The sequence below is a fragment of the Dromiciops gliroides genome, chromosome 4, assembly GCF_019393635.1.
Source record: "Dromiciops gliroides isolate mDroGli1 chromosome 4, mDroGli1.pri, whole genome shotgun sequence".
NCBI lineage: Eukaryota > Metazoa > Chordata > Mammalia > Microbiotheria > Microbiotheriidae > Dromiciops > Dromiciops gliroides.
This window is the reverse complement of record NC_057864.1, coordinates 46,112,890-46,184,978: the sequence shown is the minus strand read 5'-3', so window position 1 is coordinate 46,184,978 and position 72,089 is coordinate 46,112,890.

The window sequence follows — 72,089 nt, the reverse complement described above, 5'->3', positions numbered from 1 at the left end:
TTGAGATGGATAGCCAGAACAAAAATGTAGTTTCACGGGGACACTTAGTGCAAAGAACTGTAGATTCATGTCAAGGGGGCATAAGTATCCCCTTCAAAGGCCCCTGTTAAAAATACCTAGTGCACAGACGACCTGCCTTCAGAATATGATATGTTTCTATATTGATTTTCTAAGTTTCAAAACAACAGGAAATAGCCTAGTAAAAGTTTCTTTGCTGAGCACTAAAAGTAATTTACCTCCTTTGTTTGATTTCAGTTTGGGATTTTGTTTTATGGTTCAAAGTACAAGTGCTTATTTTTAAAAATTCATTTCAAACTTATAGAAGGAAGCAATATTCCAGACCATCGGAATGGAGCACAAGAAACAGGGCATGGAATAAAGCAAAACAAAAGAAAGTTCACAAATTGCATTAAGGGACTTAGTGGCAAACCATTCCATGTCCACAGTGACATCTTCCTTTTCATTTTAAATGTGGGCCCCCATGACACATAGACAGACTCCTCCCATTCTCACAGCTCTACTAAGACAAAATAGAACAGATTGTAAAACACGTTACTCCCTTGCCTTGAAGTAGTCTTTATTTTTCTCATGATAGTTCATCTCTCTTTTGTCTGTTTGCATGAAGTGTTGACAGATTAAGAAAAATGGACACTCCATGGCTAGTAACTGAGAATTTTCTTTTCAGTGGTATTATCTAGTCATTGTTGATGTGGAACAAGGATGAATAAGGTAGGTCAGTGATTGAGCATTAATTACATAGATCTGGAATTCCAACATCATATTGGCTAGCTCAACAGAGGAGGTTTTGGAAAACAACTCTTATCATGGTAGACTTGCCTTACATATGTTGATAACAATTCCATAATACAAGAACCTCAGAAATAGGTAAGAGGTTTATTATGTCTAATTTTGAAGAATTGGTTGATCTTAGCTTCAGGTAGTTATTGCTTTTGTAAGTGGACTGTTCTACACACCTTTCTATACAACAATTTTTGCCCAAAGTTTTGGGGAAGGGAATGGATGGAGAGGGCCAGCACATGGTTCAAGAAGGGAAGAAAATCAAGGGGATGGGGACAGACATCTGGGGGCCAGACACAGACAAAGAGAGGATAAAGACAGTAGGAGAGAGGCTACACACCAGGTAGACATGCTGGTGGAGGGGCACAGAAGGACAAAGGTCCCCTCCATGAGTCCAGGAGATCTCAAGCCAAGCACCTGATCCATAGGCTGTTCCTTGTTTTTGTTTTCTTTTGTTTTGTTTGAGTGAGGAAAGAGCTTTTGGATTGCCTACATAAGAGGCAGGGGCAGAGAGAGAGAGAGAGAGAGAGAGAGAGAGAGAGAGAGAGAGAGAGAGGGCAAAGTACGGTGTGGTAAGGTTAACATGGGTGTTGTATTTTGGGGAATATAGATTTCTTTCAAACTTCTTTAAAGTTGAATTTGCATAATGACAATTTACTTAAAATTCACTTAAAACTAAAATAAATACTAAAATAAAACTAAAAAAGTAACTGAATATATTATGATTAATTTCATTGTTTCCATTTCCTGTTCTATTTTAATTGACTATATATGTGTATGCACACATATATATGTAGATGTAAATATGTGTGTGTATGTATGTATGTGTGTGTGTTTATGTGTGTGTATGTGGGCACACAGAGAAAGAGATATAAAGATACATGTAAAAACCAATCAACAATCATTTGTAAAGTGTTTACTACTTGCTAGGAAAATTGATGTAGTGAAAAGATAGCTGCCCTTTGAGACAGGAAGATGTGGGTTCTATTTTTGCCTCTGATACATCTTTGCTACATGACCTTGGGCACTGATTTGGAACAGGAAATGCACCACAATTCTTCAAAAGGAATTTCCTGCATCAATGACAATTTTCCTCTTGTCCAATAAATATGCTGTGGCTTGCAGTGTAGACTTTGGCTGTTTATCTATTAAGTTTATCCCTTAATGCATGAACAGACCACTTCCTAGTCTACATCTTTTTTGATGTCCTAATAGAAAATTCCCTCACTTGACCCACAATTTTACCCAGACGTGGCCGTGTTCCCATTCACTCTCTACTTGCTAGACATCTTCTAGAGAGTCTCTCCATTCATTTTGCTATTGAGAATAAAAGCTACATCTTAAAGGTTTCAACCCATTGATCTACAGAACTTCTGTCTGTTCTTCATCTTGCCTACTATTTCAGACAGGTCACAGCCATGCTTTGCATCCCTCCCTATTGCCTTCTCATCTTGCTAATTTTACCAGGCCCTTCTAGTTCCAGAACTAAGATCATTTCAATTCTGCCATTATTTCTTAAAAAAGATGTATCAGTCTCCTCCCATATGGCCTCAGTTGCCATCCTTTCAACTTCCCAGACCAAACTGCCCCTCCTGCAACTGCTTCCTTATGTATATTGTCTAGCTCAATTGAATATATTCTCCTTTGGGGCAGAGATTGTCTTTCCTCTTGTGTTTGTGTCCCTACCACTTAGCACAGTGTTTGGCACAGTGTAGGTCCTTAATATATTTTTTTTCATTCATTCATTTATTCATGTATATTGGTAATGATGTTTTTATACTAATTCTTTCATCCAAGTAATCATCATTAACATTCTGAAGCATACTTATATCTACCATTCATCATTCCATTATCGTGAAATGAAAAGAGTCTAATAACCCTTTCAAGGAAGAAAATTATGTTAGTCTGACATGATTAATTCTTAAGGAACCCATGATTTCTAAGTTCTCATATTGTTGGGATACATTGCTTTTTAATGGGTTCCATTGTTTGTTTGTTTGTTTTCCATGAGTTTGGGATACATATGAATAGATCCTTTCCAGGTGGATTGAGATTGGTTTTGAATGGTCACTTAATGGTAATTGACCTTTGGTAAGGGCTCTTCCTTATATTTGCCAATGAAGATGATAAGGTTGGAACATCAAATTTAAGTATATTTCCCCCCAGAAAAACACAACACATACAAGTCTAATCAAATGACATTAAATTAGTATTTTGATTTGAACTAAGAAGAAATAGCATATGACCAAGCACAGTTGCCGTGGTATTCCTTTGATACATTGACAAGGAAATGTTTGCCAAATAGACTATTTTTGAAAAAAGAATGAGCCTGAGTGAGGACATTTCATTTTATCAGTCTGTAAATTGCCCTCAGCCTAGAGTTGAAAGACACACAGAGAGGAAAGTATGTCCAATTGCTCCATAATTAGTCCTAATTAGCAGGTTGAAAGCTATTTGTATATAATAAAAGATACCTTTTGGGGGGCTCATCAATTGAGGTGAATTGTCTAAACAGGCAGTAACTATTACAGTAGAATGTAGTTTTATGGACAAGTATATATTATTTTGATATTGTTTTCCCTATGTACAAATCAATTTGGGAATGTTTTGAGATGATTAAATATTATCATTAAAACAAATTTTAATAGGGAGAATGAGCACACATGGATATTGAAAAGCAATGCCTAAGTACCAAGATAACTAAAAACTAAAGCAAACCATGGACAGAAATACTTTGATGGATAATGTACTCTTTATTACTGGGGAGGGGGAATGATATCCAAAATCTATTTTGGGGAAACAATCCTTTTGGGAGGACATTATAGGTTCTTCTGAGAATTTCTGGCTATTGCAAACTAGAACCACTAAATAGAAGAAGAATGCAGATGATTCTCCAAAATACCTTTAACCCTAACTTACTGCCTTTCAGACATCTCCAAAGAGATGTTTAGTAAACATTGTAACCTCAACTTATCCAAAACAGAATTTATTGTCGTTCCCCCCAACCATCCCTACCTCCTCTCTTCTCTATTTCTGTAGAGGTCAATAAGGACCAGTCATCTTGACTTTTGCCGTACCACTAGAGTCTGATTACTCTGGAAGAAGGGGTGAGGCTGATTACTTTGCACTTATGTGTCTCACTTAAATCCAATTCATGCCAAGTCAAGACGTCACCATTGTGAGCTAATGGTGTTCTTCAAAAACAAAGGCTGGACAACAGAGTGCAACACGATATTCTCCGTGTTTTGCCACTTACAATCTGTGGTTATCCTCAGCTTCTCACAATTTCTCATCCTCTATAACCGATTTGCTGCCAAAACCTGTTGATTTCACCTTTGCCCCATCTCTCAAATAAGCTCCCTTCTCTTCTCTGACACTGACACCACATACCTCTCTAGTGCAGGTCCTTATCAGCTCTTGCCTAGGCTATTATAATAGACTGCTGGTAGGTCAGTCTGCTTCATCTCTTCCAACTCAAATCCATTCTCTACTCAATCATTAATTTTCCTAAACTGCACTTCTGACTTTATCACCTCATCCCTACTCACTAAACTCCAATGATTCTCTATTGCCTTTAGGATCAAACACAAAATCTTCTTACTTAGTATCCAAGGTCTTGAGAACCTAAGGCCCTCATACCTTTTGAGTCTTCTTATACCTTACTACTCACCCTGTACTCTTTAATCCACTGACAACGGCTTCCTGGCTGTTCCACAAAGAAAGCACTCCATCTAAGCTCTGTGCATTTTCCCTGACTATTCTCCATACCTGGGACAAACTCTATCTAGTTCTACTGTCTTTTCCAATTTTCTTTAAGTCCCAATTAAAATTCCATCTTCTGCTTATTTTTTACTTATATTGGGCAATTTTAGGATCTCTTAAGTTGACTAATGACACAATTTCAGAATCAGATGGGAACTCAGTTGATGATGAGCTCAACTGATGCTTGAAAAAATTATTCCTTCTGTCTTCTACCCATCAAATAGTCATCCAACTTTAAATTGAAGATTCCCAATGTGGAGGTTTTTCCCTCTCCCTGAAACTAATACCTTCAAAGGCAGGCTCTAATTATTGATTTTCTACCATCAGTCCTGAATCTGCCTATTACTTCAATCCATCACTGCTAGTTTGTCCCTCTGAAGCCATATAGAACATATCTAATCTCTTTGCTACTGTACAGCCCTGAAAATGTCTACACTATCTTGTGTTTTCCAGGCCCTACTTTACTATTTCTTCCAAATAGTCCTCAGATGGCTGGAGGCTAAAGGTTTTTTCACCATCTTGGTTACCTTCCCCTCGAACTCTTTAGCTCAGGGATTCTTAACTACTTTGTGTCATGGAATTCTTTGGCAGCTTGAAATATACTGGCAGCAGGGGGTATGTGGACCCCAAGCACGTGAAGACATCTCCTGGTGGAATGGGAAAAGGAGAACAATTTGTTCCAATGGCAGTGAATGAAGATGGCTGAAGTGGGTGCTCTGGAGCGTTTAGGGATTGTCAGGCATCAAAGACACCAAGGTCATCCAGTGCATCCCAGGCCATTGCCAGTCATCCTGACTTTCGTCCTGCCAAAATAAAATCCCATCTTCTAACAGGGAGGTTTTTCCAACCCACCTTAATCTTAGTGTCTTCCATCTCTTCAATACTTCCTATTTAGCCTGTATATAACTTGTTTGTATATTTGTTTATTTGTTGTCTACCCCATTAGGACTGTGAGATTCTTGAGAGCCAGGACAGTTCTTGGCACATAGTAGGCTTTTAATAAATGTTTATTGATTGGTTGATTGATTTAATGGCAAGAAATGGTCCCTTCCCAATGCTGAGAAAAGTAACTCCCAGTCTTTCCTGGCCTTTTTGCATTCCATTGCTCTTACTAAAGCCCTGACCCCAAACCCAAAAGCAATACTTCAACAGCTCAAGATTCCTTTCATCTACTAGTTAGTTAGTGAAATTTGCCCTTTTTTTCCACCTGACTCCAAGTAGTTTTCCATTTCCAACTAACACAGAGTGGGTTGCTCCACAATATCACTTTCTCGACTAAATTCTTTCTTTCTTACCAAATTTTTGTGGTTCTACTGATGAATTCCAGATGTAAAAAGTGGAATTCATATTCCCACAGGGGATAAATGTCTGGTTTGTGGAAGATACCATTTTATACTGGCACAAAATCCAAGATGGCATTCCCTACATTTTGGGTCAAATTAGGGAATTTAGAAAAACAAAGCAATTTAAATCACTAAAATAGTGATTAAAATATATATCACACTTTATATCTAGTCTTAATTAGTTATTTGCCCTTTCTTTTCTATTCCATTTTTTTAATTTAGCAAGAATTAGCAATTTAATTTAGAAAAAAACATTTAATAATTGACTACTCTGGGCCATGTACTGACCTTATGTTCCACTGAGGTCACACAGAATACACACACACACACACACACACACACACACACACACACAGAAGATATTTTTAAAAAAATATTCTCATTGGTGTTTGCATGCTAATAACTGAGGAATCAGTAAAAGCTACATCAATATATCAACATACATTTATTAAGTAACTACTGTGTACCAGGGAATCAAAACCAAAAATGAAACAATCTCAGGGAGCAGGGAGTAGGGAGAAAAAGGGAAGCCCATCATATTCACTTATATAAAAAGTAACACATTTTACTAGGCTCTCACATAGATTATATTTCAATTCAATAAACATTCATTAAGTATAAGCTAAGCTCAGGGGTTCCAAAAGACAAAAAAAATGCAAAAGATAACCCCTGCCCTAAAGGAGCTTACAGTCTAATGAGGGGAACAACATCCAAGCCAATATATACAAATCAAGCTATATACTGGAAAATAGGAAAAAATGAACAGAGGAAATAGACTGGAATCAAGAGAGTTTGGAGAAGGCCTGCTGTAGGGGGTGGGATTTTAGTTGGTACTAAAAGGAAGATGGAAAGGTTAATACTCAGAGTATTATTATGTTCAGAATTACACTATTATGTGAAGAACCAGGAATCAAAGCAGTCACACATTCTCCAGATAATCCACCTATTATAATTGATTTTATTAGATGTTGCAAAGGTGAAAACAATTGGCTTTGGCAACCAATTGGATATGAGAGCTAAGTGGTTAGACATAGTGAGGAAACCAGGAGAATTCACAGGTTGCAAGTCTGAGGAACTGCAAGTACGGTATTTTTCTTTACTATAATAGGGAAAGTAGGAGGAGAAAAGATAACAGATTGTGTTTTAGACATACTGAATTTAAATGTCTTTTGGACAAACCATTTGAGATGTTTGAAAGGCAATTAGAGATGAGAGACCAGAGGTCAAAAGAAAGAATGGTACAGGAAAGGTAGATTTGAGAACCATCAGTATTTTCTATAGTAAAAATCCATGGGAACTGATGAGATGATCAAATGAAGAAGTATATAGAGAGAAGAGAAGAGGGCCCAGGACAGAACCCTGAGGGACACCTATGGTTAGATTCACAAATAATGTCACTGTATCTTGACTGCTTCATTTTTGCTTTTGTATCTTTTACTCATTAGATGTGGTACATTGTACATGCTTTAAAAATGCTAATTGAATGAGTGAATGAATAAATGAGTGAGTGAATGAATGAATAAATGAATGAATGTATGCAAAGATAAGTAGATAATTCCAGGATTGAATGAGATAATTCAACATGGACTGGGATTGATTTCATAGCAGATAAAATGTAGGATCTAGAGTCAGGAAGACTCATCATCCTGAGTTTAAATCTGGCCTCACACACTTCCCAGCTGTGTGACCCTGGGCAAGTCACTTAACCCCAATTGCCTCAGTTCCTCATCTGTAAAATGAGCTGGAGATGAAAACGGGAAACTACTCCAGTATCTTTGCCAAGAAAACCCCACATGGGCTCACAAATAATCATACTGGCCTGAAAAATGACAAGCAAGTATTGATGGGTAACTCACATGCCTCTGGGGAAAGTATATAACTAAGGAGAAAGGAAAGGAATTTCTGGCAGTCATGTGAGTAACAAAAGTGTTCACATTACCAAGGTTTAAAAAACAAATCACCAGATGAGACAAAAATTACGAATTCTATTCAGGTGGAGACATTTCTGAGGCAAGAATAGTTATTCTTCCAATTAGAAACAGCTCCACAGCTCAGAAATACCGAGTGTTAGCCTACTCATTGCCACTCTCAGTTATCCTTGCTCAGAAAATTGACAGAAATGCTGACTTTTTGGCTGGACAACAGGACCCGGAAGAGCCTTCTTGTCTGAGGGATGAACTCTCCTTCAGTCACATTTCTTAATCAAATATAGTCCCTCAAAATGAGAAGAAAATTAGGAATGTGATAGGAAGCCAAAAATAGCAAAATTGTACCATGGATGTTAATACAAAAGGAGAAAGAGGGAGGGAAATGACCAGAGTGAAACACACACATGTATGTATATATGTATGTATGTGTGTGTAGACAGAATGTCTTTAACCTGAGTAAAAAACTGGAATTTGATGCTGAATATTCAAGATTTCAATTCTTACCATCAAAACACTAAGCTCACCTAGCCAAAGTCAGAAAATAATAAGAATTCTAATACAACAGAATGTGGTAAGGCCAATTTTCTTCTTCCTGCATGGCTAGGATGACTGAAATCCAAGGCATGGAAGCATGATCCAACTACATGTGATCTGCCAACTCCCATAAAAAGCTTGTTGACTAACTCTCATTGTAACAAACAAAGGAAAAATTTTTTTAAAAATTAGTTAACTACAGAATCTCAGCGTTGAAAGGGACCTCTGAGGACACTTAATCCAATCCATACATAAACAAGGATCCCCTCTAGCACATTCATAATAACTGGGCATCTGCTTAAAGACCTCTAGTTAGGGCCACATCAAGAAATCATCCCCCATATACACCCACCACCAACCCAACAGGCTCATTTTATTTTTTTTAAATAATTTCTAATTATTAGGGAGGTTTTCCTTACATTTAGCTGAAAACTTCCCGTCTACAACTTATTTAATACCTCTTCCTTATTATAGCCCATCAGATACTTAAAGATCCGTCTCATGTCACCACTAAGTCTTCTCTTCTCCAGGTTAGGCTCCTTTGTCCTTTGACAGATACTCACATAAAAATTTCATTTTTTGAAGTACAAATATCCAAATATTCTAGTTAAGTAGTTAATCTCATTCCCATGTTTTGCTTTGTTGGTTTTTTTTTCAATTATTATTTGCTTTCGTTGTATCAGTAACCAATGTAGAAATGGAAACAAAATCTTTACTGCCAAATGTTTAATTAATTCCATAACACAGTCTGGACCAATTCTAAAGATGTTGGACTACTGGAGAAGGTTCTAGAAGCTTGCTTATTGATTGACATTGTCCTATATGCTACAATAAGGTGACAGTGCTAGTCAAGAGATGAGTGTGAATTGGCCTCTTTGCTGTTACTTTATTTCTCCATTCTTTCTTTTGCTTCTATCCTTTGAACACATAGTCACCCAAACCCAGAATGTCCTCACTCCCCATCTTCCCCTTTGAAAATCAATCCCACTTGCTTACAGCAGAGCTCAGTTCATACTAAGCTAACCACCTACCATGAGAAATGTTCTTGGATCCCCCAATGAAAATAATTAGTACTCTCTTCTGGCTCTTTAATGATCATGGATATACTTATCTATTTTCTTGTTATATTCTCCTCCTCCTCCAATTGCTTATAAGCTCCTTGAGGGCAGGAATTATTTCACTTTTGTCTTTCTATCCCTAATAGTGTCTTACAAACTATAATCATCAATAATTTAATAGGCACCAATGACATTCTCTGAACTAGGTGATGGGGAAACCAACACAGAAATGAAATAATACCTACATTCAAGAAATTTATAATTTATTGGGAGATGGCAAATAAATACTCATGTACACCAACACATCCATATATACAAACCATTTACCAAACAAATACAAGGTAAAATTATTTGCCGGGTAAGGTACTTGCACCTGGGGGGCAGGCAGGATTGAAAAATATTTCACAGAGAAAGTATCACCAGCAGATTTCTTTAAGGAAACAAGGCATTCTAAGAGGCATAAATGAGATGGATGGGATTACATTCTATCTATGTCCTGGAGGATAGCCGGTATAGAGACATGGAGACAAGACATGGGGTGTTATGTATAAGGAACAGAGAACAATTCTTTATGGTGAACAATAAAGTATAGAAGGGAGGATAAAATGAGAGTGGAAAGTTAGGTAGGGGACAGGTTCTGAAGCGCTATAAAATCTAGACAGACATAGTAGGTGCTTCATATAAGCCTCTTGATGTACTTTATAACCAATCCCTAGACATCTAGACACCAGAATGCTATTCAATGGCCGTACATCTTTGGAATTTGCCCAGACTGCTGTGTAAAGTTAATTAAACTCTAGTCATTAAGGGCTCTATTCTCTTGAACAAAGAAAAAATGATGTGCACATGTGCATGTGTGCACACACACACACACACACACACACACACTCAGTGTTTTTGCCTCAATGATCTGTATGCTTTGGTTGAAAATGTTATAGGGAAATTATTTTCTGGATAATTACTTCAATCTCCTGTATGCCTGGACAGAAAAGCTTTCTGCAGCCCTGAATACAGCTAACATGGGCTTCTCTGTTGTAAATAGGAAGGCAGGAAATAAGGCTTTGGATGACAATGCCATGGACAGGAACTCAAATCCTTTGTTCTTTTATGAGCCCTTACAACCCCAGGCCAAGGTGCTTTAAATTCGCCTAGCCAAGGGCCATGGGGGCCTGACTTTATTACACTTTGGTAAATAACAGTCACTGCTGTCCCCAAACTTCATTGGGCGCTTTCCTGAAAATGTCACTCGCCACTTGTCAGCGGGGTTCTTTGTCTAATTTCTCCAACTAAGGTGGCAAGAAGGTTATTACGAGTAATAGCAAATTTAAAGTTTTATTAGCAGTAAACTGCAGAAGCTAATGGCGATGCCAACACTAGATAAAATCATTGTCACAGTCAATTCTGAACTCCTTATTTCAAGCTTAATAATAGGAAACTCAATGGAAAGGATATTACACGCCCCATATCACTCATGAGTGCCGCAGGCCTGAGTAACTTGTTATTTTGCTCATGAGTGGAATAAAATGCAGATGATACTGCCTGCTATCAGGGGCATTGTTTTAATTGAGGGTGTAGGCATGGGGATAAGGGGGGCTCCAAGTAGGTTCTCATTTTTGCAAATGTTCAAAGAATGATCTTTGTGTTTGAAGCTGTGACATGGGCATTTGACTATTCATTATCTGTAACTCTGTGTGTGTGTGTTTGTGTTTTAAAGTTCCCTCAATTACTGAGAGATGAGGGAGGGTTGTGCAAAGAGTGCAGGTGGGGGGGGGAGAAGGAGATAGGTCCCTCCCCCACTCTTGCATTCTATGACAACCCAAACTATTTCCCCAACATTCCAAAGCTTTTCTTTCTCTAGCCCTTCAGTCAACAGAGACAAACAATGGGATATCTATGTTACTGGGTCTCTTTCCAATTCCACACCAAACAAGTTCTTCCATACTGACATACACTACAGGCCAAGAATAAATAATGAAAGGTGCACACATTCCATGCTTTACATGGAAGAGGTGGTTCCAAGAACTGGGAACACATGGGATTCTATGTTCTTTTTCTAAAGTGCCCCCCCCACTTCCCCTTCTCAAAGAAGTTGAAGTGATTTCTGTTTCTGTGCCATAAATCATCAGAGTGCATTTCCATGAGAGTATATTATATGTTCACACCTGCTTTCAGGGCCTGCACTCTGTATTGACTGGACAGAGACTTCCTGAGATGAATCAGGTCTAACTTCATGCAGCAGCAGGGTAGAGATGAGTATTTTTCAGCAAATCCCATTCACTGCTGTTTGAAGTCTGAAGCCAAAATTTTCCCACAGATAAGATGGTTTGGGACCTTCTTAAATTTCACTGTTCCTTTTGAAAGGTTTCTTGGCTAATAAGCTGCATAGACAGGCCTACTTTGTTGTTCCTTTTTAGAGTAATTATCACTGCACAACAATCTGACTCTCTCTGACCTAAGGAGAATTAAAGTTGTTTAAAGCTGCAGCCAGTCAGATTTAACAAAAGCTTTCACACATCCTCAAAGCACAAGCAAAAAAAAAAAAACAAAAATGCCCAGTTGCAGCCAAATTATTGCAAAAACCCAATGAATTAGAGGGTCACGATCTTACTCAATAGTACATGAATTTGGGGCAGTTAGGTGGCACAGAGGATAGAGCACCATCCCTGGATTCAGGAGGACCTGAGTTCAAATTTGATCTCAGATACTTAACACTTACTAGCTGTGTGACCCTGGGTGAGTCACTTAACCCCAAAGGCCTCACCAAAAAAAAAAAAAAATAGTAACCCTCAGAGTCTAATTTGTTTGATATGGAAGTCCAAATTGTAGTGGGACAAGCTTTATTTTCAATAATGTTTTTTTCATGAATTGGCCTTATCATATTTCAGTTTACAAGCATTGTCCTTTAAAAAGCATATTTTTCTATTCCAAGCAATAGAGAATTTATTATGAGGCATAGGCATCTGCCAATAATAAAGTGCCATTTTTAATAAGTCCTATCAATTTCATGGAAAATGAAAAACTTTATTTCTAAACTATGAACAAAGTAATGCTGATATCTGCAGATTAATATTACAAGCAGAACAAAGAACACTCAGGCGAGAGAATTTGTAAACATGTATGAATTCTTGGGATTGACACTGACATTGATGCGCACACACTGTATTCATCTTCGTTGATTTCCTATTCATACCACTCCAGTGTTTGACAATGAATATGGCACTTGAAATCCTTTTTTTATTAAAAAACAGAGAGGATGTCAGCCAGTTAAACATGATATTAGGGCTTCATCTTTTTTTTTTGTTTTGCAGCCACCAAAATTTGGGAGGGCAATCAGTCCTACCCAAAAGATACTTTTAATGAATTGTCAGACCTCATTTTATCTTGCTGCCGTGATGTCTAGCCTTTCCTTCTTAGTATCCTTTGGGACCTGTTCAGATTTTTAATGGACATGAGAAAAACTCTTATGAGTTCTTGAAGTGCCAGAGATAATATCCCACTACCTATTGTATTTGTGAAAGGCTGGTCCTCCAAGTATTTGTGCAAGTTTTTCTTTTTTCTTTTCTTTTCTCTGTCTTCTTTTCTTTCATCTTCTTTTCTTTTCTTTTCAGTTTTCATACATTTCCATAAACAACACAGTATGGTCTAACATTAACTCCACCCCTAATCTCATGCAGTATAGAAGAAATATTTAAATTTAATATTTAATGGAATCTGTTAATATCGGTTACATTTCTTGATTAATTTCCCAAAGAATCTGAACCAAAAGGACAAAGTATCAGACTACTTGCAACATAGAATCTATACCTGTAAGCTAGTCCCAGTTTTCATACTAATGAGCTGTACAATCTTGATTAATTCACACTTTCTTTCTTTTTTTTTTCTTTTTTTTTTTTTTTTTTTAGTGAGGCAATTGGGGTTAAATGACTTGCCCAGGGTCACACAGCTAGTAAGTGTTAGGTGTCTGAGGCCGGATTTGAACTCAGGTATTCCTGACTCCAGGGCCAGTGCTCTATCCACTGCGCCACCTAGCTGCCCCTAATTCACACACTTTCTGATCCTCAATTATCCTCATCTTTAAAATGAGGGATAAAAGCATTTGTCCTACCTACCTCACAATGATTTCATGAGGGTCAAAGGAGATATGAAAGAACTGCAAATAGATACAACTGTAATGTTCATTATTATTGTTATTATAATTATCCATATTCTTTTATATTTTCTGATAGAGTTCAGATAGAAATGGGCCTTATACAAGTAAATATACTGCTATTACTATATTATATTATGTTTAATGTTCTTTGGACACTTACAGAGATGGATACAATTACTGGTGTGTGTTTTTTTTTTTAATCATTGAATAAAGGTTTTGGACTATAAGCTCAGCTTCTAGAAGTTTATTGAAAGTGTCCTTATTAGAACCTTAGAGGCAGAAAAGCTGAGAGTAGCTATGTTACTTATTCTCTTCCTACATTACTTTCATTTTTTTCTATTTATCACCATCATCTTCATCATCTTCATCATCGTCTCATGCCTTTCATGTTTCAGATGAGTTCAGGTAGAAAAAGACCTGGAGCAAGTCACTATACCATTATTTATTTATATATAATGTTAGAAAAAAATTATTATAACATCCAAAAAACCTGTTTTTTTGTGGTAGAATAAAAGTGTTAGTATATAAACTCATCTTTTTTGTGGCTCACTGAAAGCAGTAGCAGACAGGATTATGGGGATGGGTGTTCCTTATCCTGTCTCCACAATATTTTGATATCCTCTCCAACATCTCTCTATATTTTTAAAAGTTATTCATTATGTTGAACTTATAGATTATTAATGTTAAGATTTTTTTCTTTTGATGGGTGTTATGTTTATTTGATTGTAGGTAAGAGTTCAGTCAGTAATAATAATCTGATTTCAGTACAATTCTTCAGTTAAATTCTCCAGGATATTTTGAAGTCTGTATTTGTTGTTTGTGCATTTGTTATCTGTCAGACTATAAAACAGAGTGTGCTCTGGATATATAATTGTAGCCACTGGGTCATTTCTTGTGAGGTATTTGATATTATGGTTATTATTATTGCTATAATAATTATTATCATCGTCATCATTATTATATACAGCATTGAAATAGTGGGCCAGGAGAGGCTTCAGGGTCTAAGACAGCTTTGGTATTTAAATCTGTTTTCTTTTTTTATCTCTTCTCAACATATGTTCGAGTAAGGGATTGAAGATAATTTACTTTCATTTCTAAAATCGTCCACAGCTTTTTCTATACTATATGCATTTACTCAGTTATTGAGTTTAAAATATATATGCCAATAAGCTTTGGTATATGTCATTTTTTTTCTTTAAAGTTATAGCTTATTCTTTTACAGATCAATCACAAAACACAACACATAGAGTCTGACTTTTCTCTTTGGAATGGAATTCCCTTCCTCAATAGTAAGATGTAGGTCAACAGAAATTTGCTAGTTAGCCATACCATCACAGATCCCAATTTCTCCCAATTTAGTAATTGTTTTTGTGAGTTATTGCAGCCAAAAATAAATGGTATTAACCATTACCTAGTGGGCAACCTTCTGCTGATGATACAATCTCTCCAAACTAAGTAATAGGCTGGTCCTCTATAGAAAGTCACACAATTCATTGTAGGGTTCATCTTTAAAGTCTTAGTCAGCCAGAGTCACTTCTGTGCCACAAGGAGGTTTCAGAATGGGCTTTGATTAGAAGTGAAAAAATGATCAAATGGAAAATTATTAGATCTCCACTTTATTCCCCAGTCACAATGTCACCAGCCGCCTTGCTACCTGGAACAGAAACGGGCCACTGGTAGACTGAACCCTTTAACAGTCACAACACCCATCCTGGTGCCCTGCTGTCCTGATTGATGAGGGCCTCAATGTCCCATTATATCTAGATAGAACCTAGCCAGGCTTCATTGTACTCCCTGACCATCTTCTCACTAGCTATCTGCTTCAGTATGTGGACCTTTGACTTTCTCCGCAATCTCTCTGTTTTCCAGTTCTGGAATCATAATAAAATCAATACAGTTATTGTCCTGAAAAAGGTATGTCAGTCTAACTACTACCCTTCTGATTCCACTCACCATCCTAGTAACTTTCCAAACCAAAATACTTCTCATTGGCCATTACTCCCCTAATAGTCTCCCATTAGAATGTAAGCTCTTTAAGGAAGAGGATTTTCTTGCTTTTACATCCGTTTCCCTAAGGTTTAGGGAATAGTAAGCACTGAACAAATGTGTGTATATATGTATGTGTGTATATGTATATATGCACGTGTATGTATATATTTATGTACATGTATGTGTGTATATATGTACATCTATCTATGTATCTATGTGTGACGTTTAAAATCTAATGTGTAGTCACCTTGTTTCTACCCCCCCCCTTGTGGGGGGAGAACTAGCTAATGTTTACTTCTACACTAGACATGTCAACACCAGTTTTTGGCATTAAGTACTTATTAAAATATATTATAGGTTAGTAAAGATAAAACACGTGGCGTTCAGAAAAAGAAGCCCATCTTCCCTAGTGTTCAGACTGGAATTCTTCTCTCTCAGCCACTAACCTGAGGTTAAAGAACAAAAAAGGCCAGAGTTAGGGAGCCAGTCTCCGCTCCTACTTCCTGTCTCCCTCCCCGGAAGGGGCCATCCTTGTGTTGATGTCATAGTCTACAGCCTCTGAGAACAACACCCCACTCAGGGCCACCCAGGTGTGATCTTGATTTAATCAACTTTAAGTAGGTTCTCAGTCAGTCTCTCAGTCAGTCTCACCCAATTCAATCAATTCCAAATCAATCTTCAGGTGGGGCCCCTGACCATCTGCCAAATCCCATTATTTTCTCACATATGTATGTATGTATGTATGTATCCATATATACATCTGTGTGTGTATATATATATATATGTATATTTAAATATTAATTCATGTCCTTGGTGTTGTGTAGACCTAACATAATATAGATTTGAGAACCTGACATTCTAAGTTTTCATTTGCTTTTTCTCCGTTGTCTAAATGTTTGTAGTAGGAGAAATCATGTATTCCTGTGCTTTTGCTTTAAAATAATAATTAAAAACACATTTCAGTGCTTTGAGATTTACCATTTGATTTCTCAATAGAGTAGCACTAATAAAAATAATATTATCCTATATTATAAATGAGGAAACTGGGCAGCTAGGTGGCACAGTGGATAGAGCACCAGCTCTGGAGTCAGGAGTACCTGAGTTCAAATCGGGCCTCAGACACTTAACACTTACTAGCTGTGTGACCCTGGGCAAGTCACTTAACCCCAATTGCCTCAATCAATCAATCAATCAATCAATCAATGAGGAAACTGAGGCTCAGAGAGTTTAGATGACTTATTTGTGGTCACATGGCTGATAAATGTTAGAGCCTGGATTTGGATCAAGATGTCCTACTTATATGATTGGAATTAGGATTTGGGGCTTGGCCTTGACTGCAGAGATAAATCTTACCTGGTTACTAATATATTTCATCTCTTACTTTTTGGGGGGGTGCTGGGTATTTTAAGTTGAATACAATTAAAATGATAATGTCTCAAGCGATCATTAATATTTGCATCATGCTTGACTTAACGTTCAACTTTGTTCAGTGGAAATGATATTCCTGGATAGTTTTCCAGAGTCAGAATCTTATAATATCCAGGAGCAAGGAAAAGATTCAAGTGTTTGGCTTTTGACTTTTCCTATAATTTTATGCATCAGTTTTAGTATTTGAAGGCACAATTCAATAACTTTATTGGAATTATTTGAAGAGTCCTACAGTTTGAATTGAGAAGTAAGAAAGTCAAAGGAAGCTTTGAGAGCAAAAGAAGGAAGACTTTTTGTTGTGTGTAGGAACATATTTACCTTAAGGTAAAATTAGATGTTTGGATATTATCTCATTAGTTCCATGAAATGACAGAGTTAGAAGTTACCCCATGCCCTTTGATGCAATGATACTGCTAATAGACCTGTTCATCAAAGAGATCAAAGAAAGAGGAAAAGGAATCATGTGGATAGAAATATTTATAGCATTTCTTTTTGCTAGAAACCAGCTGCAAATAAGGGAGGGGTGCTCATCAATTGAGAAATGGCTGAACAAAATATTGTATATGAATGTAATAAGTAATATAGTATTGTTTCATAAAAATGATGAAAAGGACAGTTTGGGGAACATTTGTATGAGCTGATGCAGAGTGAAGTGAGCAGAACCAGGAGATTTATTTTCATAATAACAACAATAAAAATGAGCAACTTTGAAAGACTTATAAAGTCTGATTGATGGAATGGTCAACTAAGATTCCAGAGAAGTGATAATAATGAATCATACCCACTACCAGAAAGAGAAATGAAATATTTTGATTATGATCAACATGGGAATTTGCTTTGTTCAACTATGAAGTTATTACAAATAAATATTATTTCTGTTTTTTCTTTCCAGATAAAGAAACTGAGGTTTAGAAGCCTTAACACACTTGTTCACCTGGTAAGTATTCTAGTTGGGATTCTAAATTAATTATTCTAGACTCAAAATCCAGTATGTGACAACTCTGCAATATTAGGGAAAACTTCCAAAGACTAAGTCACATGAATAGCAATATGAAGTATCAAAGTAGGTCTCCATTGGTATGGATGTAGGTGCATTGTCTTGACTTTTCTATAATTGTGTGTGTATTTGCTTGCAATTATTCAGTCAATTCTCAACACTGGTTTGTTTAACTTTCATGACTTCAACTATTCACATGATTTTATCAGTAATCTCATTTTTATTTTTTGTGTTGGCAACCATGGACATTCATGCCTATATGCAATAAGGAAAAGAAATAATAGATGCAATACACTGAAGTTGGTGGAGTGGCTGCTATCCTATTAGGCACTTTCTTGGATTTATTTATCCTACAATTTTAGAGTAAATAGTTCCCTATGCATTCATTGCATATTTTCATTTTTGCCTTTAAAACTAAGGTTTGTGTTACAGTTATGGCCCCAAAGTATAGTGAAAGTCCTTGGGGCTCTCAGTCCAAGAGTGCAAAGTCATGCGGCTTAGTGAGAAAATAAAGGTGTTAAATAAAATGTGTGCCATAACGTTTATAGCCTTATCTACCAACTGGCTAGAAACATTGAGGCTGCTGATTCTGTCATTGATGGCTGACTCAATCTTGACCATCCCCTCACCACTGATGTGCAGGGATCTCTGAGACCCTTAAGGAACGTGCTATTTTTCACTTTCTTTCATTATTTTTTCTTTTATTCAAGTTTTATTGTACAAAATGGCTAATATGGTAATGTTTTGCATCATAGTACATGTATAACTCATAGATGATTGCTGACTGCCTCAGAGAGGGGAGAAAGGAGGGAAGGAAGGAAGGATAACAATTGAAACCCAAAACTACAAACAAAAATCTTTATTACTTTATAAAAAACTATTGTATGTGCTATACAGTACTTGTAGTACTGTAGATTTTACATATTATGAAAAGTGAATACTGTCTGAAATCAATGTTTTGTTTTCATTTTTGGTTGAGATGTTAACAAAAGATCACAGAATTTTAAGGAATTATTGGTGAGAAAAATGTTTTGCATGGTAGCAATTTTATTTTATGTATTGAACTTTATGAGTTTTTTCATGATTACTAGATCGGGAAAAGTGCATATTATTAGAATTAGCATTTTACTATAAAGAATAATATGCAGAAAACTATATTTTCCAGCAATCTTAAGAGAAAGATTTCAGTTTTGGGTGGCTGTGGGATTGTACCCCTTGATTTACCATAGGTTCAATGTGTCAACATTCAAATCTTTTACCTTCATGCCATTTTCTAGTAATATTCACCCCCTCCCCCATGAATGTTGAAGATTGGTTCTAATTTTTACCCCTGTATAGTGCAAAATCTGGAAATTATTGAGAAATACCTTAAAAGAGGAAGGAACTAAAAAGATAAAATATGTTTAACAAACATTCTATTTCTCTCTCCTCAAAACTGCTGTACCAGTTGGTGCGATATATTTCTCCATCCATGTGATTGCAAATTAGACTTTGAAGATAATTCTGGGGAAAAGTTCAGATTATTTGGGAAATTTGTAAGTATACATGTCAAGAGGTGACATAGAATAGAAGAGTGGGTAGAACATTCAACTCAAAGCCAGGATGACCTGAGATCCAATCTCCCTTCAGGCATTTTTTTAGCTGTATGATTTTGGACATCACATAACATCTCTGAGCTTCACATTGTTCATCTGCATAAAGACAAACATAATAATTTCTACAAAATTACATTAGATACTTCCAGGGAAGCTCAAATGCAACAATTATATGTAGATCATTTTTTTCAAATATTAAAATCTTATCAGTAACTTGTGATATAATAACTAGAGCTATGATTTCCTCAATGTAAGAAACTCTTGGTGAAGAACTTTTCCACCAAAGCACAATGACACTTACTCTGCAATTTATGGATTGAAAAAGGTGCCTGGGGGAATGAGAGCTTAAGTTATTTGCCCAGTTTTGCACAGCCAGTATGTAACAAAGGTGGCACTTGAAGTTCGGTCCTTTGACTACAATTTTAGTTCTTCTGTGCCATGCTTTTCCATTATCACTATCACTGTCATCACTATCACTGTTATTATCACTATTATTATATGCTAGTTATTTATTTATATGGTTTGCTCTATCCAAAATGGTTACAATAATGATGGTTATCATTATCATAATTATTGTTATTAATTAGAATATATGGAGATGTGAGTATTATTAATACTAATAAATATAATTTGTAAAATAGCACAGCTATTATTAATGCTAATAACCATCATTGTTATAACCATATTGGAAAGAGCAAAAAGAAATGTCAATGATAGTAACTTATATTGGCATTGTCCTTTTAAGTTTTGCAATGGACCTTACATATATTATCTCTTCTGTTCCTCCCCACAATTCTGGGAGGTAGAACCTGGTTAATAATAGTAGAGAAGGAGGAGGAGGAAGAGGAGAAGGAGGAGAGGGAGGAGAAGGAGAAAGAGAAGGAGAAGAAGAAAAAGAAGGAGGAGGAGGAGGAGAAGGAGAAGGAGGAAGAGGAGGAGAAGAAAGAGGAGGAGGAGAAGGAGAAGGAGAAGGAAAAGAAGAAAAAGAAGAGGAAGAGGAGGAGGAGGAGGAGGAGGAGGAGGAGGAGGAGGAGAAGGAGGAGGAGGAGGAGAAGGAGAAGGAGAAGGAGAAGGAGGAGAAGGAGAAGGAGAAGGAGAAGGAGAAGGAGAAGAAGGAGAAGAAGAAGAAGAAGAAGAAGAAGAAGAAGAAGAAGAAGAAGAAGAAGAAGAAGAAGAAGAAGAAGAAGAAGAAGAGGGGAGGAGGAGAATGAAGTGAAAAATGAGGAGAAGGAGGAGGGTGTGGAGGAAGAGGAAGAAGCAGAACTAACACTGATTTATGTGCCAGGGATTGGGCTAAGTGTTTTGAAGTTATTATATCAGTTGCTCTTCACAACAGTTCTGAGAGATAGGGTCTATTATTACCTCTGTTTTACAAATGAAAGAAGTTAAGTAACTTGACCAGGGTCAAACAGCAATAAATGTGTGAGGTCACATTAACTCTTCCTGAGGTCAAGTATAGCACTCTATCTGCTATGTCACCTAGAAGCCACTAAATACTAAGTGTCTTCTGTAAGCAGATACTTTGGTACTAATTGACATCTTTGTTACTCTTGGCCTTCCTCCTTATTTCTCACTTGACTTGAAATTTGGAAAAGTGTCTAATTTTCAAATGGCTTTTTTTTAAATCAAGGAAGCACATATTTCCTGTCCTGTAAAACAGGGGTGTTTTTATTTGTTGGTTTTGCTCCCATACAATTAAAACTATTTTTTTTGGTAAGAACACCAACAAATCTTGAGTTTGATAATACAGGTCTGAAATCCATTTATTTGCCTGTGTCCTACAGACTAACGAATTTCACATTTGAAAAAGCTCACTAAGAAATTTTGTGTTAAGGAATATGTCAAAACCTTACTCTACCAGATTAAATGTATGATAAAATATTTAAAATGGCATTTATTGCATCATTTTTAAAAAAATAAAGCTAGGAAAAGATGTTAATATCACTTAATAGCCCCAAACCTAGGTCTCAGTCATTCCTTCTTTAGCAGATTTTCCAATAATATATGTTTTCCCTACTGCTACTAAAAGGTTGGCAAATAATATTTACTACACTATAATGGAATTTTATCAGCAATAAAGAGGAGATGTAATTTTTTTAATGTTTCGTATGTATTTTACCTTGGTGTGTTATATATTACTCTAGGTTCTCTGCCAGAAGGATTTCAAGTGGTTGGGGGAAAAATGTGAGTTTAATTTCATTTGTCAATGGAGTCACTTCATTACCAGTCATCTGACATTTATTGAGTACTGACACTGCTAAGTGCTGAGAAAATCAACATGTCCATTTTCTTCCCAATTATGGACTACGAATTAGTGGTGAGGAGTGAATAGGCTTCTCACCCTAGCTGATAGCTTTCCCTCATTTTAGTGACAGTGTGGATATACATTAACTTTTTCAACATAGATAATGGAGATGAAAATACTCATGATTTGAATCCTTTCAAAAGGATTTTTAAGCTTTTGGACCAAAAGGACTTACTATCAAGAATTATTCCAGCTGTTTTGCCAAAATAGTCCATGTTACAAATATTTCCATTTCACTTAAGGTATATGGGGAATATGAATTCTTGTATTTTTTTCTTTTGTTTCTAAGAATATATTCAATTAATCTGAGAAATGTAAACAATCAGTGCAAATAATTCAGGGCACTGCCCCCATGCTTCAGAATCATATTTAATCCATATGCATGAATGTATGAATGAATGAATGAATGAAAATGAGTTTATGAAGCACTTTCTATGTGCTAAGTATGTGTATGAGTGAATTCTTAATTGGACAATGTCACTAGATAATTTTCCAAGCACTATTTCATTTAAGCTGTATCTTCATTAATATTGTTTTTGTTATTATCAATTAACTTTGAAGGAAAATAAAAATTTCTATAAATTGTTGGGACAAATTCTTTTGAGGCCATTTCGCAGATGAGAAAATAAATGTAAGTAGCAATTATAAGAATTATCAGAGAAAGAACATTGTGTTCCTGACCCATTAAAGGTCACTCAAAATTTCCAGTACTGGTTCTTCTGGGTTCAAGCAAGGCAACATTACCATTTAGACCATCTCAGAAGACCCTTATTTAACTAATCATATAGTCTGTCAGCTAATTCACACATGTAAAGACCTCATCTCTATACTATGAATATTTTTATTAAATGATTTATTGGAAAGTTACTTTTGAACATCAATAAAATTACTTAATAACTATTTACATGTAAATGAATTCATTTCAATGCATAAGGAATCATAACATGTGATCAGTTGATTCATTCTAAACCTTTTTCCCAGTATTTAGTCATTATTATGATGTACTCCATTCCTTTGCTTCTATTTTTTTTCCATTACATTATCCCATAAAGTCCTCTTCAAAGTTATTTTGAATTTCTTAAACAAGTTGGCCTTAATGGCATTAGTATTCCATCACATTCATGGAGAAAGTTTTATTTAACCATTCCTTTACTATTATATATTTGAGTTGTTTCTTTTTCATAATTATCTATGTAACTATACATTATAGTTATTACACATAATGCTATTTAAAACAACTTTGTTGTGTTTTAAAAATAAAAGCTTTTAAAATATACTTTGCTAGGGATGACATCTAATTCAGAGGATAGGAGACTGATGATGGAGTTAGAGGAACTGTTCAAATTCCACCTTTGACTGCCTACGTGACTTTTGGCAAGACACAACTTCCTTGGGTCTAAGTTGCCTTTACTATAAAATGAGGGCGTGAGGGGGGCGGACTGTATGGCCTCACAGATGTCATACAGCTCTAGATCTAGTATTCTGTGATTCTGTCCATTCCATAAAGTAATTCCATCTTATTGTATTATTACTAGGAGTAGTAGCAGTAGTAGTAAGGAGTGGTCGCAGCAGCAGCAGCAGTAGTAGTATAGTTGTAGTACAGTTGTAGTTGTAGTGATTTTTATAGTAATAGTGGCACTTGTAGTAATAGTAATGGGAGGATTGGGAGGAATAACTAAAATTTGTGTAGCACTTTACGGCTAATCATTTTACAAATATTACTCTGTTTTCCTTATACCCTCTTGTGATGAATTTATTTATCACACTAACCCCTTGTATTAAGGAATTAAATTGAATTAGAGCTTGCAATTATAAGGAACTTAGCCTTATAGGGCAGCCTCATGAGTTAACTCACTAAGGACCAAATCAATTGTTTTTTTGGACTTTGAAGAACTTAGAAGCTTTCTGCAGGGTGGAGGTGTGGATATAGTCACGTTTTCTTAGTCCCCAGGTGTCAGGCTGTGACTGATTTTTATTCCTCTCCATTCACCAGTCTGCAGGTGGTATTTGGAAAGCTGGAAGCATAACTCCTACTGTGCAAGTTATTGCTTCCTTTGTCAGGAAGTGAGTGAGCACAAATATTTTCCAATTGCTTTGATTTTCAGGAAGGCTTGGTTCTACTGAGCCATCACTGATGCTCATTTTGATACTATGTCAGTTGCTCTTTAGAAGGGTTCATTCTCAAAGACAGAGAAGGATAGTGGAAGGGATGCTGGACCCACAATTACTAGGAGCTTGAGTTCAAATCCTTGTTCAAGCACTCATTAACTGTGTGACTGTCCAAATCACATCATCCCTCTGAACCTCATGGTCCTCATTTGTAAAATGCAGATATACTTCTTCTAGCGATTAAGTCAAAAGACTGTCTCAGGATTTGAAAAAAAAGATGAAACAAATAAAAGTTCTTTAGAAATCTTAAAATAATTCAAATGAATATACACTTTTGTTTTAGACCCAGATCTCTACATTGTCTCAGCTAATCAGAAATTGATGTACATAATGTCCGTTTTCCAAATCAGCTTGAATAGGTTTTTTATCCCATTTCTTCACGTCCCCAAATGGCTCAGCTTATATCAGGACCTATTTCAATATGACTACTGCTTCAGGGTCCACCTTAAATGCCATTGCTTTGATATAGACTTTTCTTATACTTCAAATAGAAATGTGAAGCCTTCACTCTATAAGTCTTTGACAATATTTTTGTTCCTAAGGACTTTCAAACTCTCTTGTCATAATTATTTTTTGTCCCTCTCTTATTCTCCCACTAGACTGAGAACCAAAACTGTCTCTAACCATTCATTTCTTAATTCAACAATGTTGTATCAGGGCAGCTAGGTGGCACAATGGATAGAGCACCAGACTTGAATTCAGGAGGACCTGAGTTCAAATTTGGCATCAGACCCTTGCCACTTACTAGCTGTGTGACCCTGGGTAAGTCACTTAACCCCAATTGCCTCACCCCCCAAAAATGTATTAAGTGCCTACATTGAGTAAGTCACTGAAAATACAAAGAGAAATATGAAACAGTCCAATATATTAGTATCATCATACCATTAAAAAAATTAGAGCTTGATGAGACCTCTAAGGGCATCCAGTCCAGCAATCTTTTTTCACAGATGTAGTAGCTGATCCAGAGGTTAAAGTATTTGTCAACAGTCATAAAGATAAGTAGCAGAACTAGAATATGAATCCAGGTTCCCTGGTTCCAAATCTAGAACCAGTTATTTTGGATCTCACTGTCTTAAGGAACTTAGAATCTACAGGGATCAGGGAAAATTCTCTCCAAAAAGGCAATATACAACGAGACAAGTAAATTCACATTAATTTGGAGGAAAGAACTAACAACTGGGGGATAATTAAAGGCCTCTTTTGAGAGGGGACATGTGATCTGTTATATACATTTTTGAATATTGCCTGTCTTGCTCATAGCTGGTATTAAGTAAATGGGTGAAAAAAAGTAAATAGCTTCCTTTCTTGTTAAAATTTAATTTTACTATTTTTTGTTACTGCCATGTGTAAGGCACCAACTGAGGCTTCTTGATATACAAAGAATAGTGATGTTGTTATCCAGGGGCTTAAAATCTGATGGAAAGTATAAGACTCCCTCAAGGAATACTTCCCAAATCTCACACTGGCAAACTGGGTCTCTAGATAGTGGCAGGCTACTACACTCTTTGTGGTTCCAGGGGTAATCCTGAGAGGTTTGGGAAGCTTTTTAGTATTGTCACTCACAAGCCCCTACTAGTGAAGTATCCATTGATCATACAATTTATATAAGTCAATGAGCTAGAGTTAATTAGCTTATAGAAATAGATAATTATAAAGGTTGTATGTTAGGAATAGTTGATACATAATATCCCTTAATTCTCTCTGCCCCCCACCCAAATAATCTGGGAAACACTTTCCCATAAATAGTTACTGAATTGAAGGGGGAATGGGCTCAGACTTAGAGAGACCATGTGACAGAGAGTTATCCTCCAGTTTTTAAGTTCTTTTCTCCATTCAGGAAGTCCTCATTTATACTTTCCCCCTGAGCTCTTCTTGGCTTCTCTTAGGGTTAGGGTTAGGGTTAGTGTCCCTGTACTGTTCCATTTTCTTTGATATGTCTAATTTGTCTTGAGTTCCTAAAATAGACAATGTCACCAGTCACTTTTTTTTTGGGGGGGGGGGGTGGCACACATATTTGCTAATGGAAAGTTGGTAAGGTCTTCCTCTCTTCCCTCTAAAGGCTTTGGGTGAAACTACTCCACAGCTAGGTTGGCCTACCATTGGGGTATCAAATTCTAAACTGATGTACTGTTTGATCCAAACTCCAAAATGCAGAGTTGATCCTCTTTATTAAATTCCAATAACTTCTTGCATCATTCTATTTCATCCGAAGCTGACTTCCGGTACGTAGTTCTATTTTTTTATTGCTTGACAAATAAATTCAATAATGAGGTCTAGGAATTGTACACATCAGTTTTATACATTTTGCTATTTTATGAAATCATTCAATTAAAGATGATCAAGATATAAAGCATCTTGTTAGTCACAAGTGCAACTAGACAGCCTGGGAACATGACAGCAGAAAACTGGACTGAGATCAGGTAGACTTGAGCTCAGATTCAGACGTTACTAGTTGCATGACTCTGGGAAAGTTATTTAACCTCTCTTTGGATCAATTTCCTCATCTGTAAAATGGGGATAATACTAGCACCAACCTACCAAGATATTTGTAAAACACTTTGCAGAAGTAAAACACTATACAAATCCTAAGCTATTGTTGTTATTAGGGTAGCTAGGTGGTGCCATAGTGTATACAAGAATACTCATTTTCCTGAGTCCAAATCTGGCCTCAGACACTGAATAGCTGTGTGATGCTGGACAAGTCACTTAATCCTGTTTGCCTAAGGAAAAAGCAAAACACTCTAGTAACTTTGGCAATAAAACACCAAATGGGATAACGAAGAGTTGGACATGATTGAAAAAACACACAAACAACAAAAATTGATGTTATCATTGTTATAATTTGGGATGTAGTGTGGCACCCCATATGGTTATGCCCCATATATATTATATATGTTGTGTTCTATACAATATGTATGTTTATTCATTATATTCCATATGTGTGTGTGTATATGTGTATGTTTATATGTATATATGTATGTTATGTTCCACATAAAATATGTTTACATTCATCTTTATTGGAAGGGCAGCTATGTGGCCTGTGAATAGAGCACTGGGCCTGAGGCTAAGATTCTGGGCAAATTATTTAACCCTGTTTGCCTCAGTTTCCTCATCTGTAAAATAAGCTGGAGAAGAAAATGGCAAACCACTGCAGTGTCTCTGCCAAGATAATCCCAAATGGGTTCACAAAGAAACAGACATGGCTGAAAAACAACTGAACAGCAAAAGCAACATCTATATTACTCATAATATAGCTCAAGGCAAACTAGACACATATATTTAATATCCATATAAAACATATGGAAAATGTGTGTGTGTGTGTGTGTGTGTGTGTAATTAGAAAGTGAAAGATCACTTTCTACTAGGGGAAGAGAGAAGTGTTCATGACACTAGGATTGGGCTTTTATCAGACTTCATCACTTCTCACCCAAACTGTTAAATCAGAGTAAAATTACCTCAGAGTTGAAAGGTACTTCAAAGATCAATGAGTCCAGACTATGCCTGAACAAGCATTCCCTTCACAACATATTTGACAAGTAAGGGGAGAAATGCATTCATTTGGGGATATTGAGGTGGCACTAGAAAGCTAAACTTGGGGTCAGGAAGACCAGAGTTTGAAATTCCATCCTCAGACCCTTACTAAGTATGTGACCCTGAGTGAGTCATTTAGCATTCTTTGCTCTCAACTTCCTCAACTATAAATGAGAAGATTTCATTCACTGGCCCCTTCCAGCCCTATATGAATCATCCTATTATCCTGAAAGTTGTTTATGGGAATCTAAGTAATGTACTAGCAAGTAGTCCAATATGGAAGACTGGAACTCAAGGGAGATGTCACTGTTGCATCAACAAAAATAGGTGTTAATATGCAGAAGACTGATAATTGAAGTTATGGGACTGAATGCTATCACCTACGATGGGTGTAGAAACAGAGAAGGGAAAAGAGATAAGGCTTGGGAGGTCTGCAAAATTAAGGAAAAGGAAGAAGAGGAACCTATGCAGAAGATAACAAGAAATACCTACACATGATGAAAGCCATTTCATATTTGGTAAAAAGAGTGAAATAACATTCAGGAGGAAAAGGTGGGGGGTGGGCAATGTCAATAATGTAAAACGCTTCAGATGATAACATCTAAGAAGAGTGCTGAGGGTTTGTTAGCTCAGAAGTCACAAGTACCTCTAGAAAGAACATTTCTACAAAGGGAAGGGACTGGCAACCATACTGAAGGAAACTAAGGAAAAAGTAGCTGGCAAGAATATAGAACTAGTTGTTATTGATTATTCTTTCCATGTTATGAGTGATGAAAAGAAAGAAATGAGAATGGAGCAGAGTCAAGTTATGCTTTATTTAAGATAAGGGAAACTTGATTAAGTTCCTAGTTTTTTGGGATTTGTTTTGTTTTTAAAGAATTGATAGTAAGAGATCTAAGATATGTGTGTTTGGGGTGTATGTGAGTGTGAAAGAGAGTCAGAGCCAGAGTGGCATGAAGGAGGGCAGGGGAGAAGGGAGAGAGAGAGAGAGAGAGAGAGAGAGAGAGAGAGAGAGAGAGAGAGAGAGAGAGAGAGAAGAATAGATTTAGAAGCAGATCTATGATTCTACATTGTCTGGCACTCACTCCCCATTTTAAAAAATATATATGACACATATAAGATCACAGATTTAAAGTCAGAAGCCTTGTAAATCACTTACTTTGTTTTTCAGATGAGGAACCAGTGGCCTGGGAATGTATAGTAACTTGCCCAAAGTTATAGAGCTAAAAAGTATCAGAAGCATGACTGAAACCCTAGTCTTTGGGCAAGAAATGTAGTACTCATTAAATTGTCCTCTGCCCCCAGTCCTCATACCCTACACTACAACATCATACGGTTATTATTAGAATGGGAAGGGACCATATAGACCATTGAATCCAACCCTCACATTTTAGAAATGAGGAAACTATGGCCTATAATGGTAAAGTGACACACACAAAGTAAAATGTAGTTACTATCAGAGGCAGGATTTTAATTTAGTTCATAGGAACTCTAAGTCCAGAGCTCTAATCACTTTATTGATATCAGGAAATCAATGGAATTGTTAGCCTTGAAAAATATACATGCATAGGAAGGAAGAAGGGAAAGAAGGAAGGATGGAAGGAAGGAACGGAGGGAGGGAGGAAAGAAGGGAGGGAGGAAGGAGGGAGGGAGGGAAGGAGGGAAGGAAGGAAGGAGGGAAGGAAGGAAAGAAGGAAGGAGGGAAGGAAGGAGGGAAGAAAGGAAGGAAGGAAGGAAGGAAGGAAGGAAGGAAGGAAGGAAGGAAGGAAGGAAGGAAGGAAGGAAGGAAGGAAGGAAGGAAGGAAGGAACGTGGCTTCCCTTATCTTTTGTGGCCAAAGAAAAGAGAAAATGAATGTGTACAGAGAAATTTTGAGGTGTGGAGTAGGTGGATGAGAAAATCTATGAAGATTGGCTTCAATTTTCTCAGTTAAATTAAGAATGAGATCATCTGGTGTAGAAGTGGAATGGAGAGCTTGAAGGAAATGTTTGGAACAGTTTCTATGGGGGACTCAATAACGATCAAGTAACAGAAGAACTAAGAAGGTTTCTGAGCATGGTGAGTTGCCTATAGAAGTCAAGCCATTTAAACAGAGCAGTTTACCTTTCTCCTAGGTTCAAAGCTTGGATGCTCACAGGGCCCAGTTTCTCACCCTTTCCTTGGATAAAATTCCTACTGGAATTAGAATTGAGTCCTTAGTGAAGACCTAAATTGCATTACAATATTCAGCTTCATAATTTTCACCAAGGCTTTGCCAAAGGCACTGAATGATTTATGATAAATGTGAAACCTCCGTCCCCTCTTCCCAGGTTGTCTTCCTTTATTTCTAAGTCGACGAACACCACTCTTGACTCCTTGTTGAACCAAAGTAATAAGAGATTTAAGGCCTTTATATTTCTCTGGAAACTCTCTTTTAGCTTTGGCCTATCTACAAGTGTAATCTCATTGATTACATATTTTAAAATATGCCCCTTACAAAAGTTATGGTTAAATATTATTGGGGGCAGCTAGGTGGTGCAGTGGATAGAGCACCGGCCCTGGAGTCAGGAGGACCTGAGTTCAAATCCGGCCTCAGACACTTAACACTTACTAGCTGTGTGACCCTGGGCAAGTCACTTAACCCCAATTGCCTCACTAAAAAAACAAAACAAAACAAAACAATTATCTTACTTTCCCAGGATTTGTATGGATTACAAAAAGTAGTAATGTACCCTGGGCTTTATGATATCAATATATATGTGTTAAAAATAATATTATAATCAATTACTCTAATCCAGTCAGTTTTAGCCCAGAGTGTGTGCTCCTAGTTGGCTGAGTTGGTTAGAATAAGGTCATAGTTTCATCCTAATCAGGGTTTTGCTCTCCTCTGTGGCCACACACCCTTAAGCTGTCCAGCTGTTTTGGAAATGCAGGTCATTAGTGAAAGGAGGGAAAGAGAAAGAAAATGTGAGGGTATCATGTGAGACTATTAGGAATGAATAAAACCAGAATTTAGAATCTTAGAAATATGAAGTCCTTTTGTTTCTGTCCTGAACCCTATGGGTAGTATTCTGGAAAAGCTTGTCTATCGCATCTAAGAATAATGTTTTCAATCCATAAAAACCACATAGGGTTACAATAAAAATCAAAGGTTAGAGAAAATAAAGTTTTAATTTCTTTTACATATAACTTTATGAACCCCTTCTCAACACCCCTTTTATCTGAGATTAAAAACCCCTGGGTGAGTCCAACCTTCTTTATTTTATAGATGAGGAAAGAGATGCAATTCAATTCAACAAGTACTGGGCTAAAGAATTGGAAATTGAAAGGATGCCCATCAATTGGGTAATGGCTAAACAAGCTGTGGTATATGAATGTAATAGAATACTATTGTGTTGTAAGAAACAATAACAGGCAGATTTCAGAAAATCCTCGAAAGACTTACATGAATTGATGCTCAGGGAAATGAGCAGAACCAGGAAAATATTGTACATAGTATCAATAATGTTGTGTGATGACCAACTGTGATAGACTTAACTCTTCTCAGCAATACAATGATCCAACATAATTCCAAAGAACTCATGATGGAAAAATACTCTCCAAATCCAGAGAAAAGAATTATGGAATCTGGATGCAGATTGAACCATACTGTTAATACTTTTTTGTTTCTTTTTTCTTTTTTGAGGATTTTTCCTTTTGTTCTGATTCTTCTTTCACAATATGACTAATGCAGAAATATGTTTAATGTGATTGTACATTTATAAAGTATATGAGATTGCTTGCCATCTTAGGGAGTGGGGAGGTAAAACAGGGAGGGAGAAAAAATTGGAACTAGAAATCTTATAAAAACAAATTTTGAAAACTACCTCTACATGTAAGTGGAAAATAATAAAATACTTTATGATAAAAAAACTAGTACTGGGCTAAATGTTGCTTAAAAAAGATAAAAAATAAGGTCAATTCCCTCAAGGAACCCAGATTCTAATGGGGGGAAGGGGAATAATAACCTGAAGGAAAATAAAAAATGGATATACTCCCTAGGGGGCAGAAAATATGTCTTATATTTATTCACCAAAATAGATACCATACAATATCACCAACAAAAAGAATACCAATTGAGATGCCCAAAATGAACAGGAATCAAAATCCCAAAAAGGAGCCAATAGTAAAATCTATAACCTCAGATATTTTTACAAAAATGCTCAAAATTTAAGGGGAAAGGAACAAGTACTAGAGATGCTATTTCAAGAAAGCAAAATTGATTTCAAGGATATCACTGAGATGTGGTAGGATCACACCTATAACAGGAATATAACTCTGAAAGAGTATACAATGTTCCAAAGAATCAAGATCAGTAACTACCCTACATATTAAGCAAGTGCTTAATACATGTTGGCTGATGGATTGATTGATTGTCCTCATATGAGGAAATCTGCAGAATAAAAGTGAGAAGCCTGGGAGAAAAGAGTTAGGTGAAGATCAGTGGAAGATGGAAGAGAAATAATTTTTGTCATTTAAGTATACATATAGCAGTAATGTCAAACTCAAATAGAAATACAGGATACCAAATCATGTGTAAGAATCTCCGAAGGCCATGTATTAACTTAGAAAAATGCACATTAACATTATATATGTAATTTTTATTAATTTTGCTAAATATTTGTCAATTACATTTTAATCTGGTTTGGGCTACACTTGGGAGTGTTGTGGGCCCTGTATCTGACATCTCTGCTATAGAATACCTGGACATCTTTTTTTTTTAATAGAAACAAGTTGGAAGACTAAAAGTGACACCAAGGTATAGTCTAGTAATGACAGATTTCACATATCTAGATATCTTCTATATTCCCCCTGACAAAAGCATAGCACATAAGATATCTCGATCTTGCATAAAGATAATTTCATCCTCCAAAAATGTAGAAAATAAATGAAACTCCTACACTGAATGTGATTCTCACTAACAAAGAATTGGTTATCATGGTGAAACTGATGGGAATATTTCTAAGAAGTGACATGATGATCAAATGGGATTTTATGCCAGGAATATAGTGATGGCTTAACATAAGAAAAACAATTAACATAATTGATCAGATCAAGAAAAGTAACAAAAATCATACAATTATTTAAATAGTTGCAGAAAAAGCTTTTGCCAAAATACAACATTCATTCCTATTTAAAAACACTTGAAAGCACAGGTAGAAATGGGATTTTCCTTAAAATGATAAGAAGCATCTATCTAAAATGCTCAGTCAGCATTATTTGTAATTGGGATTAGCCAGAAGCCTTCCGAATAAGATCAGGAATGAAACAAGGATGCCCATTATCACCAATATTATTCAATATCATATTAGAAATGTTAGCAATATCAAAGAGTAGAAAAGTAAATTGAAGGAAGCAGACTGGACAATGAGATGATAAAACTTTCTTTGCAGATGATATAATGATATACTTGGAAAATCCTAGGGATTCAACTAAAGAATTAGTTGAAACAAAGATGTTAGTAAAGTAGCAGGATATAAAATAAACCCACATATAACATCAGCATTTTTTATATCACCATCAAAACCCTCCAAGAAGAGATAGTAAGAGATACCCCCATTTAAAATAACTGTAGACTGTATAAAATACCTGGGAGTATACCTGCCAAGACAAACCCAGGAATATGTTATATATAATAATTTTATCTATCTGTCTATCTATCTATCTATCTATCTATCTATCTATCTATCTATCTATCTATCATATATCGATCTGTCTATCTATACATAATTATAAAATGCTTTTATACAAAAGAGTCAGATTAAAAAACATGGAAAAATATGCATTTTTCATGGGTGGGCATAGTCAGTATAATAAAAATTACAATTCTGCCTAATCTACTTATTCAATGCCATCCCAATTAAACTAGCAAAAAATTATTAAGCAAGAAAAAAATTAAAAATCATTTAGAAGAAGAAAAAATAAATAATATCAAGGGAATTAATAAAAAAAATAAAGGAAGGAGGTTTAGCAGTACCAGATCTTAAACTATATTTATCAAAACTCTAGTACAGGCTAAGAAATAGAAAGGTGGAAGCATCTAGGTGGTACAGTGGATAAAGCACCAGCCCTGGATTCAGGAATACCTACCTGACTTCAAATCTGGCCTCAGACACTTGACACTTACTAGCTGTGTGGCCCTGGGCAAGTCACTTAACCCCAATAGCCTCACAGAAAGAAAGAAAGAAAGAAAGAAAGAAAGAAAGAAAGAAAGAAAGAAAGAAAGAAAGAAAGAAAGAAAGAAAGAAAGGAAGGAAGGAAGGAAGGAAGGAAGGAAGGAAGGAAGGAAGGAAGGAAGGAAGGAAGGAAGGAAGGAAGGAAGGAAGGAAGGATGGAAGTAAGGAATAGAGAGAGAGAGAGAGAAATAAAGAAAGAAAGAAAGAAAGAAAGAAAGAAAGAAAGAAAGAAAGAAAGAAAGAAAGAAAGAAAGAGGTGGATCAGTAGATGAGAGTAGACTTATAATACACAATAGTAAACGATTATAATAACCTGGTGTTTTACACATGTAAAAATTTAAGCTTTGCGGATAAGAATAACATTATTTGACAAACATTTTTGGGAAAACTAGAATGTCTTCTGGCAGAAATTGGGAAAGAACAATATCTTACACCATTTACCAAGATAAAATCAAAAAGGAAACATGACCTAGATTCAAAGGGAGATATCACAAGAAACCAGAAAAATATGGAACACATTACCTATTAGACTCATCGGTAGGAGAATAATTTGTGAATAAACAAGAGATAGAGAGCATTGTGAGATATGAAATGGATAATTTTGATTGCATTAAATTAAAACCAATGTAGCCAATATTAGAAAGAACTGATGAACAGAAGTATGAGTAAAATGGTTTCTCATATACATACACACATATAGACATATATACATGTGTGTATTGTGTGTGACTATAAGCCTATGTACACACATACATGCATGCATGTATATTTGTGTCTAATAATAGTCATCTCTAGGGGAGAAAAGGAGGGAGAAAGGGAGAAAAAAGAAAATTATATTGTAACTTCATATATATTTAAAAGCAATAGCTAGTTGTAAATAACAGATTTGCAATCTCATGTAAAATTACATTTTTTCTATTCTACTATGTTATGGAAATGTTTGTTTTATTTCTTGAGTTCAGAATAAAAGAAAATATAATTTAAAGAGAAAGAAAGCAGAAAATTGGGGAAATTTTTATAGATAGTTTTTCAGGTAAAAGGATCATATGTCAAATAGAAAACTTTGTTAAATTTGTAAGATTATGAGTTATTTCCCCAACTGATAAATTGTCAAAGTATATGAACAAGCAGTTTGTTATGAAGAAATTAAACTATATATAGTCATATTAAAATTATTCTTAATCATTATTGTTTAGCGAAGTAAAGATATCGCCTCACACCTAACCGAATGGCTAACGTGATAGAAGAAGAAAGTGGCAAACGTTGGAAGGGATATGGGAAAAAATTGGGAAATAATACACTGTTGGAAATTTGAAATCATCCAACCATTTTGAAAAGAATTCTGGCATTATGCCAAAGAGATATAAAACTATGTATAGCTTTGACTTAGCAAAACCAATATTAGGATTGTTTCCCAAGGTAAACACGGAAAAAAGGAAGGAACCTATATATTATAAAATATTCATAATAGCCCTCTTTGTGGGGGTGAAGAACTGGAAATTGCAGGGATGCCCATCAATTGGACAATGACTGAAGAGGTTGTGGTACATGATAGTGACAGAATATTGATGTTCTATAGAAATGATGAGCTGAAAAACATGGAAAGACTTGCATGAAATAATGAAAAGTAAAGTGAGTAGAACCAAGAGAACATTGTGCACAAAGACAGCAATATTGTTTGAAGAACTGTGAATGACTTGACAATTCTCAACAATACAATGGTCCAAGACAATCCCAAAGGACTACTGATGAAACATCCTATCCACCTCCAAAGAAAGAACTGATATTGATGAAACAGATTGAAGCATGCTATTTTTCACTTTCATTTTTTTCTTTTAATCAAGTTTTCTTGTACAAAATGACAAATAGAGTAATACTTTGCATAATCATACATGTATAACCCATATCTGACTGCTTGCTACCTCAGGGAAGGGGCAGGGGAGGGAGGGAAGGAGGGACAAAAATTAGAATCCCAAAGTATAAATAAAAACGTTTATTGCATTTAAAAAAAATACAAATCCAATAAAAAAATCTGATACAAACTTGGACTTCACTAAGAGAAAAATAAGTTCCAGGAAAAAAGGAAATGAGAGTCCCTTTGTACTCTGCCTAAATCAGTCTGAATTTGGAATATTTCAGTTCTAAGCACTATATTGTAAAGGGAGCATTGATAAGCTAGAAATAAGACAAAGGAGCAGCAGCATGATGCATTGGAAAGGTATTAAATGGGCCTCGTGTGGACACAATACTCCTAAGTGTGACCAAAACCAGATTAAAATGTAATTGGGAAATATTTAACAAAACAAATAAAATACAATAAAACACAGAGAATGTTAATACCTGATTTTCTAAGTCAATATGTATTCCGTAGGGAAGTTTATGTATTGTTTACTGGTCTCCATTTCTTATTTAAGTTTGAGATCACTGATATAGTAGAAGGAGAGCTGTCCCTGAAAGCAGGAATACCAAGGGTTCATTATCCATATATGACCCAAACCATCTGTGCTACCCTGGCCAAATCATTTAACCTTTTAGTGCTTCAAATAAGGTCCAGAGAAGTTGCTGAACTGCATTGGAAAGAGATTGCTCATCCAGAAATCCTTGAAATGAGTGAACTCCCAGGTTTAGTTCCTATTCTTTTGGAGAGTAGCCAGAGTATGGTCATTAAGATACAGTGGTGGGGAGGCTAGGTGGCGCAGTGGATAGAGCACCAGCCCTGAATTCAGGAGTACCTAAGTTCAAATCTGGCCTCAGACACTTAACACTTACTAGCTATGTGACCCTGGGCAAGTCACTTAACCCCAATTGCCTCACTTAAAAAAAAAAAAGATACATTGGTGAATCCAATAAGGTAATATTAAACAAATTGATTGGGGTCTAGCCTAGAAATGAGATAGATTACTTGGAAAGACAGAATAGATGTGTTCATGTTTTTGAAGGGTTATCATGTGAAAGAGGCATTAAACCTGCTCTAGTCTCAGAGGGCAAAATCAAGAGCAATGGACAGAAATTGTAAAGTGACTATGGAGCAATCTTCCAATATTGAATTTCTGTAATTCTAGGATATAAGTTGATCAATTATCTCATTCATTTAATGGTTCTCTCCAAAGATACAAATCACAACTTATCTGTTGCCTGTCTACTCTGCTGGGTGAGTCCACCTAATATGTTAGGACCTGTACTTTCTCTTGACATTGAGAAGGTAACAAATGAAGCCCACATTTCTCACTCTCAACATGTGATTAATTCATCTTTTTTTTAAACAAACTTTTTTTTTTGAGAAAAAAAAACACTCACTCTTTTCCATAGTTCATTAGTTATTATGTGTTAAAGCCTGATCACACCTCCCATCTTGCTCTCCTTTGATGTCTAAATTATGTTCAAATACAAATGATCAAAAAAGAGCCTAGATATCATATTTCAAAAAAAGTTATCAAAGGAAACTGCCCTGATATTCTAGAACCAAAGGGTAAAATAGAAATTTAAAGAAACTACCAATCACCTTCTGAAAGCGATACCAAAATGAAAACTCCCAGGAATATTATAGCCAAGTTTCAAAGCTCCCAAGTCAAGGAGAAAATATTTCAAGCAAAAAGAAACAGTTTGGATATTGTGGAGCCACTGTCAGGATAAAAAACAAAAAGATTTAGCAGTTTCTATATGAAATGATCAGAGTGTTTGGAATGTGATATTCTGGAAGCCAAAAGAGATAAGATTATAGCCAAGAATCACCTATCCATCAAAAACTGAGTACAGTCCTTGGGGGGAAATGAATATTCAATGAAATAAAAGACTTGCAAGCATGCCTGATGAAAAGACCAGAACTTAATAGAAAAATTGACTTTGAAATACAAAAGAATAATAAAGAAAACAGGAAAGAGAAATCATAAGGAATTCAATAAGGTTTACAGTTTACATTCCTACGTGGGAAAATGATACTTGTAAATCCTAAAAAAAACTTTCTCATTAAAAGGGCAGATAAAAGAAGTATACATAGACAGAAAGAACAGGTGTGAGTTGAATATGATGGAGTAACTATCTAAAAAAGTGAAATTAAGGGGTGAGAAAGAAGAAATCATTTGGAGATGGGAAAAAGGAGAGGTAGAATGGGATAAATTATTTGACATAAAAGAGTCCCCAAAGAGATTTTACAATGGAAGGGAAAATGGAGGAAGTGCATGAACCTTACTCTCACCTGAATTGTCTCAGAGGGAATAATTTGCACACTCAGTTGCATGTAGAAGTCTATCAACATTCATGAAAGTAGGAGGGGAAGTGAATAAGAGAATGGGAGGCTGACAGAAGGGAGGGTGGATTGGGAGACAGAAAATTCAGAAGCAAAACATTTCTGAAAATGGACAGAGTGAAAGGAGAGAGAGTAGAATAAACAGTGAGGAAATAGAATGGAGAAAAATACATTTTGTAATCACTACTCTGAAAAAAAATTGCAGCAAGTTTCTTTGATAAAGATGCCATTTCCAAGATATATAGAAAATGGAGTCAAATTTGTAGAAATAAGAACCATTCCTCAATTGATAAATACTCAAAGATATGAATAAGCAGTTTTCAGAAAAACTATTCAAAGCTATCCAGAGTCCTATGAAAAAATGTTCTAAATCACTATCGATTTTAGAAATCCAAATTAAAAGAACTCTGAGCTACCACCACATACCTATCAGATTGGCTAATATGACAGAAAAGTAAAATGACAAATGTTGGAAAGGATGTGGAAAAAATTAAAACACTAATGCACTGTTGATGAAGTTATATACTTACTCAACCATTCTGGAGAACAATTTGGAACTTTGCCCAAAGGCTATAAAACTGTGCATATATTTCAACAAAGCAATACCACAACTAGGTCTATATCCCAAAGAGATTTTTTAAAAAATGAAAAATGACCTATATGTAAAAAATATTTACAGCAGCTCTTTTAGTGGTGGCAAAGTATTGGAAATTGATGGGATGTTCATCAATTGGGGAATAGCTGAACAATTTCTTGCATGTAATTTTGATAGAATATATGATTGTGCTAAGAAGATGCCCTCAGAAGAAAACAACTATAAAGACTTAACATGAAATGATGCAAAGTGAAATGAACAGGACCAGGAGAACATTGTACATAGTAAGAACAAGATTATATAATGATCTACCGCAAACAACTTAAGTATTCTCAGCAATACAATGATTTAAGAAAATTATAAAGAACTTATGAGGAAAGGTGCTATATATCTCCAGAGAAAGAACTGATGGTGCCTGAATGCAGATCAAAGACACTTTTTATTTATTGTTCTTGTGTTTTTTGTCTGTGTTTTCTTTCACAGCATGAATTCCATGGAAGTGTGCTTTGCATGAGTACATGTGTATAACCTATATCAAATTGCTTGCCTTCTCAATTGTGGGGAGGGGAGAGCGGGATAGAATTTAGAACTCAAAATTTGAAAGGGGAATGTTGAAATGTTTTTACATGTAATTCTGAAAAATAAAATTGTAAAATAAAAGTTTAAAAATCATAATCATAGGGGCAGCTAGGTGGCGCAATGGATAGAGCATCAGCCCTGGAGTCAGGAGTACCTGAGTTCAAATCTGGTCTCAGACACTTAACACTCACTAGCTGTGTGACCCTGGGCAAGTCACTTAACCCCAATTGCCTCACTAAAAAAAAAAAAATCATAATCATAGAACAAGAGTGCATCCATCTGAATCATAGGCCTAATCAGGTCCTCACAGGACAGGACAGATGAGAAAAAAGTGAAAGATGAGAATCCTATTAAAATGGGTTTCAGTCATAAATGCATAGGCTACCTTTTGTTTTTACTTTGTCCACACCTATTATTTCATTTGTGAGGAAATTTCCTCACTTATTGCAGATTCATGACTGTTCTACACCTTATAAACTAAGAGAGTTATCAAGACCACTAAGAAGTTCAGTGTTTGCCCAGAGTCAAACAACCAATACATTTCCAAGGTGTGACAAGAGCTCAGATGTTGCTGGTTGCAAGGCTGGCTCCTTGCTATTCCATTCTTCCACAAGGGACATTTCTAAATTTCTACCAATAAGTGGAGAATATCACAACATTTGTTATGCTCTACAACATTTTTAATCAAATTCATATCACAAACTGCTATGATGTCAGGACAAATTCCCTTTTTACATGCACACAAACACAGGCACATAAATGTCCCCAGTCCCCAGGCATGAAAAAAAAATGGAACTTCTATGAATACACCCAAATGATATTTTGGAGACCTGCCATCACCAGAATCTAACCACTACTCCATCATTTCATCATATTCCACAACCACAATGGAGTCTCTCCCCTAACACACTGGATCACAGAACCATGATGGAATCCTATAAATTTTGAAATGATAACCATTGTTTTGGCATATACGCACAGTTGGAACTCAAAGCTAACATTTCCAAAAGGACATCTTACTGTTTTTGAATTGCAAAATAAACTGCTCTCCATCATCATAGAAGCACCCCCACCTTTCTTGGGCCCCCCTCAATGCAGGGCAGCTGGATGCAATTATGCTATGCATTTTGATTCATTTCTGATAGCCCATTATCTTATTTTTATTGAGCCTGGGTCTCTCGGTGGGGCCAGCTACTCTCTGGGAAGAAGCTGAGCATTAACTCTTTCAGGTCATTAGGATACCATTTAGGAAATTACTGGAATGTTTTAGTTCACCGCCCCTAGGAGCAGCTGGATCTCTGTGTTGTTTCCCTCTGAATTTGCAAAGCACTACAAGAAACATTTTCAGGAAAAAAGGTGTGAAGCCACGCATCTCTCCTCATTCTCATCTGGACCCAGGAGGGAACCCTCTAATAATAAAGCTTCTTGTACTGAACGCAAATGGGACAAGAAGCCAAGAGCAAAACCATTAGAGCAGGGGAAGGATGGAAGGGGACGATGGATCCCCGGGAGCAGCTCCTTCCACACAGGAAGCCTTGGCTGCTTTCATACAGCACACACTGTGGCCTCTTGCACTCAACCTACACGGTTTCTAATTAAGCTCCAGAGTGGATTATATAGTTCACTGAACTGAGTCACTAGGCTACAACTGGGAGAAAAAAGGCACTCCTATTTTATCAGAAAAATAAACACTTTAGTTTCATCCCTCCAGCCATATATGCTCTTTCTTTGGTCTACTGTTAAGTCTGTGAGACTTACTTCTTCCCTTCCTTCATTCCTTTGTTTGTTCATTCCTTCTTTCTTTTTCTTCTTTTTTTGTTTCCTTCCTTCCTCCTTCCTTTTTCTCTTCCTCCCTCTCCCCCTCGCTTTTTTCCTTTTTTCTTTCTTTCTTTCATTCTTTCTTTCTTCCTTTTCCAGAGAAATTTTCTTTCATTTCCTTCAGATATATGTACTGTAAGATTTGGTACAACTCAAAACAAAAGAAAGTCTCTATGCTATATCAGAGAAGAGGATTTACTTGCTGAGGATGTAGAGTAGATGAAAGGATGACAGCAACTTTAAGATAAAAAAAAATGTTTTGCCAAAAATACTTACACATACACACACACACACACACACACACACACACACACACACACACCAAAACAAATATGTATCAGGGAGAAAATCAGATTTGAACCAATTTGGTACTTCTGTCAAAGTTTCCACTTCTAGAATAGTTTTAAAAACCCAATGGACTTCCTTTATTCTTTTCAGGGACTCCTATTAGATAATATTCAGAGTGCTGTTTCATAAATGAATGCTTGGAAAGGAACTATTTTTCGAGCATTTTTCATGACTTTTCCTTTTGTACATGAAGGAAGGCTTTATTTATTATACTCAACTTGTAATCATGGAACACATTTCTAAAGAGTTCATTCCTGAGTTCTCTTGGTTGAACAAGGTTTATTTCCACATTGCTTTTCATTTGACCCCATGTATCTTTTGTTTTGGGGGGGTGGTGGTTTCTGCAGGGCAATGAGGGTTAAGTGACTTGCCCAGGGTCACACAGCTAGTAAGTGTCAAATCTCTGAGGCTGGATTTGAACTCAGGTCCTCCTGAATCCAGGGCCAGTGCTTTATCCACTGGACCCCATGTATCTTTAAGAACTGATGTCTTTTATTTTTCTGGTTCCTTTCTTTCAGTCACAAAGGATGCCTTTCTGATGAAACTACCACTCCCTAACTTTCCTTTCTCATCATTCCTTTATATGGGACTCTCTTTGCGGCCACGACCTGAGCAAGGTACTCAAACTGAGAAGTTGTGATCCACAGAGGGGGACTGCTAACTGTTTTACCTCACCCCTGAGGAGGAGTGATTCTAGTACTATTGATCCTGAGGACTTGACTGTTGTGCTCCTATGTAACAATCAGCCAGACAGGTTTAATTTTGCTTGTACAAAATGTAACTGCTAAGAAGGTATAATAAGAATCATTAGAACAAAAAACCCACTGAAATTGGTGTAGTTTTCCCAAAAATACATGGCAGAGTGGGTTCAGACTTAAAATGTAATGACAAAGAGAAATGAATGTAAAGAACATATATGGAAAAGGGATGCCTCTACTAGAAATGGGAGTCCTGGGGGCAGCTAGGTGGGGCAGTGGATAAAGCACTGGCCCTGGATTCAGGAGAACCTGAGTTCAAACCCGGCCTCAGACACTTGACACTTATTAGCTGTGTGACCCTGTGCAAGTCACTTAACCCCAATTGCCTCACCAAAAAAAAAAAAGAAGAAGAAGAAGAAGAAGAAGAAGAAGAAGAAGAAGAAGAAGAAGAAGAAGAAGAAGAAATGGGAGTCCTTCGTGAAATCTTCATAAAGTCCCTTTTAGATGTACCTCTCTGCTGAATGGACCCTTCAGTTGGGATCCTATTCCCAGGTGACAATCTCACTGAAACGGTCTAGAGCACCACCATTGTCCATTCCTGCTCAAATGACCACCTCTACCACCTCTGGTGGACACTGCTACTACTAACATTCAGCTCCAAATGTCAATGGGACGTCTGGATTTCCCAGACTCATGAATATATATGGACAGTTCCATTTTTAAAATACTCTTTTGCCTACCCAGGAAAGTATAGACACCAAGAGATAAGTAGCCATGAGTTCATGGTAAGGGCTGATGCTTCTTTTCCCAAATCCTAGCTGCAGCTCAAAATAGCTCTTCCCCACTCAAACCATGAAGGAGAATAGTATAAGGATAAGCTGCCCCTTTTATATACTACCTTAACTACCTTAACTCTAACTCAACAAACTTTAAGTCATTAATTCTGTCTCTACACTTAGAACACCTTTCATCACCACACAGCATAAGAACATTTATGATACTTTATATAAATCAAGCATGTCTAAAAATGAATTCCCCAAAGTTCCATGTTGTAGAATAAAACCAACCAAAGACTTTCTGTGCATGGTCTGAGTACCCCATTAGGAAGGGCAAATCCATGCATGTTCTCTCTATTACACTTATAAACACCAAAAATTCCCATTGGTAAAAAAGCCAGCTCTTGTGCTAAATGGTCCCCATTTCAGTATTTTAATTAATTAACACGGCATACCCTTCCTTTTGTTGGACTTCACAGAACCAGTTGCTGAATCAGAAAATCTCAGGGTTGGAACAATCCTTGTAGGTTATCTATGATTGGACATAAATTGTCCTCCAGGCTTTAATTAAAGACTTCTAGTGAGGGGAAAACCTTCTGATCCCTAAGATTGATTAAAAAAAATATATTCATTAAGTCCTGTATGTTTTGGACATGGCCAATGTGGGAATTTGTTTAGATTAAATATAGATTTGACACAAGGGCTGTGTTTTGCTTTTTACTTTCAACATGGGAGGTGGGAAAAAAGAAAATAGGTTTTTGTTCATTGAAAAAATAAAATAAATTTGTTTTTAAATATTTATTAAGCATCTACTGTACACAAAGCATTGTGCTCTGTAATTCAGAGCACAGGGTTATAAAGAAAAAGAATAGAGCTTCCTTCCTCAGGGAGTTTATACTGAAGAGTCCCAAGAATTACAGTAGGGAAATTTCAATATTTTTCATCTGTGAGAAGCAAAAACAGAAAAAATGGTGAAGAGTCATGGGAAAAGGTGTCAATTTCTCTAATCATCTGCACTGAAGAATACCCTGAGCACTTGTCTCAAAATGCTTACAAACTGATGAGAAATTTTAGTATCTCATATCACTTTCAGTTCATGGAGATCATTTTCATCAATCACAGAAATAAAGAATGTGTTTTCCACATAGATATTTTATTATTTTCCAGTTACATTTAGAGATAGTTTTCATTTTTTTTTTTTGGTGAGGCAATTGGGGTTGAGTGACTTGCCCAGGGTCACACAGCCAGTAAGTGTTAAGTGTCTGAGGCTGGATTTGAACTCAGGTCCTCCTGACTCCAGGGCCAGTGCTCTGTCTGCTGCACTACCTAAGTGCCCCTCAATATTTTTTATAAGATTTCTAGTTTCAAATTTTTCTCTCTCCCTCCTCCCTAAGACAGCAAGTAACCTGATATAGGTTATATATGTACAATCACATTAAACATATTTCTATATTAGTCATGAGAGAAGAATCAGAGTGTTAAGGGGCTAAAATTTTAGCTATTCTGTCTAAAATATCTAATGAGTGGTCACCAATAAATTATAAGCTCTTGCAAGAGTTAGACTTTTAAGCATTTATTAAGGAGAATAAGAATATTACAAAATATAAACTTCATCACATGACTATAAAAAGGTTTTACAAATATTTTCTTTAAAAAAAAAAACTAAGTATAAACACAATCTCAAAAGCATGAAAATTTCAATGAAAATAGACCCATACCATTAATTTCAAAATGTAGATGTAATAGCATAGAAATCCTATGTAACCTCTGAACTGATACTATTACTCTGAGTGAATTTAGAACATTTTTGATTCTGGTATCTAAAATCCGCAATACTCATATCAATACCTTGCTGCTTACTTCTACATTTCTGTAAAATATGTACCCTTTCATGGCAAAAGAAGCGGAGTCTTGAACTATGATGATGATTGTCATTCTTATTCAGCTTGAGTTTTTCTTCTTTAACCCCTCTAATATTGTCTGTTGGTCCTTTCATAATACAAATGCTTTAGAAGGTTACTAATTAAAGACAAAAGCAGATTAGAAAAATTATGAATAAAATGAGCATATCTGGAATTTAAAGGGTTTTCTAAGGTTGTCTCAGAATCACAGTTCAGCTGGGATAGGGAGGAAAATGCAGGTAGAGAAAGCTGTGCATGTGCAAGATCAGGACCTGAGAAAGGTGGATTAGATCTAGTGACCTCCCCAGCAGGAGGATCAAGGGGCTTGGCCAAGGGAGGGGCAGAAGGTGGGGTCTGGAGAGGATGGGAGGGACCAGAGCAATTTGGATCAGACTTGATTTTGAACTCAGGCCTTGTTTCCCCTTCCCCCACTGCTAGGGGATTAAAAGCTTCTAGAGGTTGGGTCATTGCCTCCAGGCATGCAAAATTAGAGAACCTCTTAGCATTAGAATTTGAAAAAAAACTCAGGAGTCACAGGTTTCTCTGAAAAGGCTTGGAGTTTATCTATATTCCCTTGTGTGAGCACCTTGCTGGCTCTTCTAACAAAAATTAAAAGAGAAAATCCACAAAAACAAAGCATTAACATGATCTTATCCTCCATTTGTCACTTTCTGATGCCAAAAAAAAAGACACATGGTCTTGCCCTCAGAGACCTTCACCTCATGGCGGAGCTTTTCTACAGTAAGTCTCCAGCAGGTGGCGTCATTCCAATCGTTACAAGAGCAAGAAGGAAAAACCTCAAAAAATAAAAACAACAACAAATAATATGGTTCGTTCTGCATCTAGATTCCACAGTTCTCTTTTTTTTTTCATTCTGGATTTGGAGAGCATTTTCCATCATGAGTCCTTTGGAACTATATGGACCATTGTATTTCTGAGAAGAATCAAGTCTATCACAGTTGATCAACACATAATGTTGTTGATACTGTGTACAATGTTTTCCTGGTTCTGCTCATCTCATTCATTATCAGTTCATGCATGTCCTTCCAGATTTCTCTGAAATATGCCTGGTCATCATTTCTTATAACACAATAGTATTCCATTACATTCAAATAAAACAACTTGTTCAACCATTCCCCAGTTGATGGTCAACCCCTCAATTTCCAGTTACTTGACATCACAAAAGAGTAGCTATTTTTGTACATGTGGGTCCTTTTGCCTTTTTTATGATCTTTTTGGGAAAAATACCTAATAGTGGTATTGCTGAGTCAAAGGGTATGCACAGCTTTATAGCCCTTTGGGCATAGTTCCAGACTGCTCTACAGAATGGTTGGATCAGTTCACAGCTCCACCAACAATGCATTAGTCTTTCATTTTTTTCTACAACTTCTCCAACATTTCTTATTTTCCTTTTTTGTCATATTAGTTAATATGATAGTTGTCAGATGGCATCTCAGAGTTGTTTTAATTTGAATTTCTCTAATGAATAGTGATTTAGAACATTTTTTCATATGGCAATAGATAGCTTTGATTTCCTCATTAGAAAGCTGCCTGTTCATACCCTTTGACCATTTCTCAATTGGGGAATGACTTAAATTCTTATGAATTTGATAGTATGCAATATATTTTAGAAATGAGGCCTTTATCAGAAGTACTGGCCATAAAAATTGTTTCCCAGATTTGTCTCCCTTCTAATTTTGGATGCACTGCTTCTGTTTATGCAAAAACTTTTTAATTTAATGTAGTAAAAATCATCCATTTTGCACTTCATAATATTCTCTATCACTTGTTTGATCATAAACTGTTCTCCTTTCCAAAGATGTGAGAGGCAAACTATTCCTTCCTCTTCTAATTTACCTATGGAATCACCTCTTATGTCTAAATCATGTACCCATATTAAGGTGTAAGATGTTGGTCTATGCCTAGTCTCTGCCATACTATCTTCCAGTTTTCCCAGCAGTTTTTGTCAAATATTGAGTTCCTATCCCAGAAGCTGGAGTCTTTGGGTTTATCAAACAGTACTTTACTAAAGTAACTTACTACTATTTCCTATGCCTAATTTATTCCATTGATCCTCCAATCTATTTCTTAGCCAGTTCCAAATAGGTTTTATGACTGCTGCTTTATAGTAGAGCTTGATATCTGGTACAGCTAGCCCACCTTCCTGTGCATTTTTTTTTCATTAGTTCCCTTCATATTCTTGACCTTTTGTTTTTCCAGATGAATTTTAATATTATTTTTTCTAGCTCTATAAAATAATTTTTAGGTAGTCTGATTGGTTTGGCACTGAATAGGTAAATTAATTTAGGTAGAATTGTCATTTTTATTATATTAGCTCGGCCTATCCATGAGCAATTGATATTTTTCCAATTATTTGGATCTGATTTGATTTGTGTGAAAAGTGTTTTGTAATTGTATTCAAAGAGTTCCTGGGTTTGTCTTGGCAAGTAGATTCCCAAGTATTGTATATTGTCTACTATTAATTTAAATGGAATTTTTCTTTCTATCTCTTCCTGCTGGACTTTGTTGGTCATGTATAGAAATGCTGATGATTTATGTGGATATATTTTATATCCTGCTACTTTGCTAAAGTTGCTAATTGTTTCAAGTAATTTTTGAGTTGATTCTCTAAGTATACCATCATATCATCTACAAAGAGTGATAGTTTTGTTTCCTCCTTGCCTATTCTAATGCCTTTAATTCCTTTTTCTTCTCTGATTGATAAAGCTAAAATTTCTTGTACAATAATAAAAATATAGATGATAAATGACATACCTGTTTCACCCCTGATCTTATAGGGAAGGCCCCTAACTTATCTCCATTATAGAAAATGCTTGCTGATGGTGTTAGGTAGATATTGCTTATTATTTTAAGGAAAGCTCTCTAGTGTTTTTATTGGGAATGGGTAGTGTATTTTATCAAAAGTTTTCTCTGCATCTATTGAGATAATCATATGATTTTGGTTAGTTTTCTTATTGATGTAGTTGACTATGTTAATAGTTTTCCTAAGGTTGACCAGCCCTGTATTCCTGGTATAAATCCTACCTGGTCATAGTCTATTATCCTGATGATCACTTGCTGTAATCTCCTTGCTAATATCTTATTTAAGATTTTTGCATCAATATTCATTAGGTAAATTGATCTATAATTTTCTTTCTCTGTTTTGGCTCTACCTGGTTTTGGTATCAACACTATATTTGTGTCATAGAAGGAATTTTGGTAGAACTCTTTCTTCACCTATTTTTCCAGATACTTTTAATAATATTGGAATTAATTGTTCTTTACATGGTTGGTAGCATTCACTTGTAAACCCATCTGGTTTTGGAGATTTTTTCTTAGGGAGTTCATTAATGGCTTGTTTAATTTCTTTTTCTAATATGGGCTTATTTAAGGATTTTCTTTCCTCTTCAGTTAACCTTGGCAGTTTGTATATTTATAAATATTTGTCCATTTCATATAGGCTGTCAAATTTATCGTCATAGAGTTGGGCAAAATAGTTCCCAATTATTGTTTTAATTTCCACTTCCTTGGTGGTAAAATCACCCATTTCATTTTTGATACTGGTAATTTGGTTTTCTTCCTTCTTTCTTTTTTTAATCATATTAAATCGTTTATGTATTTTATTGGTTTTTTTTAAATAAAACCAGCTCTTAGTTTTATTGATTACTTTTTTAGTTTTCTTGCTTTCAATTTTGTTAATTTCTCCTTTGATTTTCAGGGTTTCTAATTTAGTATTTAATTAGGGATTTTTAATTTGTTCTTTTTCTAGCTTTTTTTATTTGCATGCCCAATTCATTGATCTCTTCTTTCTCTTTTTTTATTCATAGAAGCATTTAGAGATATAAAATTTCCCCTGAGCACTGCTTTGGCTACATCCCATATGATTTGGTATGTTGTTTCATTATTGTCATTCTCTTGGATGAAGTTATTGTTTCTCTGATTTCTTGTTTGACCAAGTAATTCTTTAGGATGAGATTATTTAGTGTAGGGGCCAAATTTAATATGGGGAGAGTTAATTGGGTGGCTCACTATAATATTGGAGTTCAGAAAATCAATCAAGTCAGATCCTTGGACATCTGCCAAATTCCATTATTTTACCACATTAGTTTTCAATTCATTTTCATTCTACCTTTCCATGGCTCTTTATTACATGTATTTTTTATTGCATCACAATCTGAGAATAAAGCATTTACTATTTCTGCCTTTCTACATTTGACTATAAGGTTTTTGTGCCCTAATACATCGTCAATTTTTGAATATGTGCCATGTACTGCTGAGAAAAAGGTATATTCCTTTTTATCCCCATTTGTGTAATTTAAATTTCTAAATGTAGGTTCTAATCTGTACCCCCAGTTTTTGGGGGAAACTGACTAAATCACTGATAAACAAGTTTACATTTTTAAGGGTTTATTGAAAGATAGTAAAAGAAAGAGAAAGATTGAGAACAGAACTCCTATAACCTGGCAATCTTAGCTTTCCTAACTCCCCTGTGAAGTCCTCTGCCACCACACCAATCTCTCCAGCCAAAAGAGACCGAGCTCCCTGCGCAGTCTCTGCTCCCTCCTTCCTATCCCCTCCCAGAAATGGGAGGTTCTTCAAGCTGATTGGTTGACTAGGCCGGAAGGTGGTCAAAGTTCAAAGTTGTTAGCTTCTGAGAACCATGCTTTCTCTTTTTATTTTTTTTTTTGGTGGGGCAATGGGGGTTAAGTGACATACCCAGGGTCACATAGCTAGTAAGTGTCAAGTGTCTGAGGTCGGATTTGAACTCAGGTACTCCTGACTCCAAGGCCGGTGCTTTATCCACTGCGCCACCTAGCTGCCCCTATGCTTTCTTAAGTACTCTTAAGTACCAGCCAGATGTGCTTAGAATCTAGTTAACTAGAAGTCAGCCAGTAATCCAATCAGCAGTCAGTCACCTTATCCAATTCAATCATTTTAAATTAATCTCCAGGTGGGCCCCTGAGTATCTGCTAAATCTCATCTATCACATTCCATTATCTTGACACACATGTAATTTTCTCCAGATATCTATCATGTCTAACTTTTCTAACACTCTATTCACCTCTTTAACTTATTTCTTATGTATTTGGCGGCCAGATTTATCTAATTCTGAGAGGTGAAGATTCAGATGCCCCACTAGTAGAGTTTTGCTGTCTATTTCCTCTTATAACTTATTTAACTTCTCCTCTAAGTATCTGGATACTATACCACTTGGCACATCCATGTTTAGTATTGATATTACTTCATTATCTATAGTAACTTTTAGCAAGATGTAGTTTCCTTCCTTATCTCTTTTAATTAGATCTATTTTTGCCTTTGCTTTGTCTGAGATAAGGATTGCTACCCCTGCTTTTTTTTTACTTCAGCTGAAGCATAAGATATTCTGCTCCAACCTTTTACCTTTACTCTGTGTGTATCTCTCTGCTTCAAATATTTTCTTGTAAACAGGGTATTGTAGGATTCTGGTTTTTAATCCACTCTGCTATTCACTTCCGTTTTATGGCAGAGTTCATCCCATCCACATTCACAGTTATTACTTCTGTCTATTTCCCTCCATCCCATTTACCCCCTTTATACTTCCCCCCTTCTTTTACCCTATTCCTCCTCACCAATGATTTTCTTCTTACCCCTGACTCCCCCAATCTGCCCTCCCTTTTATCAGCCCCCCCTTTTTCTTTACTCTTTTCTCCTCTGCTTCTGCCCTCCCCTCTATCAGTCTCCTCTTTTCCCCTTACCCTTTTATTTCCCTAAAGAATAAGCTAAGTTTCTTTATCCAAATGAATGTATATGTTATTCCCTCTTTGAATCAAATCTAGTGAGAGTAGGGTTGAAACAATGTTCACCCCTCCCTTCTTTCCCTCTATTGTAACAGGCTTTTGCAACTCTTCACATGATGTAATTCATCCTATTCCACCTCCCCTTTCCTCTTCTCCCCATAAACTCCTTTTTAACCCCTTAATTTTCTTTATATCATCATATCAAAGACAATTTCCATTTATACCCTCTGTATATATTTCTTCTGTTTGCCCAAATATATATAAAGTTCTCAAGAGTAATACATATCATTTTCCTGTGTAGGGATGTAAACAGCTTATTAACCTTATCGAATAGCTTTTTTCCCCATGTTTACCTTTTTAAACTTCTCTTGAGTCTTATATGTTAAGATTGAATTTTCTATTAAGTTCTGGTCTTTTCATCATGAAACCTTCAAAGTCCCCTATTTCATTGAATGTCCATCTTTTCTCCTGAAAGAGAATGATCAGTTTTGTTGAGTAGTAGATTCTTGGCTGCAATCCAAGCTCCTTTGCCTTCCAGAATATTATATTCCAAGCCTTGCATTCCTTTAATATTGAAGCTGCCAGGTCCTGAGCAATCCTGACTGTGGCTCCATGATATTTAAATTGCTTCTTTCTGGCTGCTTGGATTATATTCTCCTTTACCTATGTAACGATTGGAATGATGCCACCTGCTGGATACTTACTGTAGAAGAGTTCTGCCCATGAAGCGAAGGTCTTTGAGGGCAAGACCAGGAGCCTTTTCTTTGGCGGGAGGAAGTGACGCGGACTAGTGGGAGGAGGAAGGAAGAGACTGGCGCTGACTCTGGGGCTCTTTCCTGAGGACGCTGGTGGAGAAGGGAGCTAGAAATGTGCTCTCCCTTTAATAGATAGGAATCTAGGCCTTTCTCTCTCTCTTTACCAAATTCTTATTCTCCTTAATAAATGCTTAAAAGTCTAACTCTTGCTAAAGCTTGTAATTGATTGGCGACCACTCATTAGATATTTTAGGCAGTTTAGCTAGAATTTTAACCCTTAACACCTAATAATTCTGGGATTTTTCTACAATATTCCTTGGAGTTTTCCTTTGGGGTTCTCTTTCAGGAGGTGATTGGTGGAGTCTTGCAATGACAATTTTATCCTCTGATTCTATAATATCAGGGCAATTCTCCTTAATAATTTCCTGGAACATGGTGTCTAGACTCTTTTTCTGATCATGGCTTTCAGGCAGTCCAATAATTCTCAAATTGTCTCTCCTGTTTCTGTTTTCCAGGTCAGTTTTCTTTACAGTGAGGTATTTCACATTTTCTTCTATTTTTTCATTCTTCTGATTTTCTTTGATTGATTCCTGGTGTCTTGTGGAGTCATTAGTTTCCAACTGTCCAATTTGAATTTTTAAGGCATTGTTTTTTTCAGTCATCTTATGCACCTCCTTTTCCATTTGGCCAAATGAATTTTTTAAGGAATTGTTTTCTTCAGTCAATCTTTGTACTTCCTTTTCCAAGCTTCTGATTCTTTGTGCTTCTTTTTTCATAATTTTCTTGTGTTGCTTACATTTCTCTCCCCATTTTTCTTCTATCTCTCTCAATTGATTTTTTTTTTTGGTGAGGCAATTGGGGTTAAGTGACTTGCCCAGGGTCACACAGCTAGTGAGTGTTAAGTGTCTGAGGCCAGATTTGAACTCAGGTACTCCTGAATCCAGGGATAGTGCTCTATCTGCTGTACCACCTAGTTGCCCCTTCAATTGATTTTTTAAAATCCTTTTTGAGCTCTTCCAAGAAGGCTTTTTGGTCTTGAGACCAATTCATCTTCCCTACTGAGGCTTCACATGTAGGCAATTTGAGCGTATTGTCCTCATCTGGGTTTGTGTTTATCTCTTTCCTTTTGACACAGAAGCTCTCAATAGTAAGAGCTCTTTTCTGTTTCTTACTCATATTGGATCTTATTTTTTTTTTAAGTTGAAGTCTGTTCCTGGGGCACCAGGGTCACTGTTTCAAGCTTCTTGTGTTTGGAGAGAGGGGCTGTGTCACTGGCTTTCTACTCTGAGGCCTCTATGGCTTATGGATTTCTCAACACCCTGGGCTTGCTCCCTGTGCTTGTTCCAGGTGTGCTGGGATAGCCAGGCCTGGTCAAGCTTGTCCTGTGGGTGGCCTTCTAGCTGGCAGCCTGCCCTTTTAGCTAGTGCTGGTTTATCTCACCACTGGTCTGCTGTGACCCCAGCTTGCTGAGCCAGGATGAAGGGGCATCAGTTGCTCGTCAGTTGCCTAGAGCTTCCTGCTGACTTTCCTCGATCCCCTCCACTGTGCTGAGGTGCCCTGTACTCCCTTTTTACCCGAGTGAGACCAACATTTCCTGAAGTCTTCTAAATTATCTCAGGTTGCAAGATTGTGTCTCTCTGTCTTTTTGTAGGTTCTGCAGTTTCAGAATCCATTTAGAGGCTCGATTTAATGTTCGTTTTGAGAAAACCGAAGGAGAGCTCAGGCAACTTGCTGGCTTCTCTCTGCCATCTTGACTCCGCCCCCAGAAACACAGAATTTAAAGCTGGAAGATATCACCATTGCCATTATTAAGTCCACCACATATGGAATTCCTTCTAAAACATATTAGACAAGGTGTCGAGCTGTGCTTGAAGACCTCAAATGTTGAGGAGCACAACACTTTTCAATGTAGTCTATTCCAATTTGGACAGCTTTAAATGTTAACCCATGCTGTTTTGAAAAAGTTGATGCCAAGTTATTTTTAAACCTTCCATATCTTACTGAACTGAAGCACCTTGTAGCTTCTCAATAAAAAAAGAAGAAAAAGAAAACTCTTTTAAGTTAAAGGATGACATTTTGGGGTCTTGTTATAATAAGCTAAGAAAATTCAGGCTCAATGTAGACAGATCTGAAGTATAAGAAATGGTTGAAAGTTACAGAGAGATTTATCGTAAGGAACAAAGATAAATAGCTGAAAGTGTCCTAGGGAGCCACCTAGTTCAACCCTCTCAATTTATAGATAATGATGCTAAAGCCAAAAGAGGATAAGTGATTTGCCTAAGGTCACACGGTTACTAAATGTCAGAGGCAAGATTTGAACCTAGCTCTTTTATGTTTGATATAAAGGAAGGCTCTTCATGATCTACTACTTCCTAACTTTCTAATCTTACACTTTATTCCCCTTTACACTTTCTATAATCTGCCACTGGTCTAGCTAAAGATTTTGAAATATGATATACTATCTTTGTATTGTCTTACTATTTCTTGGAATACTTTGGTCCCTCGCTTTCACATGCTGTCTTCCCTGAATTCCTTCAAGACCCAGATCCAATCCTACCTTTTGAGAAAGTTCTTTCCAAACCTTTCTACTTTCTAGTGCTTTCTCATTACAAACTACCTTTGTTCAACTTCATATTTATTTTTATATGCCTATTTATCTTCCAAACAGCTGCTAGTGCCATACCCTTTCAAATGCTTTCCACATATTTTTGCATAGTGAGCATATTTTCTTTTAATATTGTTATATTTTTCTTTACTTCTTCTAGATTATCCTCCACTTCTTGGTATTTTACATTCTTAATGTTTTATTCTCTTATTTCTTTGGTGAGGTTTTTTCCACTGCACATTTGAGTTTTTCTATTCTGTCCATAATTTGTTGCAATTGAGGCCACAAATTCTGCTCTCATAATTTCCATTTCTCTTTTGAACCACTCAGAAATAATGTTTTGTCATTCCATGTTCTCATAGTCCACGAGGTTCTCTATCTCATCAAATGTTGAATCATTTTCCTTTGTTTTGCAGTATTTGTTCATAGATACTAGAACTCACTTACTTGATCTAGAGTCCATATTTCCTTCTTTTATTACTTACCCTACTGATTTATCTGCTTCTTTTCAAAGACTTTGAGGTTGTTGTTTTTTCCCCCAAATCTTTGGTAATTCAGTCCCTCCCTACTCTGTGCTATTTTCTCCTATTGCTCACTTTCTGATTCCTTCTTCTCAGATAGTGGTTTCCTTGGTGGCTGCCTCCCAAAGAATCTCAACCTTTCTCATTCTGGGGAGTTTGCAATTTACAAGCATAGGACTCTATCTCAAGTCACTTTTGGGTCATCAGAATTGGCTCCAGGAAGATTCGGTGGTTTAGTGCTGTACAATCCCTCCACCCTCACACCCCCAATATGTTCTGTTCTGGGTGTCCTGTCCTACTCCCTCTGTTCCTTAATTATTTGGGCAAGTGCCAGCAGTTCAGAGCTTTGCAGCACTGGTACTATGGGACTGTTGCCTCCGGAAGACTTTTGATGCTAAAAGGCTGCAGCTGAATTCACTATCTTCAGTGCTCAGGACAAATGTCTATTGCCTGGCGTCAGGGTCGCCATGACATTGGAAAGAAGTAAGTGGAACCAGGGTATGAGGATGGGGTTTCTCGTAAGTCCATATGTCAAATCCTCTCGGCTGCTAGTGCTGCCTCACATCCAGGAGAATGGGAGGGGGGGAAGGGTCACTGAGGATACCCTGAGGGAGCTCAAGGTCATTGATGGTTAGTTCATGATTCTGGGGTTTTTTGGTTTTGTTTGTATGTTGTTGTTGTTTTATCCTTCTTTTGGATTCTAAGTGTCCTAATCCATGGAAATAGTTGAAATTTCTTTATCTTTAGGTGAACAATTTCTGTTTTAGAGAGATTTGTTGTATGAATCAGATAAAATAACTCGACTTCCATCTTCTTGCTCAATTGACTCCCATTTTTTCTTTTTACATCTCACATGAACATCTCACATGAACTATGTTGTCTCCTTCATTAGAAAGTGAGCTGTTGGAGGGCATGAACTGTTTTCAATCTTTCTTTGCATTCACAGCCCTTAGAATACTGCCTAGCACATGGGGAGCACTGCAGGAATGCTTGTTGAGTAACTGACTTAACCTGAATAAGAGTGAAATGGGCTGCTTCCACGGTTAATGTGTCTCCTCTTACCAGTTGTCTACCCTGAGTGACCAATGGCTGGAAAAATGTTGGAGGGGATTCCTGTATAATTAGTATGGGTTGAAGGAGATGACCTTTGATGGCCTTTCCAGTTCTGAGACTGTTTCTGAATTTTTTTAGCATCATGTTTATGATAAAGCTTGACAGCAATCATCAATCAATCAAACAATCAATAAGAATTTATTAAGTTCTAGAACCAGGCATTATACAGTAAAATAGTAACTATTTGGTCACATCCCTACTGTACTGGGTTGCAATCCCAAACTGTACTGTATTTATGAGAGTACCTCATTAATGCTGTGAATCATGGTAGAAAAGTATTCTAGCAGCTTTCTATAGAGCCATAACTAGGAAAGGGTGATCAGAACCCTGTTTCAGGGCAATGGAGATTAGAGAGTGTTGACTGATTGTATACTCCTTCACCTAATAAAACCAACTGAGCTGAGCACCAACTTAGTCAAGTCAAGAACTAGTCAAAATAAGAAACTATCAGATGATATCCCCCCCACACACACACACACACAATCCATGGGCTCACCCTCAGTAAATTCCTTTCTAGATACACCCACTCTTATCCTTTCCTAGAAAGGGACTTCACAGGTAGCAACTTTGCTATGTCCCAGATACTCCACCCCAAGGGGATTGGTCATAGGGTTTATGGTCTTAGCTACATACATCAATGACACAAATGTGGTGGTTATCTTATAGAATGAAATTTCCAAAAGTCTCTGCCAATAAACAGGGGTTATACTCTATTAGATTAGCTAATGCTCCTCATTTGTAGTCTGTGGGCTATATATCCTAAGAGGGGAAATAACTTTAGCCAACAGAAGAGGATTTCAAATCAATTCCAAAGCATAGTATTTAACACACTTAAATTGGAGACTGCATTTCTAAAGTCAAATCCTAGCTCCTTTTCTAAACTCTGGCAAATCACTTTCCTTTCTGGGAAACTATTCCCTTAATTGTCAAAGGAGGGCTTGGTTATACTTGGCTTCTGAGGGGTTGTAAAGCTCTAAATTTCCAATGATATAATATGTACCTACTATTCACAGACTCCTGTGGAAGGTTCTTGTACTATTTCTATATGGCATAGTCGCTCTTCTCATAGAGCTTATAGGATGGAACACATAAGCAAATAACAGAATACATTCATAAGTATATAAAAGAAAGGTAGTGTTGCATAGTGGTTAGAGAGCTGACCTCTAGAAAGCCTGGATTCTAATTCTGTCACTAGCATATACTAGTTGCTTGATCCTGAGCAAGTCAGTGCCTCCAGGCAACTCTATTCTAAGATTATAAATTATAGAGAATCTGCCAACTTGCTTTGCTAGAGAAAATTTCTTCATCTGGGAGTTCCCTCTACCAACAAAGTTAGAGATCTGATTAAAAACAAGTAGATCGGGGGGGCAGCTAGGTGGCGCAGTGGATAAAGCGCTGGCCCTGGATTCAGGAGGGCCTGAGTTCAAAGCCAGCCTCAGACACTTGACACTTACTAGCCGTGTGACCCTGGGCAAGTCACTTAGCCCTCATTGCCCTGCAAAAAAAAAAAAAAAACAAACAAACAAGTAGATCGGGGGCAGCTAGGTGGCGCAGTGGTTAAAGCACCGGCCCTGGATTCAGGAGTACCTGAGTTCAAATCCGGCCTCAGACACTTGACACTTACTAGCTGTGTGACCATGGGCAAGTCACTTAACGCCCCCCCCCATTGCCTAAAAAAAACAAACAAAAAAAAAAACAAGTAGATCAAGAAACATTGAATAAAAGTTCTGTGTGAGTTGTGGAAGAAAAGGATATTACTGAATGGGGGTAATGGGGAAAACTTTAGAGAAATAGTGGCATGAGAGTTGGGCTTTGAGACGTCATAAATGGACCTTTGAGATCATGTAGTCCCAGTACCTCCCTCCCCCATTTTACAGATGGGGAAACAATGCCCCAATGAATTGTAGTAAATTGCCAAGGTCATATTGAACGTAAATGGCAGAACTGAATTTTGGATTCAGGTTGATTCCAAATCCAGCTACAGGGTGGATGTCACAAGTTAAATTAATTACCCAAGGTCGTGCAGCTTGCAGGATATGAACTATCAGGCAAATGTCCAAACTACCATTCCAGTGATATATGGAGAAACTCAACATTCACCTGCTCACTTTGATTAAAACTGAAAGGCCTACTTTCTTATAATTAAAGTCTAGTTGATCTTTGATTATAGAGGGATTCTTCCTGTGATTGGCTAATATTCTGAAAGGTGCAAATTGCTGAAGTGAGGAAATTGCCTTTTTTCATTAATTTCATGTTCCTGCTCTTGTGGGTTTTTTTCCCTCTTTCTTTTGTTCATTTAAAGGATGCTTTCTTTTCTGAACTCCTTCAACCACACTCTCCCATATTTTAACTTGCTCCACCTCTCTAATTTTGCTCTTTTCTCTGCCCCTCCCAAAGTTTCCTCAATTTTTTTTCCTCCTTCTCAGGAAAAAAAAAATCCCCAGGCAAATTTTTTCTTGATAGAAAACAAACACTTAAACAGTGAGCACTTCACAAATTTGGAATGGGCTACTTCTGGAGGTTGAGAGAACCATTTCATTGGATAAAATGACAAAGAACAACAACAGCAACTAGGACTCACATAGTGCTTTAAGTTTTTCAAAACACTTTACAAATATTAACTCATCTTATGCTTCCAACAGCCCTGGGTGATGTGTGCTATTGTTATCACAATTTTACACATAAAAAAACTGAGATTAAGTGACTTCCTAGTGTGAGATTTAAAATTGGATATTAGATCATAAATCTCCCCTCTGTAACGATTGGAATGATGCCACCTGCTGGAAACTTACTGTAGAAGAGTTCCGCCCATGAAGCGAAGGTCTTTGAGGGCAAGACCAGGACTCTTTTCTTTGGCGTCAGGAAGTGATGCGGGCTAGTGGGAGGAGGAAGGAAGAGACTGGCACTCGCGCTGACTCTCTTTCCTGAGGATGCTGGTGGAGAGCGGAGCTAGAAATGTGCTCTCCCTTTAATAGATAGGAATCTAGGCCTTTTCTTCTCTCTTTACGAAACTCTTATTCTCCTTAATAAATGCTTAAAAATCTAACTCTTGCTAAAGCTTATAATTTATTGGCGACCACTCATTAGATATTTTAGACAGTTTAGCTAGAATTTTAGCCCTTAACACTAGGGTCACACAGCTGCTAAGCATCTGAGGTCACATTTGAACTCAAGTCTTCCTGATCCCAGGAACAAACCAACTGTCTCAGATCTTCAAGCAATAGAAAATAACCCCTTGCCAATTTTTTTCTCAGGTATGAGTTAGGTATGTTCTGACATCCCTTCCAACTATTAAATTCTGTAACTTCAGCACATAGTATCTAGTTTTCCAAGTATCCTAAATTTAGTATATTTAATAACAAAGGCAAGTAATGACAGTACTTACTTACCAGTGAGTAAATAAGTAGAAAAAACTTAGTATTCCAAATTTTCCAAATTATGTCACCTTATCTCCAAACATAACCCCAGCGTTCTCTTATTCTGGGAGTGAAGGTGAATGCTAAAATGCTGATAAATTCCCTAAATGCAGCATATTCCATTATTCAATTAATAAAGGAAGAAGGTGGGTGGAAATGTATCTTAAAGGAGCTTATCTAATTTTAAAATACAGTTTAGTTGGTTCTGAGACAGATCCCAGCTATCGACAATGCTATAAATTGTTATTGTAGGTAAAGGAAGTGGGAAAATGCATCTCAGCAGATTTATGAAGCAGGATTAGGCCTTTGAAGATGGCAATTTATAAATTAAGTTCATCCAATATTTTGGCAATAGTAATATGCCTATATTGTCACATGATTCTAAAGATTTTTATATTTGTTGCAATTATACTATGGGGAAAAATAGCCAGAGTGGAATTGCTTCCTGACAGATGATTAGGAGAGGGAAGAGACTTAGTCTTCTTGGCCCCTGAGGGCAGAATTAGTATCAGTGAGTCATTCTATAGAAGAATTTCTTAACAATTGGAATTAATGATGAACAGAAGAAGCCAGATCTACTATAACTAAGTAGTGATGAAGAAATTCAAAGAGAAACTATAGTAAGTATATTTCTACATCCCAACTCAGTCAAAGAGACAAACAGAAGCCTGAAGGCATTAGGGAAGAAGTCCAGTTAGAAAACCATGGAGTTCAGTATAACAGACACCTTCCAAATTGTGGCCCAGGGGAGAGCCAAAGAAACATGGAGCATGTATCAGTGTTGCTCTGACTCTGAACATGGATTTGAAGCTGAAACCTTAGCCCAGAAGGGAAACCATCAAAATTCACCCCAGATCAGACTTCTTTGGAAGCTAAAAGTATGTAGTTGAATGGCCTAATTTGCTCCTAATGCCCTTAGGGAATACAATGTTCATCATCTGGGGGAAACAGAAGTAAAAACAAGGCCTCATTATTGCTTCCAGAATAAAGAGGAACTAGCAGTAACACAAAATTTCAATGATATAAGTAGTCCAGAAAAAAAATGAGGAAATGGAAGAATAGACACACACACTATCACACATACACAGACATGTATACGTACACATATATACATATACATACACACATATACATATATTGATGCAGGCACATATATGAATATATATTTACATTTATATATACTGAATTCCTGGAAGAAATTAAATGTTTATGAATGAAATAAGAGTGCTAGACTATGAACCCAATGGAAAAGCAATAAACAATTAGAAGGCAATTTATTGAAAGCATAGAGCATTAACATTAGCAGACTCCTCTCTTGCTCCTCTCATCATCTTGGTAAAGAGGGTGTTAGGGACAAATAAAAAATCAGGACATGATGAAATGGAAGGAAATATACACTTAATCATAATCATGGACATGAATGGGATGAATTCACCCATGAAAGAGATGGTGTTAACAACATAGATTAGAAAGTTTAGATTAGATCAGAATTAGATTAGATTACATAGATTAAATCAGAATCTAGCAATAGAGTTTTTTAGGAAAAAAATAAACATATCTTAAACAGAGTCAACAGACTTAAGGAGCTGGAGTAAAATCTGTTCTATTTCAGGGGAATTAAAATAAATGGTCATAGATGTCATGATCTTTGATGAGGCATCCTGAAAAACAGACTTACCTAAAAGAGATAATCAAGGAAACTATGTTATGTTTAAAGGCATCAGACAATGAATTTTATCATTACTTAATATATTTTCACTAAATAACATTCAATTACTTAAGGAAAAATTAATTTCATTACAGAGAGAAGTAAATAGTAAAATATGATAGTGGGAACAGTCAAGGAATTTATATTCGATTGAGGGAAGGCATAATATATACATAGAAGTAATATGAAAAATATAGATGAAGTAAGCAGAAACTAATTTCAGGAGAAGAGAAATAACAATTGAAATAATTAGTATTGACCTCCTTTGGGAGGTGGCATTTGAGCTGAACTTGGGTTGGGGGGGGTAATTATAATTATAAGAGAAATCATATAAGGAAGACATTCTAGGAATAGTGTTGATGGACAACTTGTGCAAAGTTCCACTCATGAGAGATGGAAATCTATATACAATAAATAGCCAATAAGACAATTTTTCTGGAATACAGAGTCTGAAAAGGGGAAATAGTATACAATAATCCCAGAAACCTAAACTGTAGTAAAATTGTAGAATGACTTCAAATGTCAAATAGGAAAATAGTTAGAAGCAAGAAAATCACTGGAGTTTCTTAAACTGAAGAGTGACACAGCCAGACCTGAATATGCCATGGTCACCTGGGTTCCTAGTGCTCTCCTTCCTACCGCTAAGAAAATTATTTTATATTTATTTGTAAGTACGTCATATTCACTTATCTGTGTTCATATTGTTTCTCCTCTAATAGCATGCAATCTTGCCTGTTTCATTTGTCTTTGTACCTCTAGCACTGAGCTTGGCCCCAAGGAGGCCCTTAGCATATGCTTACTGAATGAATGAAGGGGTGAATGAATCAATGTCACAAACCCAACTGAACATTTCTTCACTTTGTAGAAGATTACTAGCACCTTTCTGAAGCAAACATTGTACAGAGAAGTACTCCAGAGTGTTTTGGGAATCTGGAGACCATACGCAAAGATAAAAAATCAATATTCCTCTTGAGAGTCTTTGTAAATAAATCACTTTAATATTTCCAGGAGAGAATCTGAACTCCTTCCTTTGTTCAAGCTCAAATTGTGAATAAAAGTTCTGTGACATTAATGAAACACTTCATATTTTGTTGGCTTAGTTAGTTTAGCACAAACAACTGAATGTAGGACTGAAAATGTATCATGGTATCCTAATGGGAAAAGCCTTGAATGACAGAATAAAGGGGTTGAACTTAACTTGGTATTTAATAGGCAGAAACCAAAAGGTTTTGAGCATATATGTCTATATCCAAACATTAAGAAGGCAATCCAGGAACTGGAATGAGGGACAATTTGAGGAGAGGACAAATGGAGGTGAAAAGAGCTGGGAAGAGGTAAGCAGTAATGGAGATCTGCAGTAGAATGGTTGTAATGGATATAGAGAGGTTGCAAAAACAATGAGTGATTGCAGATATAGGCTAGATCTTGTATGACAGGAAAGGAAGAGGGAGGAGGAAAGATGAAAGATAATCCAGGAATATTGATATTTTATCTTTGAACATAAAAGATAAAATATGGGTTATAAAGCTTGAGTTACCATGGATGCTGTGAGGTTCAACTTAGATAATGGATATAAAGTAATCTTCAAGCTTTAAAGAGTTACATAAATGAAAATTTTGTTGTAGCTCTTAATATTTTTATCAGTAGTAGTTATTATTATTCCCTGAGGCTTTTACTGCACTTCTATTGAGATTAAGCAATGTTCAAAAAACAACAGAGAAGAAGGAGGAGGAGGAGCCCCACTGAGTAAGGCAGAGGTTACATGACTTGCACAACTTCATACATCTAATAAATGTTTGAGGCTGGATTTGAACTCCTAACTCTAGGTCAAGCACACCACTCATTGTGAAACTTAGCTTCCCTACATGCTAGTATGGTAAGAAGTGATTTTAGATGAACTTCCTTTTTTTTAAAATAAAAGTATTTCATTATTTCCAGCTACATGTAAGGATAGTTTTCATAGGATTTTTTATTTTATTTTATTTCCAAATTTTCCACCCACCTTCCCTTCCCTCCCTCCTCCCCAAGACTGAAACCAGTCTGATATAGGTTATATACGTACAATCACATTAAACATATTTATGCCTTAGTCATATTGTGAAAGAAGAATCAGAACACAAGGGAAAAACCTCAAAAAAAGAAGGGGGGAAAATAGCCCAAAAGTAGAACCAGTATGGTTCAATCTGCATTCATAATCCACAGTTCTTTTTTTCTGGATGTTGAGAACATTTTCTATCATGAGTTCTTTGAAATTGTTTTGGATCATTGCATGTCTGAGAAGAGCCAAGTCTATCACCATTGTTCTTAGATGAACTTCCTTAAAGGTAACCCAACTAAATCAAAAGATGTCTATGGAAAACTGTGATGGGCTGAATTTTTATCTCTAAAAAACACATGGTTTTATGGAATAGAGAGCAAAGACTAGTTTATGAGGATTCAAAAGCTTGTGGATTTAGGGAAATTTTCTATCTCAATAAAAATAATTGATCACTCAATTAATTTGTTATGTCAAAGGTGTTTCTTTCCTCCACCAGATTAAAAGCACCCAATCTATGACTTCTAAGAGTACTGGCTTTGGAGTTAGAAGCCCTGAATTCAAATCCTGCTACTTATTACCTGGGTGACCTGAGATAAGTTACTTAATCTTTCTAGGCCTAAGTTTCCTCACCCATGAAGCAAAGAGGTTGGGCTAGATATTATTTAAAATCCATTTTTCACACTAAATCATTGATCCTATGATTCCATAAGATTCTATTTAAAGCCCTTCTATAAATCTTCATTGAGTGATTCCTTATGAATGGTTAATAACCCTTTGGGTTTTTTTTAAATATTTAATTGAATTTTTCCAGTGATTTATTAAAACACTGGACATCAGACAATGATCTTCCTTCTAGAGTACTAACAGTTAAATTAACATTTGTAGATAGTCTGAAATTGTATTATTCTGAGCTTTTTAATTATGGCATTCTCTCACCCTCATTACGGAGGGAAAAGGGTTCCAGGGGACTGAGGGTCAGTTTGAAATCTTATCCCTTTCATGGGTTCCCCCCACCAACAAATCCATTTTGTTGTGGCCAACCTCCTAATGATGAGCTTCTCTGCACCCTCCTTGGCTGAGCGTCATAAAACAGACACAATCTTTTGCTAGAATCACGTACAAAACTTTTACTAGCTTGGCAGAAGCTGTCAAAGATCCTATTGTCCTGGCCTAAGGTTTGAAAAATTCTATATCATGCCTAATCATCAAACCGAGACTTTGTGGAGAACAAACATGTAAGTTTATAATCAATGACTTCTATAAACAGATAATGGCATTGTAATCATAACCCTAAAGGAAGAAACACATGAGCATTGCAGAAAAGAGAATATAATTATATTAGAATAATAGTTTATGTTCATGTAGCTAGCATTTGTGTGATCTCATTTGGTTCTGATGACTCTGGGAAGTTTGTTACAACCTTGTGAGGTTGGTAAAATCTATTTAATGGATAGGAAACTGAGGTCAACAGAGATTAAATGACTTGCCTGGAGTCACACTCATATTAATTCTCTAAGGTTGGATTTAAATTTAGATCTTGGAGGGTTGGAGACAAAAAGTGTGCTCTATAAAGGTACATGAGGATGCTAGTTCCAAATGTCTTTAGATTTCCTCTAAAAAAGTCACCCATTTTGAAGAGAACAAATTCAACATATTCTGTTAACAAAGGAAAGTAGCTGCTTGAATTTATTCACTTGATTCAATATGGCCTTCTTTTCCAAGACCTATTGTTTTGGCCAGAGATTGGAGTTTGGGGAAGCCACTGTAATAACTGACCCCATAAGAATAGCTATATGATATTCAAGAATTAATCATAAATTATGATATTTTCATCTAGAACTCCAAGTCCAGTGTTCTGTCTAAAGAAACAAGTTTAGAGCAAGAGGGCTGAAGCAATCCAACTCTATTACCTATTTTGTGGAGGAAAAGGTCCTGTCTAAATTGTAAAGGAATGTCAGTTGTGATGCCCAGAACTTAGGTGACCTTGGATAATTTATTTAACCCCTCTGAGTTTTAATTCCCTCATGTATAAAATGAAAGTTTTGGACTAGCTGGTCTCTAAACCCTAAAATGATATTTGAAAACTGTTCTTTCCCCAGTGGTACAGATCCTGAGCTACATCCCAACCGATTCAGGTCCCAAAAATCATTGGGATCATGTAGGCGAATTATATAGATCAGGAGCTCTTAACCTTTTATGTGTGATGGATCCCTTTGGCAATCTCATGAAGCCTATGGGTCCCTTCAAAGAATGTTTTCAATTATTTTAAAGCATAAAATGAAATACATACTGAAAAAAGATATATATTTTCTATCCAATTCATTGAACTCCTCCTGAAACCATAGGAGTTTGTGTATTTCTGATTAAAAACCCTTGATTTAGAGGGCGGAGCCAAGATGGCGGAGGAGAGGCTGTGACTCCCACAAGCTCCAGATAAACCCGTCCATTCACGCCCAAAGAATGCTGTAAAAATCAAAACCCAGAACAGCCTAATGCACATAAGAACAGAGTGAGACTGTATCTCCGCAAAAGAGGGCGATTCTGATCACCTACTGATCAGGCTGAACAGCTCAGCGCACCGGTCCGGACCCAGCCAGGGACAGTGTTTCCAGCACATGTCAGAGTCTTCAGCACCAGCAGCTTCTGAGGCTCCGATCACGGACTGGTGAGGGGGTTCGGAGGTAGGCCGGGGTGAAGTGGAGGCAGTGTCTACTGGAGTTGGGGCAAAGCGCGCTGGGTCTGAACTAGTGGGCTGAATCGAGTGGTAGTGGCCCAGTGGGGGAGGGGTAAAAGCACGCCAAGCTTCCGACCATAGAGAATCAGAGTTCAATCAGACTTCTGTTTCCCTGTCAAAGAGAAAGCGGCTGTGATTACTCACAAGCCAGGCAGGCTGAGAAGAAGCCCAATCACCCCCTGGGTCACGCTGTAGCACCAACGGTGTGTCCGGGAAGTAGCGCTACACTTTTAGGAGTAAAAAGCCAAGAAACAGTAAGCCAGCATGAGTAGGCAGAGAAAGCAGAAGACCATCGAAAACTTCTTTGGGGGAAAGGTAGACCACAATACATCCTCAGAAGAAGATAATAATAGGGTCAAAGCTCCAACATCCAAAGCTTCCAAGAAAAATATGAACTGGTCTCAGGCCATGGAAGCTCTCAAAAGGGACTTTGAAGAGAAAGTAGGAGAGATAGAACGAAAATGTAGAGAAAGAGAGGAAGGAATGGAAAGGGAAATGAGAGCGATGCAGGAGAGTCATGAGAAAAAAGTCAACAGTTTGAAAAGCCAAATGGAAAAGGAGATTAAAAAACTGCCTGCTGAAAATAATTGCCTAAGAATTAGGATTGAACAAATGGAAGCTAGTGACCTTATGAGAAACCAAGACACAGTAAAGCAAATCCAATTGAATGAAAAAATAGAGGGCAATGTGAAATATCTCCTTGGAAAAACAGCTGACCTAGAAAATAAATCTAGGAGAGAGAATTTGAAAATCATTGGACTACCTGAAAACCATGACCAAAACAAGAGTTTAGACACCATCCTCCAAGAGATTGTGAGGGAAAATTGCCCTGATATTCTAGAAGCAGAAGCTAAAATAGAAATGGAAAGAATCCACCGATCACCTCCTGAAAGAGATCCCAAAAGGAAAACCTCCAGGAATATTATAGCCAAATTCCAGAACTCCCAGGTCAAGGAGAAAATATTGCAAGCAGCTAGAAAAAAGGAATTTAAATACTGTGGAGCTCCAATAAGGATAAAGCAAGATCTAGCAACTTCTACATTAAAGGACCGGAGGGCATGGAATATGATATTCCAGAGGGCAAAGGAACTGGGACTACAGCCAAAAATCACGTTCCCAGCAAAACTAAGCATCATCTTTCAGAGGCAAACATGGAACTTCAAGGAGAAAGAAGACTTTCAGGCATTTGTTATGAAAATACCTGAACTGAATAGAAAATTTGACTTTCAAATACAAGACCCTGGAGAAGCATAAAAAGATAAACAGGAAAAAGACTTCATGAGGGATATTAAAAGATCAAACTGTTAACATTCCTATATGGGAAGATAATACAGAGGTCACAGGTCTGAACTGAATACGAAGAGATGTTATGTTTTGTTCTTTGTGGGGTGTCTTATGTATGGGGCCGGATTTGGGCTTGGGGCCTCCTGGGTCCAGGGCTGGTGCATTGTCCACTGTGCCACCTAACTAACCCATAATGACATCCTTAAAATAGGGTTGAGGTGTAGGAGAAATAGACTGGGGGAGGGGGAAGGGGAGAGATGGTCTGGGGAGAGGTTGTTCACATGAAGGAAACAAGAAAAAAGCTTATGGAGGGGAGGGGAAGAGGGGGGAGGAATTGGGGAGTGATTGAACCTTAATATCATCAGAATTGACTCAAAGAAGGACTAACATACATACTCAAGTGGGTATAGTAATATATTTTGCCCTGAGGGAGGGGAGGGAGATAAGGGGGGGGGGGGAGAGGGGAAGGAGGGAAGGGCAGATTCTGGGAGAGAGTAGTAAAAAGCAAAATACTTTCAAGGAAGGTGAAGATGTTCTGCATAACGGCACAAGTATGAAATATTGAATTGCTTGATTTCATAGGGAGGGTTGAGGAGAGAGGGAGGAAGAAAATTTGGAACATAGAATTAGCTCAGAGACCTTAAACTCATCAGAGTGGGCTCATGGAGGGAATAACATTCACACCCAGTTGGGAGGAGTAATCTTTTTAACCTTATAGGAAAGTATGAGGGGAAGAGGATAAGGAAGGAAGGGTAAAAAAAAAAAAGGGAGTGCAGAGTAGGGGAGGGGACAGTCAGAAGTAAAATACTTTTGAGGAGGAATAGTTTAAAAGAAGATAGAAAATAGAGTAAATATCATGGGAAGGGAATAGGATGGAGGGAAATAGTCATGATGACTTTGCTGGGCTAATATGAAGAAAATTCTTTGTCAAGTTTAAGGTACATTATTTAGGTTATGATGAACAGGATACTATTAGAAAAATCTGGAAAGACCTACATGAACTGAAGCAGAATGAAATGCACTGTATACAAAATAACAGCAATAGTGTAAAATGATCTGCTGGGAAGCATGTGGTTATTTTCAGCAAGGCAATGGTCCAATATAACCCTGAAGGACTTATGAAAATGGCAACCCATCTACAGAGAAAGAAGTGATAGTATCTGAAAATAGATAGAAACACATTTTTTTCTTTTCTTTTTTTCTTCTTTTTTGGTGAGGCAATTGGGGTTGGGTGGCTTGCCTGCGGTCATGCGGCGGGTGGGTGTTGGGTGTCTGGGGCCAGATTTGGGCTTGGGTGCTCCTGGTTCCAGGGCCGGTGCTCTGTCCACTGCGCCACCTAGTTGCCCCTGGAAACACATTTTTTTTAAAAAAATGTTTTTTCTCTTTGACAATTCCTCAGTCTGAAGTTTTGGGAGTTTTTGACTGTTTTTTTCTCACAACCTAGCTAATGTGGGAATGTTTTCCATGACTACTCATGTATAATTTATTTTGAAATGCTTGAGTTCTAGTGGGTGGGGGGTGGAAATAGAGGAGGAAGAGGAGTTGGAACAATTTTTTTTTTTAAATTGATGTTAAAATTTGTTTTTACATAGATTTTGGAAAATAAAATTCTATTCAGAAAAAAAAAAAACCTTGATTTAGGTGACTTCCCATCTTTGGTGAGGCTATCTTCCAAGCACATCTTAGTAGGAATCACTGTCGAAACCACTTCTCTTTTTGTGGTCTTATTTGAGTAGGTTAAGGCTCAGAGCAGCTGGTCCCACTATAGCTGTAACTAAGACAAAATCTTTTGGGCTTTTCCCAAGAACAGAAAATTGAGCAGGTAGGATACCAATAGCACTAGCCTGGCATGAACCTCTTTCTGGAATTGTCTTCCCCTTAAGCAACTTAGAAACAATCTCATGCTGTCTTTTCATATGTCTCCTTCCTGTATCCTAGATGAGCTCAAATCATCCCATCACCACTGATACATGCCCCAGGTGTAAAAGCTCCTTGTTATAGCTCTGGATCTGACTAAATCCACCTACAGATTTATAGTAATTATCCCCAGAATTTTTATAGCACACTAAATATTTCAAAGAGTTTTCCATACATTATCCTTTTTATTCTCAACCAAAACCCCATGAGACAGATAGGGCAGGAATTTTCCCTATGATGAAGCATCGAAGGCTCACCTTTGGTCAAGCATCACCCTTTGAGTTACACCTTCTCACATTGATGAGGACAGATTTATGAGCATTTCTTTTAATCTTTGCAGTATATCTTTATGTGCGTATACAAAGTGTTCCAATAAAGTGTATGTCAGGTTGTATGTGGATAAGACATTTATAAAGATACATAAAAGTGAGATGATTTATGCTAGATCATGATAAAGTGACAGATTTTGTTCTGGGAGGGACACTATGGAAATAGAGCTCAACTTGGGGTCACAGGACCTAAGTTCAATTTTGGGTCCTGCCACTTACTATCTCAGTGATACGACAGTTTTCCTCTCTGGGACTCATTTTTCTAGTATGTAAAATGAAAAGGTTAGATAAGGTACTCTCTGAGGTCCTTTCTAGGTCTACATTGATAACTCTGTGATCTCAGAAGGAAGAAACTTCAGAGGCTAGTTAGTTCAATTAGAATCTGATGAAGAATTGCTACGATAACAAACCTGGCAAATCCAACATCAGCTGAAGATCTCCAAGGAAAGAAGACATACTATATCTCAGGACAGATAATTCCACTTATGGGGTGATATAATTGTTAAGAGGGAAAAAGGAAGAAGTGTTTATTAAGTTCCTATTATGTGTCAGGCATTTTGATAAGAGTTTAGTTCATTTGATACTCATAACAAACTGTGAGTTAGATACTACTATTGATCCCTATTTTACAGTTGAGGAAAATGAGTAAGGAAGAGATAAGTAACTTGCCCTGACTCACTCAGCTGGTGTCTAAGGCTGGATTTGAACTCAGATCTTCCTAACTCCAAGTCAAGCACTCTATCCATTGTACGACCTAACAACTTCATGGCTTATTAAGAAGTTTCTTTCTTATTATCGACTTCAACTTAAATTTGCTTCTTTGTAATTTGTACCCATTACTCTTCAAGTTCTGTCCTTTAGAAAAATTCCAGTCCCACTTCCACATGGCAGTCTTTCAAATACTGGGACCACTATAATGTCCCTTGTGAATCTTTTCTTCTCCAGGCTAAACAAGCCCAATTGTTTCTAATGAACATATAATGTGGATTCAAAGCCCCTCCCTTTGGATGTTCTGCTGGTTATGAATGTGCTTTCCAAATGGTGGCACTGAGATTTATCTACTTGTATTTATGTTATCCAATTTTCTATATTTGTATCTATTGCATTTCATTTTGTTTGATTCATCACAGTGCTACAATCTGTCAAAATCCTTTTCAGTCTCAACTCTGTCATGTAGTGTTTTTGATATTCCTTCCAGCTTTGGCACATCTGCAAAAGTATTGAGTATGCCATATATGCCTTTATCCAATCAATCAACCATTAAGAAGTATTTACTAAGAACCTACTACATTACAGACATTGTGTTAGTGAATAAAATTTCAATTAACTTTTGAGGGGAAGGCATCTTGATAGGACTAAGGAAAGCTGTCTTTAGAAAATGAAATTTGAGCGAAGCATTGAAGGAAATCAAAAATTCTAAGAGGTGGAGTTAAGGAAGAAGAATATTCTAGGAATGGCATTGAGATGGGAAATTAAGTCTTGCAAATAAGGAACAGTGAGAAAGCCAGTATAATAAATCATAAAATGATAGATAAAATAAACATATAAGAACACTGGGAACTTAGGATATAATTTGTGAAAATGTGCTAATGGAGGAGATTATAATTTATCCTAGAGACAATAGGGAGCCATTGGAGGTTTAGAACAAGAGGAGTATTGTGGTAAGACTTGCATTTTAAGAAAATCCCTTTTGCAACAGTGTGGAGGATGAATCAGAGAGGGGAGCAACTTGATGTGGTAAGAAATAACCCACATGAGAGGTGATAAAGATGTGAACTAAAGTGGTGACTATGTGAGTGGTACAATATATATGTTACTATTTTCCTGGAGAGGCATCCCATATGTGATCCTTTGCCAATTACTATTGGCTTCCCCACGCCAGAGTTTAAGCCCTCTTGCATTTCTCTCACTTTCAGTACTTCCCATTCATGGCACAAATCAGGCAGAATCCCACATAACACACCTTCAACTCTGATGAAATACTTCCTTGGTTTCTATCACTGTCATAATCATTTGCTGCCCTCATCTGGCTGGTGAGTGAGTGCAGGAAGAAGGAAGGATGTGCTGGGAATAAGAAGCATGGTAGATTATCACCTCATCTGAGGTCTTCTCTTTCTTCCAGAGGAACCTATCTTTTCTCCTTGGATTTTCCCCCACACCTCAGAAGGCTACATGAGGCTGCAACATGTTTCAACACTAGCAATTGAAGCCCTAATTGAACAATAAGACACCTTGATATCACACCTGTGTAACCCCTCCATAACTACTCACTATACAAGGTGCTAAAATATCCCACCCCACCCAAAATACTTTCCTTAGATCTCTAGTAGAAATATCCAAAATAGTTCAGGTGTCTATCTTTCATAACGATTTGAAAGATCAGTGTATTTATTTATTGTGGGTGGTTAAGAACTCCAATGAATTGGACAACATGTGGATCCAATCAGAGTATGTGGAATAAGGTTAATTTGACGGTTGTCTGGATAATCATTCAATGGAAGATGGGTCACATTGACTATAGGATTTTTCTATACATCTATATTTCACTTAAAGATTTTCAAAGTGATTCACAAGTATTATGTCATCTGATCTTCATTAAAAAGAACCCTGGGAGGTAGATGATATCATTACCCCACATTTTGCATATGAAGAAGCTGAGGAGAACTTGTTACTTGCCCATGGTGGCATACTAAGTATCTGAGACTGGATTTGAACTCAGGTCTTCCAAACTCCAAGTCCTGTGCTCTCTCCACTATATCACTGCATCTTTTAGGTGTCTCTAATGCCAAATTAATCACATTTTCCACAGAACAGTCAGGCTTTCTTACTCTTGTGTGTGTGTGTGTGTATGCATACATTCATGCATACACATGCACATATATAAATGCATATATGTATGCACACACATGCATGTATATATGCATGTATATGCGTGTATATGCATGTACGTGTGTTCATGTATATGTGTATGCGTTCATATGTGCATATATACATGCACAAGCATGCATATACATATATGTATGTATGTGTGTATCTACACCCACATACATATAAATATAAATATATGTATGTGTGTATCTATCTATATACATATAGGTTTGTGTTCTGTAATATTCTCTCTCTCATTTTCATCTTAAATGAATATATGGCT